The sequence below is a fragment of the Sceloporus occidentalis genome, unplaced genomic scaffold, assembly GCF_023333645.1.
Source record: "Sceloporus occidentalis isolate IW3139 unplaced genomic scaffold, rSceOcc1.0.p SCAF_82, whole genome shotgun sequence".
In the NCBI taxonomy this organism is placed as follows: Eukaryota; Metazoa; Chordata; class Lepidosauria; order Squamata; family Phrynosomatidae; genus Sceloporus; species Sceloporus occidentalis.
In genome coordinates this window covers 3,009,458-3,081,546 of record NW_028317062.1, presented here as the reverse complement: position 1 = coordinate 3,081,546, position 72,089 = coordinate 3,009,458, and the positions used below count along the sequence as shown (strand labels likewise).

The following is a 72,089-nucleotide window of genomic DNA, read 5'->3' as shown; positions in this document are numbered from 1 at the left end:
CTCTGGGGGAGATCTCAGTGTTGAAGAATATGTCCACATCAAGGCATTACAGCAAAACTGTTTAGGTGAAGAAAGTGATCGTAGATTACATAGATCTCTTTCTTCATGACACACCAGGCACGTCGATTGTTGCCAACGGAATGTTTTTTTGTGATGTGCCTGGCCCATCAATTGCTGTGAAGGGGTTAATAATGCTTCTACTACCTCCTTAATTTTAAGAGGAGAGGTTTTCCTTCACCTTTACCCCACCATTTATGTGTATTTTTTGTGCTTCTTGTGATCATTGTTAACCTTATATGCATACGCCTAGTCTGATTCCCTTGTAGTTGTGGCAGCACTACAAGATTTCTGAGGGAAAAACAAGCCTTCTGGCTTGTCTGGTGGACGTAGATTAATGTTTAATGATGCTTCTGCTACCCCCTTATGTTTCTTTGCAAAATACCCTTTCTGCCTTCTCTCCCTATTGCTTGTGATTCCAAATACTACAGGAAAAACCATTGTGCGATGATGTTCCTTAAGGATCAAAAAATGGCACCTAATGGAATACCAGAAAGGATGATGTTACGGAAGCCTCCGTGCCATGGGCTCCTGGAGGGGACTGAGTGCCACCCTCCTTCCTACAGACTATGGGCCCTGGTAAGGAGTGCCACGTAATCATAAGACACTCTAAAGACTGTGGAGCTCGGAAACAGATTTGGGGTTCCTGCATTTTGGGACTGTGATGGTTCCTAGAGTCACCCTACCCCTCAGTTAATGTTATCCAGTGACATGAAGCCCTTTTGTGTGTTATTAATAAAAAATGTATTTAATTATTGCCTTATTTCCTAACCATTTACACACAGCACACTAAGGTCTGGGAGATAATCTACTCAAGACAATGTGTATTCCTTATTTTAGTGGTGTCTGTATCCTTTTGTATTGTTAATCCCTTTACTGCCCCTGTTGTCTCTGGGAGGCAGATTAAGGGGACAGTTTGTATCTCAGTATCTTGTTTTATGTTTATGTGTGTTTTGCTGGATATATCCAGCCATCTGTGTCTAAAAGAAATCAGTTCTCCTCTCGTTGTATCTAAAGACTAGTCTTGCGTGGTTATTTGGGTACTGGATAGCAATATCCCTTTACTTTGCTTGGGGATATTGCCCACGGATTGCGGGGAATTATTGTCCTGAAGGGAGAAGTCGCTCTTGGCGGAGAGGGACAACCTGAGGTCCCTGGGCGGTCCATCACAGATAAGCTAAACGGTACTAAAAGTGGGAAAAAAATACAAACTGCAACTTTTGCATTAATTAAGACACCGACAACACAAGCAAACATTTATTATTATACTTAGTTAATATAAACAAAGGGCTATAGTTAGAAGGTATTTGAATGTTAAGAATAAAAGCTATATTTCAATAGACAATTAATCTTGGCTGAGGAATGGGGGTTCTCAACATTAAATTGGAACTCCACATAACTGAGATATTCCACAAGCTATATTTTAATTGAGCAGCCTTTTTAATTTTTTTCTATTCTATTCTATTTCTATTTAACTTTTTATTTTGTGAGGTCTTTACCGTGACATTATACAATTGTTAACCAATACAATTTTCGACACAGTACAATCCTTGTGTGACATAGGGGTTAGTGTTATATCTCAGTAATAAAGAATTTCTAAAAGAAGCTCATTTGGTGCCAGATGGTGAGTCCAGGCCTGTTTCTGTGTATCCAATGACACAGCTGTAAAATTTATCCTTGCATTTAAGCCAATTAAAATAAAAATGTATTCAGAAATATGGGATGCAGGATTACTTAACGTTTACTAATTTAAAAAGTGGATTTTTTCATAGCATATAAACATTTGAAATAAAAGGTTTTCAATCAGAATAATTTTGATGCTTCCAATTAAATGTCTTTTGTGTGAACTGGTGCCCAAAACGGTGCTGTACAAAAAAAACAAAAACAAAAAAAAACAAAAACAAAGCTACTTTAACGTTGTATACCTTTTACTATTATAAACCAAAAAATAGTACTTTGAATCCAAATAACTCATCGTTTCAACATAGCAAACCACTGGATTAAATGTGGATCATCAGATCAGTTAACACAGTGGTAAGACCACTTGTCAAACTACACACTGGTAGCCTTATTTTTAGTTATAACCACAATTGCACAGGTAATTCTAGAATGTTTTCATATTCTTTGTTCTACTTTGCTTCCCCCTTGAGGAAATTTGGCTTATTACAGCTTAATGTCATTGGACTTTATTGTCTTATCAATAAACCTTTCCTATGGATAATGCTGGAAATCAATACAATTTAATCACCCCTCTCAAAACATGATTGTAAGTAAAATTTAGTTTTTCCAATTATTCATTGATTTGCCAGTTTTCGGTCAATAAAAATGAAACACTTCATTATAAGGTTTTTACTAAACCATCATGACAAAAACATAAAGACAGACCTGCCATTAACACAAACAATCATAAAAGATCATAAAGATTGAATTATCATAAACACAATGTCCCAAACATTATTTTCATTATTAACCCCTTAAGGACCAGGCTGTGTTTTACCTTTTGTACCATTGGGACCGAGGCTGTTTCAACACTTTTGCGGTGTTCGTGTTTAGATGTAATTTTCTCCTCACTCATTTAGTGAACCCACACAAATTATATGTTGTTTTTTCAGGACAAGAAGGGCTTTCTTCAGATACCATTGTTTTGATCATATTATCTAATTTCCCATAAAAAAATAATAAAATATGATGAAAAATTAAAAAAAAAACAAAAAAAACAACAACACATTTTCTGACTTTTACCCCAAAAATCTTTTACTCATCCAAAAAAGCTAATGAAAAAACCTACTAAATATATTCTACTATTTGTCTTGAGTTTTTGCTTTTTTCTGCACGTTATGGAGCATTAAGTACAGGTAGCGTTTTGCTATTTCAAAACCATTTTTTCCAAATCTGGTAATTCTTCCCCCATGTGCCATTTCGGGTATCGTTGAAGCCGGCCAATGCAATTTACCCCATCAAATCATATATTTTTGAAAACTAGACACCCCAAGGTATTTCAAATACTAGAATTTTAACTCTTTCCATGCACTAATTCAACCACCAGTCTTTGTCAAACTTTGTGGTAGTAATTTATTTTGTGTTTTTTTTATCGCTAAAATTGCTCTTCAGGTATGGATTTACAGCTCCTGGTATACAACACTTTCAAACAACACCCCAATATGTGTTCAGCAACATCTCCCGAGTACAGTCATACCCCCCATGCATGGGTGTGTCGGGTTGTTTGGGAGGTAAAACGCCAAATTTAGGAAGTGCACATTTTTTTAACTTGGAACTTTTACATCTGGTCATTCTGCCCCCATGTCCTAATAGGACCATCTTTGAAGCCGGCTAATTCAATTTACCCCATCATACCATATATTTTTGAAAACTAGACACCCCAAGGTATTTCAAATGCTAGTATTTTAACCTTTTCCATGCATGAGATTCTACCACCAGCCTTTGCCACACTTTGTGGTAGTAATTTTTTTTTTTAAACACAAGTTGTACTTTGGGTATAAATTTATAGCTCCAGGTATACGTCACTATCAAACAACACCCTAATATGTGTTCAACAACATCTCTCGAGTACAGTGATACCACCCATGCATGGGTTTGACTGCTGTTTGGGGTTAAAAGGCCACATTTGGGAAGTGCGCTTTTTCCCCCCCTATTTTGGTCAGTCTGTGCCTATGCCCTATCTTTGAGCCCAGCCACTACAATTTACCCCATCAAACCATATATTTTTGAAAACTAGACACCCCAAGGTACTTAAAATGGTAGTATTTAACCCTTTCCATGCATCAGATTCTACCACCAGCCTTTGCCACACTTTGTGGTAGTATTTTTTTTTATTATTTTTTTTTTTACACAAATTGTAATTTAGGTATAAATTTATAGCTCTAGGTATACATCACTATCAAACAACACCCTAATATGTGTTCAGGAACATCTCCCGAGTGCAGTCATACCCCACATGTATGGGTTTGTCTGGTGTTTGGGGTTAAAATGCCACATTTTGGAAGTGCACTCCCCCCCCCCCCATTTCGGTCAGTCTGTGCCTATGCCCTATCTTTGAGCCCGGCCACTCCAATTTACCCCATCAAACCATTATTTTTTTTAGACACCCCTTGGGTATTTGAAATGATTTTATTTAAATTCTTCCATGTCAGGATTTTTGGGAAGATACAGCGCTAATTTTAGCATTTGCTCATAATAATAAACTTTATTTATTTATTTTTTTATTTATTTTATTCTTTTTGGACTTTTTTTTACATTTTGCTGGAACTGGATAGTTCCTCTGATGCATAACAATTTTTAAATGTTACCATGTTTTTTTTAAGCTTTTTTTGTTCATTAATGATTAGAAAGCTGGGCTCCATTGACTTGTATGGTTGAATGCAGTACCTGGCGAAGATCACCGGCAATAGCAGCTGTCCTGGGGTAAGTGTTTGATGTTGCTGGATGCCTCCTGATCGAGGCATTCCAGCGACACCATTGAAGTTTAGGAGGTGATCGTTGATCGCCTCCTAAACGCTTTTAAAACGGGCATCCGCCGCCATACAATGTATGGCGGTTGTTGACGCCCCGGGGAGGGGCCAGACATGGCCCATGATGCCAATCTCGGTGTTGCTGAATGCCTCGACAGCGAGGCATTACAGCAACACCGTTTAAGCATAGAAAGTGATCGTTGATCACTTTCTAAGCTTGTTTAAGTCTCATGACGTGTCAGGCACGTCATAGGTCGTTAAGTGACCGTTTTGCATGACGTGCCTGACCCGGCAATGGACGTTAAGGGGTTAATGGACATCCTTACCAAGCCCGTCTTACATGAAGGGCTGAGCTTACCCTGTATAATGCATAGTTACAATGTGTAATGAGACTTTGGATAGATCTCACTGATTTAATTATACATTATACAGGGGCAGCCAAGCTTTTCCTGCTGTAAAAGGTAACAACAAATTTTGGCAAGTCCAGTCTGATCCTAATATGGCTGCATTGTTTATGCTATCTACCACTCAGGTGCCTCCGAGATGATGTACAGAGAGGGCTTTAAATTGCAAGAGAGACTCAATAGGTTAAAAGGCAGTGCAGTCCCACCGATTCAGCTCCATGGTAAGCAATACAGCCCTGTAAGGACAAATTGCAGAGAAACTGCGATTGGATGACTCAGGACAAGGTGCTGCAGCAACTAAAGGAAATTAACGTAAACAAAGCTCCAGGGCCCAACAGTATTCACCCTCAAGTACTTAAGGAGCTAAGTGTGGAAATAAGTGAACCTCTGTTTTTAATTGTGACAGGACGCCCTGTACCCCGACTGAGTACTCCCGCCAAAGTTTGCTTCCTCCTGCCAGGGCACCAGCAATTAACCCCTTCAGCACTAGACAGAACCAGAGTTGCAGAGAAGGGGTGACGCTGCTGCACCGGAGCTGTGTTGGCACTGTGATTAGCCAAAGCTTAGCTACACGGTGTTACTATTGTCCTAAAAAGGACAATAAAGTATCATAGCAGCCCACCCCAATCATCAGACAGCACTCATGTTGAGGTGGAAACAGGCCTCAGTTTATTTGGAAACACACCGGTATTTAAACAGTACAAGGGGTAAATCTACATACAATAGACACAGCAAAAACCACACAAAGTTCTCCATCAGTTCCTCTGCAAACGGCTCAGTATTTACACTCAGCCCACCTCAGCCGAGTAGTGGTTCGCTATTGTAGTGACTTCTAGCTGAAACCTGCTGGATATCAGATCCAGGTGCAAATACTGGCCATAGAGCTCTCTGTCCCGTGTCCTGACCCAATGGAAAGTAAAACCACACATACCCCCCTCCCAAAATGCAGGCGCCTCAAATCTGTTTCTGAGCTACACAGTCCTTAGAGTCACTGGTACTTGGGGAACAAGGAACTCAATGGGAATAACAGTGTTTTATGAAACATAGGCCATGTCACACCAACTTAATTGCATTCTACAAAGAAGTAGAACTGTAGATCAAGGTGTTGCAGTAGATGTAATCTACTTGGATTTTGCCAAGGCGTTTCACATGGTTCCACACAATAGGTTAGTATTCAAACTGAAAGAAATTGGTCTAGATGAATATTCTTGTTCTTGGGTAGAGCATTGGGTTATAAATGGTAATTTTTCGAGCTGGATGAAAGTGGTAAGTATTGTCCCTCAGGGTTCTGTTCTGGGACCACTTTTTTCAACATATTTATAGATGATCTTGAAAAAGGCGTTGAATGTCATGTTTCCGTGTTTGCAGATGACACAAAACTGTAAAGTAATACAATGTGCACGAGGGATTTAGATAGAGTGGGGGACTGGACACACAAATGGCAGATAAAATGAAATGTAGATAAATGCAAAGTTACGCACTTTGGGATAAGGAATGCACAGGCAACTTACACCCTAAACGGTAGTGAATTAGGGTTGAATGAGAAGGATTTGGGAATTGCTATAGCCAACAATGTGCAATGTCAGTCAGCAGTTGCAAAGGCCAGTAAAGTATTGTCATGTATAAAAAGGGGCATCAATTTGCGGGATAAAAATATAATTTTGCCTCTTTATAAATCAATGGTAAGACCACACCTTGAATATACTGTGAAATTTTGGGCACCTATTCTAAAGAAGGATATTACAGCATTTGCAGAGGCGGGCTACAAAATTAATAAAAGGAATGGAACACTTTAGTTATGAAGAAAGGTTACAAAATATAACCCCTTCAGTCCCCTATAGACTTACCAGTACATCCAAAAAACGCTTTCCAAGAATCCCCTATGGACATACCGGTACGTCCTGCCTTTCTTACTGCACGGGAGATAAGCCTGGACACCCCCCCCCCCCCCGGAAAGCTGTTACATTTTTTAAATACCCGATCGCGATATCGGGCATTCCCTTCCGAGTTGCGTCACTGCTAACGTCACCCGGAGGTTCATTGGAGGACAGGATATCCCCTGCAGGATGCTGACTCCGACGAGGCACAGACGCTGCAATCTATATGCAAGTCTGTGGGGACTTGCATAGAGATCACAGTGTGATCGGTGCAGGGGGATCGTGGAAAAACTAAACAGGGAAACAAAAAAAACGGTTAGTCATTTAAAAAAAAAAAAATCATAGAAAAAAATACAATAAATAATTTTAAAAAACAATAAAGTGAGCTAAGGTACGTCACTGTGACATCACTGGCATTAATAACATGTTCAAGAGGCCCCTAAGAGGACCTCTAACCATTCTTTAAAAAATATATATAATTTTTTTTTTTTTTTAATATATAAAAATAATAAAAAAAAACCTTACATCCCATTGCCCCCGTTCACAACCCCCAAACCCATTAAGCCATAAGCATAAAAATTCTACAAAAATGTACACTTTATAATATGTTCCCTATAAGCACTGGGAAAGTATGGAAAATCTATCTATATATTAGGTATTTCTGAAATCAGGACACCTGAATTCATAAACTTGGAGGGGATTTTCCATCACTTTACCTAATTTTGTGAGGATTCAGAGGGAAAAATTTAAATAAAGAAAAATTACGTGTTTTTTTTTTTCTAATTGTCACTAAAAGTTTTTACTAAATTTCTCATTCTAAATTTTCAGCTAATCATCCAACTATGGTATCAAAAGAAAGCTCTGTCTCTCCTTGAAAAAAACAATATATAGTCTACATGGGTACACTATTCACAGGAAAAGAGAATCGCTGAACCGATATCGCACAAAAATGGCAAAATTGCTCCGGGACATGAGGTACCAAAAACCACTGGGATTGAAGGGGTTAAATCTGTTTAGTTTAGAAAAATGGCACAAATCATTGTCTGGAAATCTATTCATAAACAGGACTATGCTTAGGACACGTGGTTACACATTTAGACTGGAAGAAAGGAGATTTAGTCTAAGGCAAAGGAAAGGGTTTTTAAAGCAAGAACAATAAGGATGTGGAATTCGCTGCCTACAGTTGTAGTTTTTCAGAATCTGTCAAACAGCAACTGGATGAATACTTGCAAAAACATAAAATTCTGGGATATAATTTTGAAATTATGGGGAAATAGCTTCTTGATCCAAGGAGATATCTGACTGCCATTCTGGGGTCAAGAAGGATTTCCCCCCTAGTTTGTTGCAAAATTGGAAAGAGCTACAAACTGGATTTTTTTTTTTGCCTTCCTTTGGATCAACAGCAACAGTAATTAACAGATGTGGAAAAGGCTGAACTTAATGGACGCATGTCTTTTTTCAACCTATGTAACTATATATGTAATTATTCATCACTCCACAAAACACATTTCCACTACTCCATAGGCCAGTGATGATGTGCTTTAACCCCTTAATGACAATTGACGGTCCGGGCAAAATGTAAAAAAGGCAAAAAAAAATAATATATATATAAAATATATTTTTGTGAGCAAGTCCTAAATTAGCACATTAGCTTAAATCAATTCTCGCATGGAAAGAGTTAAAATACTGACATATTAAATGCCCATGGGGTGTCTTTAAAAAATGTATGATCTGATGGGGTAAATTGAATTGGCCGGGTTCAACAATGTCCCAATTAACACGGGGGGAAAGGATGGCCACACATCTAATTTCCAATTAGAAAAATGCATACGTCCCAAATGTGGCCTTTTAGTTCCCCGAAAAAATTACAAACCCATGCATGTGGGGTATCACTGTAGTCAGGAGATGTTGCTGAACACATATTGGGGTGTGTGACAGTGACATATACCAGGACCTGTAAATTCATATATAAATTATGTAGGTGTGTGGGGGGAAAAAATACACACAAAAAAATACTACTGCAACTTTGAAAAAATGCTGGTGGTAAAATGTGTGCATGCAAAGAGTTAAAATACCAGCATTTAAAATACCCTGGGGTGTCTAGTTTTCAAAAATATATGGTTTTATCGGGCACACTGAAATGGCCCGGCTCAAAAATGTACCAAATAGGGCATGGGCAGTCGATCGCCAAATGCCAAAGTTCAACGTTGAAAAATTCACGTACCCCAAATGTGGCCCTTTTTACCCCCAAACAGCCAGGCAAAATCATTCATGTGAGGTATCGCTGTACTCGATGTTGCTGAACACATATTGGGGTGTTTTATGATAGTGACATATACCAGAACCTGTTTATTCATACCTGAAGTAAAATGTGTGTGAAAAAACAAATGCAAAAAAATGACTACCACAAAGTTTGACAAAGACTGGTGGTAGATATGGTACATGGAAAGAGTTAAAATACTAGCATTTGAAATACCCTGGGGTGTATAGTTTTCAAAAATATATGATTTGATGGGGTAAGTTGCATTGGTCGGCTTCAAAGATACCCGAAATGGCACATGGGGGGGGAAGTACGCTACCTGTACTTATTGCCCCATAACGTGTAGAAAAAAGCAAAAAAAACATAAAACCATTGGGTATTTCTAAACTCAGGACAAATAGTAGAATCTATTTAGCAGGTTTTTTCATTACCTTTTATAGATGAGTAAAAGATTTTTCAACTAAAAGTTAGAAAAAGTCATTTTTTTTTTCAAAATTTTTCTCCATATTTTTTTTTTTTAAATAGTAAATAATATGATACAATCAAAACAATGTCATCTACAGAAAGCCCTTCTTGTCCTGAAAAAAACCAATATATAAAACTTGTGTGGGTTCAGTAAACGGGAAAGAAGAAAATTACAGCTAAATACGAGCAGCGCAGAAATGTTAAAACGGCCATTGTCACGAAGGGTACAAAAAGTAAAACCAGCCTTTGTCATGAAGGGGTTAAACCACTCCAGCTGACTCTTGGCATTGTTTAGAGATCTTTGATTTGTGTGTAGCTGCTCTGCCATGAAAAACCATGTCATGAAGCTCCTAACGTACAGTACTTGTACTGATGTTTCTTCTAGAGGCACTTTAAAACTCTGTAGGGAGTGATGCTACAGCTGACCAGCAATTTGCAACTGCTTCAGCACTCGGCAGCCCCGCTCTGCATGTCTACCGCTTTATGACTGAGCTCTTGTTACTCCTAGATGCTTCCACTTGACAATAATAGCACTTACCATTGATTTGTAGCACAGGTGGCATCCTATGACAGTGGCATGTTTAAAGTTACTTAGCTCTTTTGTATGGCCAATTCTTCTGCTAATATTTGTCTATGGAGATGACATGCTTATGTGCTTGATTTTATATGTCTGTTAGCAAGGGGTATGGCTTAAACACCTAAACTCAATAATTAGGAGGGGTGTCCACATTTTTTTTTTTTTTTTAGTTCCCGTGTAAATCATCTATTGCACTTTAGTAAGAGTTTCCTAAAATGACTTTGGCTTTTCTTAGCAACTCCAGTTTTACTGCAATTGACACTGACTGGTTTCACTTTGATTATGAGATTTGTTTGTTCCTCCTTTGCAGATGGTGGAGTGCGAGGGTCTCGTATGCCATATAAACCCTGAGACTCAATCTCTGGGTAACACGGATTATCATAGATAAGTGTTTTAACAAATGCAAAATAACACCAATGTTCAGTGTTAGAGTATGATAGCTATGTTACAGCTTCACGTTATGTTTTTGAAGGAGAAAGGTTAACACAATATTGCAGAGAAGTTCAGCAACATGATTCAACCAAATGTGTATTAGCCCAAAAAAAACAACCCAAAAAAACATAACACCATGATGATCCATGTCATCATTCTTTACCAGGCCCTTGTGCTTCTACTTGACAGGGTATGCCATTTGCTCTAGGAGTGATATGTTCAAGAGAATCCACAACTCCAGACATACCTTTTAGCATTCAGGTGCAGATGGTATCCTCTCTAGATCAAAAAAGTGTCACTCAGTGGCGTACTTAGGGGGACTGCTCCAGGTGTCACTCTTTAAGAGGGAACCACAATTGCCCCTTTGGCCAGTCCAAAATTGTTTATAAAGGGCCGGTATGACCCCAACTGATCTAGCCAGACTGGTGGGGTCACATAACACAAGGTAAGTGAGCAAGAGGGTAAGGGAGAGAGTAGTGAGTGTATAAGTATTTGTATGTGTGCGTTTGTGTCAGCAACTGAAAATAATGCAAGACTTTGAAACAGCAATGTATGTCTTCTAATATTTGCCCTACAATTGCTACAAATATATAGAAATTCTTACATCTAGGTGGTCACCAGAAGCATCACCATATTGCCCTGGGTTCAACTCAGGGCAAAGTGATGGCGCTTTCTGTGATATCCTGTCCCCCGGTTGGAGGATCAAAACACACCAAAATATATGTATAAGTACATTATCCTCTCAATACATACATATCCGTTTTTTTAAAAAAAACAATATAAATCATACAAAAATTCTAAAAAGTTAAATAAATCAAAATCAATATTAAAACCATCTTGAGTTAGTGTCTTAAATTCAAGTGTCCGTTTAATTTTTTTATTTTTTACATATAGTACAAATTAAATTACCACCCCTCCGGTGTGTCTATCTTATAAATGCCTATAAAGTGTAAACCTGTGGGGTTTTGCTTATTAAGTATTGTAAAATGTGTTGAAAGACTGTTGCATCACACCTCACCTAATCTTCCCTATATTTTCACTAATTCTAGTTAACTTACCAGTCGTACGGCCTACATACCGAATGCCACAAGGGCAAGTGAGAAGATATATTCAATTTTTTGATTGGCATGTTATTAAACTTTTGATTGTATTTTTTGTTATGTTTGATTAAAAGTCTGTTATTCTCTTTATACTACATTTATTAATTATTCTGCTGTTTGGCACCTACCACAATAAACAAGTATTTGTGACAATGGCTGGTTTAATTTTTTGTACCCTTTGTGACAATGGCGGTCTTAACATTTCTGCGGTGCTCGTGTTTAGCTGTAGTTTTCTTCTTTCCCATTTACTGAACTCACACAAGTTATATATATTTTTCAGGACAAGAAGGGCTTTCTTTAGATGTCAGTCAGTTTTTTGATCATATTTGTATCATATAAACAAAATGTATATGGTGAAAAATTAAGAAAAAAAAAAAAAAAAAAAAAAAAAAAAAAAAGGACTTTCTGACTTTTACTTGAGAAATCTTTTACTCATCCATAAAAACTAATAAAAAAACCTGCTAAGTAGATTCTACCATCTGTCCTGAGTTTAGAAATATCCATTTCTAATAAACATTTTTTTTTTCTGCACATTATGGGGCAATAAGTAAAAGTAGGGTTTTGCTATTTTTAAAACCATTTTTTCCAAATCTGGTAATTCTGCCCCATGCGCTATTTCGGGCATCTTTGATGCCGGCCAATGCAATTTACCCCATCAAACCGTATATTTTTGAAGACTAGACATCCCAGGGTATTTCAACTCATTCCAAGCACTAATACTACTACCAGTCTTTGACAAACTTTGTGGTAGTCATCTTTTTTCATACACATTTTACTACAGGTATTTATTTACATTACAGTGATATCCCACATGCATAGGTTTGTCGGATTGTTTGGGGGCTAAAAGGCCACATTTGGGACGTGTGCATTTTTCAAACTGAAAATTTAACATGTGCTCATCCTTCCCCCTGTGTTATTGGCACATTGTTGAACCTGGCCAATTTGATTTACCCCATCAAATTATAAATTGTTTAAAAGCAGAAACCCCATGGGCATTTAACATGCCAGTATTTTAACTTCCATGCGAGAATTGTTTGAAGATATAGCGCTAATTTTAGGACTTGCTCATAAATTATTTTAAACATTTTTTGGAATTAGAAGGGTCCCCTGATGGTGCCGTCAGTGTAAAATTATTTACATGTTACCATTTTTTTTTTTTTTAAACTATTTTGTTTATTTGTATTTATTTATTTTACTAATCAAATTGTGATTAGAAAGCTGGGCTCCATTGACTTGCATGGTAGCACAGGTAGGAACTCCATTATTTAACTAATCCTATTAATATGATTGCTGCCAGGGGAATTGAAGGTTGGGTCATATACATGTATCGGTTTATCTCAGTTAACGCAGTTCTGTGGATATATGAGGCTATGTTTTATAACAATAAAATGTTAATTCTTGCTGTACTCAATTCAAGGTAGTTGTGTCTACTTATTGGGTACACATAGCAGGGTTTCAAGGTGCACATGCTGACTGGTGCTGGAAGTGATTTTGGGGACAACAGGAGGCTACATGTGGGGGATCTCTGGGAGTTACTACAGCTCTCTTGGTGAACCCGTTGCATTCACGCTTAAGCCTGAGAAAGTACGAACCCTGGTACAAAAGTGCAGCAATTTACTTAATGCAGAAAGCAACTGGTGATTCTTATGTTTTCTACTGTTCTGAATGCCCCTCCCAGCGTGGGCTCTGGAGTGTAGTTTCAAATAACACAATAAAAAGGTAAAACAAAAAAAAACAAAAAGTTTTCCATCTATTTACTTTAAATGACCCCGCTTTTGTTCCTATGTCTGAGGCTAAGTAAAAAACTTAAGAGCCTTAAATTGGTTTTGCAATCCTACATTTTTGTTTGTAGCGTTCGTAATAAAAAAACAAGCAAACAAAAAAAACACATTTAAGATTTTGCTATTATTTGATATACATTTGTGTACTAAAAATATACAAAAATATTACTAAAGCATCCGATATTTTGATATGTCAAATAAGAATTAGCGCTTCCAACACATAAATTGGCCTAATGACAATCTTCTTTTGGACCAATATACCTGTAACCATTTTCCAACAATATCATGTAGTTATGCATTCACATGATTGCAGAACACAAGCGATTTTGCAAAATACAAGTTTATTTTATGCAGCTGCACACTCCCCAACATTGTAGGTGTCTCATTTGGGGCAGCTGTGTTGGGGGATATGGACTCAGGGACTCAAAGCACGGCCACCTACTCACCTGAAGAGCAATGTCTGGCTTCATCATAGAACACCATTGATTTTACAATCCAGGGCTGGTCAGGAAAGACGAGAGGATCTCCTCACCTGGCCCATGTCACAAACTTCTTGCAAAAGTAGGACAGTGTCTAAAAACCATTACTGTCTTGCAAAATAATTGTGGAAGGTATCAATCTAAATGGAAAAAATCCAAGGCAAGATTACTTTATGGTGGCAAAAAATGCATACTTTTTGTCATCACATTCTTAGACATTGGTGGGAATTGACTTTAGGAAATGTCAATAGGCCCCTAGAAAACAGGTGCCTTCTTCCTTAACAAAAATAGTTTTATAGGGTTAATTGATAGGAAATATAGGGCTGTTATACTGCCCCAGGGTAAAGCGAGTTTTGCCATCTCAGTTTCAAAACTAAAATATATAGGTTCCAATTTTGAGCTGTAACAACCCACAAACATGACATGTCTACGAATGAAAGGTACTGCTGCAAATATCCATAAGAAATCAGCAAACAGACCTGGAATTTTCTGTATATTTGCTTGAAATACCTTAATTTTGGTTCACTTCAAGAATAGCACCCCTATTTATTATTATTGCACACTGCAGGCCATTATTTGATAGGGGCCACCCAGCAACATAAAAAAAGAATTTGCTGAATTATATTTTACGAACCGCACATACTGCAAGACAACCAATCTGGCAACCCGGCTGCTAGCGCTACAAATTAGGTAAAGGGTAATTCAGCAATAAATAAGTATTTTACAATCATAAATTGTTCTTATTGCCAGTAAAGCTTAGACGCGAGGCTCGTAACGATATACGTACGCATTATTAATTAGGACACTAATTAGAGTACCAACACCACGCATTACATACAAAAAAAACAAAAAAAAGCGGCTAAAACATAACACAATGAGCTTTGAGATGTAACCCAATGACCGTTCCGTTCACGTACTACTAAACAACTACACTAGACCGCAGCACAAACTACAAAGGCATCGGACCACAAACCCCAATTAATTGTACACAACTCATGCATGTCACTCAAACAAAGGGCTGCGCACGTAACATCACAGATACGGAAATCAGCACTTCCGCATCCGGTTTTGAAGCCGACGTGGGCGGGACGTGATGCTGTTAATGTCCCCGACACTCTCTGATACAGTTTATGTGGGGGTGCTTCCGGTGAGCTCGCGCTGTCAGCTGGGTGACAGGTTCTGTGGGGGCTTCCGGTCCGCTCGTTCTCTCAGCTGGGTGACAGCTTCTGTGGGGGCTTCCGGTGAGCTCGCACTGTCAGGTGAGTAAAAGCTATTAAAGGTCTTTCGAAGTGGCGGGAGACGCGCGAGTTACTGCTCAATGCAGTCGCCTATGTAATTTGTATTATTAGTAATAACAACCAACAATGATGTTATTATAGTATATACTGCAGCTGTTTAGCTAGCTGGAGCATGTTTTAAGTAATAAGTGAAGAAGCTGCAGTCACATAAACAATGATGTAATGGCTATGTGCATTTTGCTTACTGAAGATATCCCCTCTTCCTTCCAGCTGTACAGTTCAAGCGACCTTTACATAGCTTCTATTGTCATTTTTTTTCACATTAAAAATTATCTTTATTTAGCTCCACTGATATATGCACCAGTTCTTATGGTGCATACATTCAAAAGGTATGACAAAACAAGTACTACCAGACTAAGACGAACCAATACATAAGGCTTACAATGTTAAACCCTTAAGGTATGGGGACCAGACTTCCCAGTTTGGCCTGTCCTGATGTGTGTGTTTGTGTGTGTGTGTTTGGGTGGGAGTGTGTGTGTGTTTGGGTGTTGGTGTGTTTGTATTTGGGTGTCGGTGTGGCAGAGCCTGTCCTGGCGTGTGTGTGTTTGGGTGTCGGTGTGGCAGAGCCTGTCCTGGTGTGTGTGTGTTTGGGTGTCGGTGTGGCAGAGCCGGTCCTGTTGTGTGTGTGTTTGGGTGTTGGTGTGGCAGGGCCTGTCCTGGTGTGTGTGTGTGTGTGTGTGTGTGTGTGTTTGGGTATCGGTGTTGCAGAGCCTGTCCTGGTGTGTGTTTGGGTGTTGTTGGTGTGGCAGAGCCTGTCCTGGTGTGTGTTTGGGTGTTGTTGGTGTGGCAGAGCATGTCCTGGTGTGTGTTTGGGTGTTGTTGGTGTGGCAGAGCCTGTCCTGGTGTGTGTGTTTGGGTGTTGTTGGTGTGGCAGAGCCTGTCCTGGTGTGGTTTCTAGGCCCAGAAATCAGTGAGAGGAAAAGTAAAGTTTTTGTGTTATTTAATATATTTTAATCTGCAAGTTTTATTAAAAAGGATTAGTGGCTTCAGGCATCTTGTGTACGATGACTTTTTTTAGTTTACTGATGTACTCCCAATCCCATCACATACGATTCTATCCTATATTATCTGCCCAGCACTGCTCTTTCTCCAGTACACATCAATGCTGAGGAGTTTATATTCTGTCTAATTTAATCTTCAGAACCAGGCCCATGATACTCAATCTGCCCAAAAGATTCTAAGAAGTATTTTTTTTTATCTCATGGTCAAAATATGAGAAATAACATATATATCATACAATCTTTTCATAAACATATACCCAATACACTGCTTATATAGTTTGAACAAAATATGCTTATAAAATAGTTTTTTACCATTTGCCAATTAAAAAAAAAAAAAAAGTCCCCGGATTTCATTTTAAAAATCTGGTCACCTCACCTTAACCCCTTAATGACAATTGACGTGGCAGGACCGTCATGACTTTAAACGGGTGCAGAAAGCGATCTACGTTCGCTTTCTGCACCCAAATGGTGTTGCTGTAATGCCTCGAGGCATTCAGCAAAACCACGATCGGCACTAGGGGCCGTGTCTGGCCCCTTCCCGGGGCGTCAACGTCCATACATTCTTTGGCGGCGGACGCCCGTTTTAAAAGTGTTTAGGAGGCGATCAACGATCACCTCCTAAACTTCAATTGTGTTGCTGAAATGCCTCGATCAGGAGGCATTCAGCCACACCAAACACTTACCCCAGGACAGGCTGTGACCACTCCAGTCGCAGGATGGTGACCGTCCTGTAAAAAAAACAATGAAGGTCAAAAAGTTCGCTAGATGGTCTCCACACCCTCTAGAGAACTCTGGCTCCACTTGCAGGTTGAATACAGGTACTTCATTCAACCTTGCAAATCAATGGAGCCCAGCTTTCTAAATTAAAAAATAAAATAAAAATAATAATAATTAGAAAAAATAGTTTAAAAAAAACAGTAAAATGTAAAAATAATTTCCCACTGATGTCACTATCAGGGGAACCTTCAAGTTCCAAAAATGTAAAAAAAGGCAAAAAAAAATTAAAATATCTATATATAAAAAAAAATATTTTTGTGAGCAAGTCCTAAAATTAGCACATTAACTTAAAACAATTCTAGCATGGAAAGAGTTAAAATACTGGCATATTAAATGCCCATGGGGTGTCTACTATGATTTGATGGGGTAAATTGAATTGGCCGGGTTAAACAATGTCCCAATTAACACCGGGGGAAGGATGGCCACACATCTAATTTCCAATTAGAAAAATGCACACGTCCCAAATGTGGCCTTTTAGTTCCCCCCAAAAAATGACAAACCCATGCATGTGGGGTATCACTGTAGTCAGGAGATGTTGCTGAACACATATTGGGGTGTGTGACAGTGATATATACCAGGAGCTGTAAATTCATACATAAAGTAGGTGTGTGGGGGAAAAATACACACAAAAAATACTACTGCAAACTTTGAAAAAATGCTGGTGGTAAAATGTGTGCATGCAAAGAGTTAAAATACCAGCATTTGAAATACCCTGGGGTGTGTAGTTTTCAAAAATATATGGTTTTATTGGGCACACTGAAATGGCCCGGCTCAAAGATGTAGCAAATAGGGCGCTGTGGATCACCAAATACCAAAGTTCAACATTGAAAAATGTGCATGCCTCAAATGTGGCCCTTTTCCCCCCAAACAGCCAGGCAAAACCATTCATGTGGGGTATCGCTGTAAGGTAAAATGTGTGTGGAAAAAAAATGCTAAAAAATGTCTACCACAAAGTGTGACAAAGACTGGTGGTAGATATGGTGCATGGTAAGAGTTAAAATACTAGCACACTGTGATTAGAAAGCTGGGCATTAATGAGGCACTGCTGGGTTCGTTAGTAAGCCGTACTACCACCCCCTGTCCTGGATTTCTCCTCTCTGAATACCTCTGCCAGATATATTCTCTGACTTCTTTGCTCATCATCTGCTGCTCTACTGTGCCAACCCACTGGCTCCCACATTCCCTTAAAAAAATAAATGTAACCTCTGTACTTACAAATCCCTTAAGAAAACTGTCACCCTATATTTCTGCCTTTTTCCCAGTATCCTAACTGCTCCTCCTTGTTTTGCCCACAGCTTGCCTCTCTCAACCGTCGTCTCTTCCTCCTGTTTGCTTCTCAAGGATTTTTGCCTGTGCTGTATCTACTCTCTGGGGTTGCCTACATTATTCTTTCAGACTTTCCCCGAGTTATTCTAACTTTTATTGTTTAGTTAATTCACATTTCGTTTAAATGGTACAAAAGCATAGTTGCAGTTTGTACATAATATTTAATCTGAAGAAGGAAAGAAAGCGTTCATATCCTGTTCTTGGCAGTCCATTGAGGAGTTTATCTGTACTTTAGTTTTTCTAATTTATTCTACCCTGTTCACTCATTGTCTCAAAATGCTATTAAAATTTAGCAGCTGAGATTAGGTCAACCAAAAGAGTCCTCTTGTGAGTGGTTATTGATCTGGATGTGTTATTAAGGAAGCAAAAAACAGACAAGAAAGGGTGATAACACACACCAAACTCTCCATAACTTTATGGATAAGCTGCCCAAAAATACTTATTATAATTTTAAATGTTCACTAAATACTGTTCAGAGAAGCATTCAATCTATCCTCCTAATACCCTTTGTGACAATGGCTGTTCTAACACTTTTGCAGTGCTCGTGTTTAGATGTAATTTTCTCCCCTCCCATTTAGTGAACCCACACAAGTTATATATTGTTTTTTCAGGACAAGAAGGGCTGTCTTCAAATACCTTTTTTTGATCATATCCAATTTCCTATAATGAAATTTACTTTTTTTTGCAAGTTATTGAGCAATAAGTACAAGTAGCGTTTTGCCATTTCAAAACCTTTCTTTTTCCAAATCTGGAAAATAACACAATAGTACAATAACACTTAACACTCTTATTGCTGTTTCATAAAACCAGAAATCCTTTGTAATCCAAACATTGGTCACGTTGTTTCAAGCATCATTACTGGGTCACTTTGATGATCTTGCCCATGGTCCAAATGATACATGCCCTCCCCTTAGGCACAACAATAGGGTTGTGAATGTTTGTAATATCACTGCAGTTATAATGCTTAAGCTGTAAACATGATTTTTTTTTTCTTCTCAATCAAGTATTTAGTTGTTTTTTTATATTGTTTTCTACAACACAATAGTGCAACTTCAAACATACCGTTTTGCGCGCTAATGATGCATTTTTCTTTTCTTTTATTTTTTTTCTTCGCACAAATTGTACTTAAGTTATGAATTTATAGCTCACGGTATATGTAACTACCTCCCGAGTACAGTGAATACCACCCATGCATGGGTTTGTCTGGTGGTTGGGGTTAAAAGGCCGCATTTGGGAAGTGCGCTTTTTTTCCCTATTTTGGTCAGTCTGTGCCTATGCCCTATCTTTGAGCCCGGCCACTCCAATTTACCCCATCAAACCATTAATTTTTTTTAAATTAGACACCCCGTCGGTATTTGAAGTGCTTTTATTTAGACTCTTTCCATGTCAAGATTTTTGGGAAGATACAGCGCTAATTTTAGCACTTGCTCATATTAATAAACTTTATTTTATTCTTTTTGGACTTTTTTTTACATTTTGCTAGAACCGGATGGTTCCTCTTATTTTTAAATGTTACCACTTTTTTTAAAAACTTTTTTTAATTATTTTTAAAATATTTTGAAGGCGATCGTTGATTTTAAAACGGACGTCTGCCGCTAAACAGTGTATGAGTGGGGAGCGGCCAGAACTGGTCCCTAATGCCAATATCAGTGTTGCTGAGTGCATCGTCATCGAGGCATTACAGCAACACCGTTTAAGCGAAGAAAGTGATAGTAGATCACTTTCTAAGCTTGTTTAATGAAATGACATGTCAGTCACGTCATTGGTCGTTAAGTGGCCGTTTTTGGGTGATGTGCCTGACCCGTCAATGGGTTAACCTAAAAGTCTACATTTTGTTGATAGTATATATATTCGCATACACATACATGCATACTATTTTATAATATATTTAGGCTGTGTTTCTTAAGGGTTAATGAATAGATACCCTCTAGATCAGGGGTTCTCAAACTGCGGCCCTCCAGCTGCTGCAGGACTACATCTCCCATACTCCTCAGCCAGCCCCTTAGCTGAAGGAGCATTATGGGAGATGTAGTCCTGCAGCAGCTGGAGGGCCGCAGTTTGAGAACCCCTGCTCTAGATTGTAAGCTTGCGAGCAGGGCTCTCTCTCCACCAAATGTATCGGTTTGTCTTAGTCTGTCAATTCTTGTCTTGTCATATCCCTTGAATTCATGTATTGTATTAAGCGCTGCGTAAACTGTTGGCGCTATATAAATAAAGGATAATAATAATAATAGATGAACACCATAATTCAAAATCGGTGACGGAGATCATTTACTGAGCACTTTCAAAAAATGTGAAGCTCAATAAAAAATTTTTTTTAAATATGAATAGTAGAGCTTTTTAAAATATTTCATATACTTTGTACTCTACAGTTCATGCCTTTTGTAACCTAAAAAAAATAGATGCTGAACACAAACAATGGGATCGGCTGCCTCATCACCCCTTGGTTGCTCAAAAGCTTTGAAGCAGGCTAACCAAACAGGCGTGGAAGAAGATGATGATTTGCTGAGTGGAAGAGACAGAGATGAAGATATTGCAGAATTTCCCTATGTTGAGTTTACGGGAAGGGATAGCATCACTTGTCCGTCCTGCCAGGGGACTGGATGTATCCCTACAGGTAAGATGAATAAACCTCGTAGGGTTACAAGCTGGCAATACCTTATGGATTGCACATGTTTTATTTCAAACCTTCATACTATGTCTCATGATTGATTAATAATAGTTATTGTTTCCCAAATTTCATATTTAGGGGTTACATTTTTTTTAAAAATATAATGTATATGTTTATTAAAGATGCCATAACAAAATTATCGCTGCTTACATTCTAAACCAAAAAGGAAAAAAAATGCGTTGCTTTAGTCAAAAGCACAGATAAGCAGGTTTTGGTTTTTTTATTGACATGCCTATATAAACTGTACCCTTTTTGCTGCTATAAAAGCCACCCACTATTTATTCTGAAAGTACAGCAATTAGTATCTGCTTCAGATTGGCATTTGATCATGCGTCATGTAGAGATCTAATGAATACGCTGTTCTGAGCAGCAGAATGATGTTACTAATGGTATTGTCTGCAGCCATTGTAAACTGATATCAGAGCTCCGGAGAGATATTGACTCAATACTGAATTTTTATACGTCTTTTCATTATAGTTAATAATAGTTAATAATGAATTATTTACTTCAAAATATGAGTAGAGACAAAATGCATTGTATTCTCATTCTGTTTCTAAAGAGGAAATGTAGCTTTTAACTCTGAGATTTAATCTCTGTAGGAGGGATTCTTTAAATAGTAAAAGCTAATACCATGATTAGCTCTATGTAACAACGCATTTACAAGTTTGGCTATACCTATTTTAAAATGTAAGCAAACTAGTCGGAATGAAATTTCATACAAAAAGTAATTTTTACATTTTTAGAAGACACGGTGAGGAGCTGCTTGTATTAGATAGTGTGGCCAGACACATTTGTAAAGCTCTATATAAATTTAGTAATTAACAGTCATGTTGTTTTACAAGGACTTGTAAAGATCCTTCTTTATGCAGCCATGTTTAGTTAAAAAAAATATCAATAATAAACAGGAACCTGTTTTCTTTAAACATATAACTGCTGCATTACTCATGCTTGTGCAGTTAAAACCTTGTACAGAATTTATCTGGCTAGTTTTTGCTTATTACATTCTGCACATATACAGGGTATAGCATTACTAATGAGATCACCAGATACCCTAGATAGCTCTTTATTATCTACTGTGCTTAATTTCCAGAGCAAGTTAATGAGTTGGTGGCATTAATACCATATAGCGATCAGAGGCTGCAGCCTCAGAGAACGTAAGTATATTTATATTGCATGGTTTCTTGTCTGCCACTTGCTGTTATTATTAACTATGTACTTCTGAGTTGCGTCCCTTGAGCCCTACGGCTGCAATACTGCAGTTACTTGATTGTTATTTCATGAGAAATGTGGACTTTTCCTGTTTTTTTTTCTCTGTGTTTAAAGCATACCTGTCAGATATCATTTTAATATAGTATAATTTATTTTTCATTTATCATTATCATTTTAATATAGTATAGATAAAAGGCTTGTGTTGTGATTTTGTTTTAATTGTTTTATTTAGTATATTTAAATCTTTTTGTAACGTTTGTTACTCATCTCTTGTACTTATCTTAAAATGCATTAATTTGTATATTATGGTAAATACTATTAAACTGCTATATTTTTCTAAAAAATAAACATTTGTCTTGTTTGTGTTTTGTAACAGGAAGCTGTATGTTTTGTTATCAGTGTTATTGTGCCTCCTGATATGTGGACTGGTTGTGTTTTTCCTGTTTCCACGCTCTGTGATAGTAGAGGATGGTGGGACCAAAATGGTCAAAGTTTGGTTTGATACACAAAATAAAGTAATCACTCTTGCCATGACGGTAAGTTCTAACTCATTTGGCTTATAAAAGTGATAGTTAATGTTTGTGAAGTATGGTGAATATAGTTGTTTATGCAGCACTATTTTTAAAAAAATGTAATGTATGAAAGTTGACACCTACGACATTGGACATACTATTGTATCTTAGGTGAGGTACAGTAGTACGTCCTATGTTTTTATTTATTTTTTTCAAATTTTTTTTTTATTCCAAAGAGAGACCGATGGAAATGCATAGCCATTATATTCATGCACTAGTCCCTCATTAAATATGTTGCACTCGCTGTTTAGAGCCAACCAAATCATATTTGCAGTGTCCTAGATGATGAAATGTGAGTTTGTAATTAATATATATTCATTTTTCTAATTTGTACATATCATTACATAGATTTTTCTAACATTTCAGAATGTTTGGGGCCGTTTGACCTGTGATGTTGATAATATTTTGGGTTCTTTTAACCCCTTCAATCCCAGGGGTTTGGCACCTCAAAGCCCAGAGCAATTTTGCCATTTTTGGGGTATGTCGGTTTAGCGATGATTCTCTTTTCCTGTGAATAGTGTACCCATGTAAACCATATATTGTTTTTTCAAGGAGAGATAGAGCTTTCATTTGATACCATAGTTGGATGATTAGCTGAAAATTTAGAATGAGAAATTTAGTAAAAACTAGCGAAGATTAGAAAAATAAACTAAATTTTTTTTTACATTTTCCCTCTGAATCCTCACAAAATTAGGTAAAGTGATGGAAAATCCCCTCCAAAGTTATCAATTCAGGTGTCCTGATTTCAGAAATACCTAATTTATATAGATTTTCCAGACTTTCCCGGCACCAGGGAGCATACTATTAGGTGTACAATTTTGTATAATTTTTATGCCTATGGCTTAACGTGTTTGGGGGTTGTGAACGGGGGCAGGAGGGTTATACTGGCTAGATGTTATGCTAGGGCAATGGGATGTAAGGTTGTTTTAAAATTTTTTATATATTTTATTTTAATTTTTTTTATTTTTTTATTTTAATTTTTTAACATTTTTTGTATTTTTTATATATATTTTTTTTACACAGTAATGGTTAGAGGTCCTCCTAGGGACCTCCTGAACATGCCAGTGATGTCACAGTGACATCACAGTTCTCATTATAATTTTTTTTAGTATTATTTATATTATTATTTTAATGATTTATTTAATATTATTTTTAAATGACTAACCGTTTTGGGGTTTTTTTTTTCCAGCTTTTCTGTTACAGGACGGGAGGGGGAGTGAGAGAGATGGTTTCTCACTCCCCTCCCCGCGATCCCCCTGCACCGATCACACTGTGATCTCTATGCAGGTCCTCACAGACCTGCATAGAGATCGCAGCGTCTCTGTGCCTCATCGGAGGGCAGGATATGCCCGCAGGGGATATCCTGTCCTCCGATGACCTTCCGGGTTACGTCGGCAGTGACGCAACCCGGAAGGGAATGCCCGATTGCGCGTTTGAAACGGCGCGATCGGGCAGTTTACAGTGTAACAGCTTACCGGCTTTCATGCCGGAAGCTGTTACAGGCGATCGGACAGCAGAAAGCCGGCAAAGCCGGCTTCTACTGTCAGTGGGGAGTCCAGGCTGTCAAACGACAGCCTGGTCTCCCGTGCAGCGGCAGGGATGTGTCCCTGACGCTGCACGAAGGGCTGGACGTACCAGGACGTCCATAGGGGTTTCTTAGTGGGCGTTTTTTGGACATCCCGGTACGTCTATAGGGGATTGAAGGGGTTAATTTACACAAAGTTGCAAGAAAATTATATGTACAGGTCCTGTGTTTAATACAGACTTGCAAGTTTAACCCTTTTGTGACCTTATGACGCGTTTCCTGAGTCCAGGCCTCTCAACTGAGCCAGAGCTCTGTGACCCATCCAGTGATCGGGGGGGGGGGACTCTGTGTATGGTGTCTATGCATATATCTGAAGAAAATCAGATGGGTACTACCTAATGTTGTGCAACCAGCCGTACCCTCATTAATGCCAACCCCTAGCATGACAAAGTCTATGCAGCTGTTATTCACCAATCAATTATTTGAGGTACCCCACTGACTTCCTGGAGAGGAAAGTTTTTTTTCACTCTTGCTGGTGATGGATATTATAAAGAAGCCAAGTATGTGCTTCTATGTTTACCAACCTACTTTTTCCAGCCATAATGACCAGGCCGATATTTGAACTCCTCTGCTTCCTCCACTTCAATGAACAATGCTCAATGTCTTCCAAAAAAAGTTCACTCATATGACAGACTTCATAAGCTTAAAAAATGAAATTCTGAAATGCGTGCCTGACCAAAAGAAATGTATAAACAGATCAAAATACGGTATAATATTCTGTAAATTTTATGAGAGTAGCACAGGTTGTAGATTTTCTTTTGCCGAGAGGAAAGATTGTCATCAAAATCTTTCAGGGTGCCCTCATTCAATTGGAACAAACAGCAAGGTAGTGTGGGATCGCCTCCTTGCATTACTGAGTAAGAGTTAGCAAAATATTAGACCAGCATTGATTTATTTAAAAAGTTCTGTATTACTTGGACAGGCTTGCCTGTGGGACTGTCAGAAAACATAGGAAAGGATTTCCCAAGCAGCTAGCTTACCCAAGGCAAAGGAATTAGGAAAAATCATCTTTACGGCAGCATGAATTACTGGCAATTAGGTACACAGACAGAAAGGATGTGTACATGCTTTCAACTATCCATGATGAAATCACTGTGACAGTGCGGATAAAGCCTTTCACCAAAAAAGTAAAAAAAACACCTTGCGTCCTGGAGTACACCTTGCAGACTGGTGTATAATACATACTTTGTGCAGCGTAAATAAAATAGCTCGTATAAAAAGGTGGCAATGTATTTAATTTACATGGCTCTGTACGAGTCATACATTTTGTGTAAAAAGGCTGGTACAGGGAGGACACATAGCTTTTTAGAATTCCAGATACAATCATTTACTCATATCCTATTGGAGCAGCCCCCTACTCCTGCAAGCTTGCAGTCAGAAAATGTTGTCCCACTGAGCAAAAGGCATTTGCCTCCAAGAATTCCCCTGACTGCCTGTAAGCAAGCACCTCTAAAACACTGCAGAGTGTGCTTCAAAAGACACATAAGGAAGGAGTCTTTCTACCACTACCCTTTCTGTCATTCTCTGCCAGGCTTGTGTGTAGAATATTTGGCCAACACTACACACAACTACAGTATTCATAAACCAATAGTTGTATGTGGCGCACCGTTGTCAAATTTGTCATCTGCCACTTGTTATTTCTTCAAAGAAAACGGTGCATTAATCCCTTCGGTCCCGGGGGTTTTAGTACCTCGAGTCCTGGAGCAATTTTGCCGTTTTTGCGGTATGCCGGTTCAGCGATTATTCCCCTTTCCTGTAAATAGTGTACCCGTGAAAACTATATAGGGCTGCAACAACTAATCGGTAATGAAAATCGTTGTCAACTAATTTCATTATCTATTAGTTGAATCAATTTTTATTGATTTATAAAATGAGGGTTTTTACTTTGGTAGAGAGGATCTTGGCTAGATCCCCTCTACCATTGATGAGCCGAAACAAGCAATCTTTGTGGAAGAACACTGGGAGAAGATCATACCCTCAGCTTCTAGGCTGAGATGTGCGCTGACATTATCAGCATGCCTCTGCCACAAATTAGGTATCAGCTGGACAGCTGAGGTATATTTTTCTGAAAACTCTGATGGCAGAGGATAGACGTTTGTACTTCATTATTTATTATTAATTTCAATTAACACGGAACATTTGAACACGGCAGTTGACAATTTTTTTCCATGGCAAACAGTAAGATTCTAATTGCAAATATTGCTTCTTTTAACCTTTAAACATCATTTCATGGGTTTATTAATGTGTAGAACTTACTAATGTAGGATTGGGGAAAAGTGACAGATCTGCTATAAGTGGAAACTGATTAATATGAACATGCCTTTTAAAAAAAAAAAATGTTTGGTCTATCTCTTTTTCTGTTAGTACAGAGTGCCCTGCACATTAAAAACTCAAACTTTTATTCAGTATCGGTGAACAGTCTCATCAGTCAAGTACAATACATGAGCACTGTAATTGGGACAGAACAGAAGAACATTGTGACGCTCATTCAGCCACTCAGCGACAAACTGGTACGCAAGTACTAATGCTACTTTCTTAAGGTTTTTATTGATTGCAATAAATGGATCTTTTTCAAGTGCTCTTCCAAATCCGCCTTAAGCCATTATCGTGTGTGTTTTTCTCATTAAAAAAAGGTTTTATGCTTGGCCCTGTACACCCAATTTTAGCAGCATTAAGTGAAGTAAATTTGACTATGATTAGCATACATAGCAAAAATCTATTTACATCGTTGGTTCAGTATACACACAAGTTTAACAGGCAAACAGGATTGGAAAGTGTCCTCTGTCGACTAAGTTGTAGCAGGTATAGAGTAAATAAATGATACATAAAAGCATAGCATTTCAGGTATAGAGCAACTGAAAAATTACATGCAAACTCAGCATTGAAGGTATAGATCAAATAAATAATGCATGGAAGACACTACATAGATCACAGGTCACACACCCCAAAGGCCAAACCTTGCACCTATATTGCACAGATTGCACTTGTCCTATAGAATACGTTAAATTAATTTACAGACACATTTTCCTCCTCGAGGCATACAGAAAAAATTATGAAGTGAGTTTTGGTCTGCACAGATTTCAGTAGCTTTTTGGTTCTTTTATTTTGTAGGTGGATTTTACAGTAAAGTTGGAACTGGGCGGGTCCCTCTCGTATTTGTAGTAAGTGTATATATATATTTTTTTTTTCAATGGGACTTTTTCATTTTCTAAGCTATACCGTAAATCTGTCTAGAATGTACAGAAATGCAGCTCTCCCCATTAATTGAAACATCGTGGAATACATAACTAAGCATGAGTAACATCTGTAATCACATGCTTTTATGGATCTTATAATCACCATGTGACAGTTTCTGCATGAATAATCCCGGGGACACCACCAGTAATGATCCAGTCCCATTTTTTGCTAAAGACTTCATACATGTTCTTTGTCGGTGTATGCTGTTTCTATTTACAAGTTCACATTTGGGATATTGCTTGAAATTATCATTTAATATATTACTCTTAATCTTCCACCTACCAAACGTAAATCCTGCTATCTATTTTCTTTTCTCTATCAAAATCAATGTTAAGGAAACCTGTCAATAATTCACATTAAAGGAGAACTAAAGTGTCCTGATTTATTTTTCTGTGTTCGGTGACCAACTAATAACATTAAGTCATTTACTGGCAAAGTAAAATGTGGAAGAAGAGCTATTGTAAAAATATATTTATTTTCACAAGATCAAAAATTACAGCACTAATTTAATTATATACAAGTTTTTAATCAAATAATATAGGGCACTTATAAATTGTGGTAAACATTTAACAGTAATTGTGTAAATGTATTAGGCTTTTGATGTGTGATAAACCATATTCTGATTTATCTTCCTTTGTCGTTTCCTCAGTAACTTCTGCACATTGCCTTCGGTGAAAGTGCACAACATTGTGGTTTTTATGCGGTAAATTTTCATTTTATTGTTATATTATTATTTTAGGTGGGTCAGGTTGTATCACTATGGTGTTCTTTCTATTACCGTATTTGCTTGATTATAAGACAAGGTTTTTTCCAGAGCAAATGCTCTGAAAAATACCCCTCGTCTTATAATCGGGGTCGTCTTATAACCAGACCTTAACTAGGTCTGACTATGAGACTAAGATCCAGATCCCCCGCAGCGATGCAGGGGACCAGATCCCCACACACTTACCGGTGCTTCTGAGTCCCCGGTGCTTAGTCCGGGCAGCGTGTAGAGCTCTACGCGATTCACGTAGAGCTCTACACGATTCACATAGAGCTCTACACGCTGCCCGGACTAAGCACCGGGCAGCGTGTAGAGCTCTACGGGATTCGCATACACAACTTCCGCTGCAGCCGGGAGGAGGTGCGGTTAGCAGCGGGGGTTGTCTGCGTCCATCGCGCAGACCTTCTCCGGCTGTCAGAGATCAGAGTTCCCTGTGATCTCTGACAGCCGGGGAAGGTCTGCGCGATGGACGCAGACAACCCTCGCTGCTAACCGCACCTCCTCCCGGCTGCAGCGGAAGTTGTCTACGCAGATCGCGTAGAGCTCTACACGCTGCCCGGACTACGCACCGGGGACTCAGAAGCTCCACTAAGTTGGGAGGGGGAGGGAGTGTTACATGGGGGGCATAAGGCATTTCTGGAGGCAGAGTACATGTGAAATGCCTTTTAACCCCCTTAATGCAAATCTGCCTCCTGAAATGCCTTATACCTCCCTATATGCCACTCTGCCCCATAATATGCATTTTAACCCCCTAAATGACAGTGGCATATAGGGGTATAAGGCAATTCTGGAGGCAGAGTGGCACATAGGGGGTCAAAAGGCATATCATGGGGCACAGCGGAATTTAGAGGGTTAAAAGGCATATCATGGGGCACAGTGGCATATAGGGGGTATAAGGCATTTTTGGGGCAGAGTGGCAAGCCAGGGGGCAGATGTGCAAAACTGGGGGGGCAGGTTGAAAAAAAAGGAATAAAAACAAAATATTTTCTCAATCATAGCTTTAATTAAAAAAAAATTGTTCACATCGTTTACATGAATTTAAAATTTTCCTATAGGGTCGTCTTATATTCAGGCTTTTTCTTTTTTTCATAAATTAATATTCCGATTTTGGAGGGTCGTCTTATAATCGAGCAACTACGGTATATGCCCTGATTCCTATTCCTAATTCATGGTCATACAGCTCTCTATGAGGGCATTGCAATTTGTACTTTAGTCAGGCAAGAGTTACAAAGACATTTCAGCTCTTAGTTTAAAATCATTAAAGATCAACTCTAAGCATTTTTATTACTAGTATCACATTAAAAAAAAAATAGTATGCAGTTTTAAAACCACTCTAACTGCCTAATGCTATCAGACTGCTGAATATTACTCAACAAACAATACAATGGTTTAGTCTTAATCACCCAGCTGGACACTGTGACCATTGAAAGGGCATGGAGGGACAGCTTTCATTATTGTCTTAAACAAAGAGAACAGTGTGGTAGTTTGAGCAGGAAAAGTCACCCAAAATATCACAAATAAAGTTTATTGGAACAAAAGGAGGTTAAACATGGCTTTTGTCAGTGCTAACCTACATTACTGTATACAGCACCGTATTTTATTTTCAAGTAGAAATTTTATTTTATGGATTTCCCCTTTAATCTGTTCATAATCTGGGGATGTTCCTTGCATGAAGACTTTAATTTCTATTTGAAGACCTCATTTTTCATTAGGAAGGACCAACCCCAGTGAGTCTTTCACCCAAGATGGGCTTAGCTGGCATTTTGTTTTAGTGAAATCATTAAATGAATTGTTCATGTTTTTATTTTTTTTTCTTTACTTCAGAACATCTTTAAAATTCTCCTACATTGGACATGTGTCTCAGAGTTCCCTGGAATCCTACCAGTACATTGATTGTGGAGCAAATTCAACAATAACTTGGGATCACTCAATAAACAAATAAGGGAATCGCCAAATAGCAGTAGAATTAATACCTGTTGTTTTTCCGCTGTGACTCCTTAGAAAGAATACCACTATTGTAGTGCGTGTTTACAAACGGTACTAGAATCTGGAATAATAATTCCCATTTATATAGTTCTTTGAAGACTGCCTTGTTTTTCCCTGTCATAAGTAGAGTATAAAAAACATATTAAACTTGCAGTGCTGTTTAGATAAAATTTTGGAAATTCATTGTAAGCATTTTTTTGTGTTGTACAGTGCACATTACTAATGCTTATACACATCTGCATTAAGCACCAAGCCAAAGCATATTATTTAGAAAATCAATTTATATGATGGCACAACCAATGAACAATAGAGTATGAATTGCTTGCATTGCTATTTGAATTATATTAAGCCCTAATACCCAAATATTTGAGTGTGCTCTGGAACACTTGCTTTGTGGCTAAAACCACCGCCAGAGTGAGAAAAGAAAAACCTTCATTTTAGAGGCATGCTGGTGGTTTTCATAAAGCAGATATTGAGGTTATTTTCCCCTTTAGGCGCTCAGGTCCGTGAGTAGAATTTGCTAAGGAAGGAGTGCTTTGCATTAATAATCAATGACATAACTGGCCATTAGAACATTGCTGACCTTTTGACTGTTTGCCTCCCCTGTCATTCATGTAGCACAGACAAACTGCCATCGATTTAAACTCATGGAAGTTGCAATTCTTAAACCACTGCAAGCGAGTGGTTACCTATCCGATGATAACAGAACACTCCAGAAAGCAGACGTTTTTACACCTGCTTTGTGAGAATAGATAAGCTATGGTGGCCTGAAGTACACAGGGTATATATCGACAATTTTCTAGTAATAGAAAATATGGAAAATGTGTTGCTGTCTTTTTCTTGGTAATATTGTTGCATCATTTGGTTATCCTTTTGCAGTTTTCAGGCTGGTACAAAAAAACAAATCAGATCAGGGAAAAAAAACTGTTCCCTGCATTTTCTTTTCATGAAATGGTTTTCTATTAAATGTAATCCTTTTAATTTTGATGAACAGGGTTTATTAACAGTCTCAAAAGGGCCCATCTGTAGCCTTCTGTTTCCAGCACAATAAAACTTATGTCAATAAAAGTTATTTTAAATTATTTGAAAGGGCAATAAAATATTGGAAGTACTTGTTTTGTTTTTACTTTTTTCATACTATTCTAGTGTGTAATTATGTGATGAATAATTCATACATAGGATGCTTAACCCTTTTGAGTGCCACTTATTAAGATACACATACACGTTCACTTGTGGCCTTGACTCTCAGGTTAAAAAAAAAATAAAGTTTTCTTTCATCTGCATATATGCTGTGAGTCAGAAGCTGACTTTGGTCAGCAGACATCTCTATTTTCATATTTAGGTATTTTTTAATGTAAATGTGAGGCTTCTGTCTCTGTTACGGAAGCCTCTTGTGTACATTTTAAAACGGTTAAGGAGAAGGCAGCCCCACTAGACTACAGAAACACTGAAAGTGATTGTGGGAGAAGAGGGGAGCAGAGAGCTCACAGTCTCGGTATGCATGGCTGGCTTTCTGGGTCTTTGGTCAACTATATATAATATAGGTGGTTGGTGCTGTAAGGGTTAAAGAGAAACTGTCACCTTCACTGCACTCATTTTGTACTTTTAATATTGATATATAATTGTCTTGGGGATGTTTATATTAAAACCACAGCAAGCATTTGGTCTTCTGAAGTTTTGGCTTCACGCCACACTCAGAGTGTGACTGAACTGATCAAATATCTACTTTGATGTCAACTGTAGGATTGTAGTGACCAATATGTTTTAACCCCTTTGTGAAATTGATGTGCCAGGCATACAGTTAGAAACAATTGATGTGCCATGTATTTTGTACTATATATATTTAATCGGTGTTCAGTATAGAACATATTGCCTTTTTTGGTCAAAGCGTGGGCTTTACAGATGCAACATAATGTGCGATTTGTAAGTTTGACAGCCCTGGCTACATGTACACCATTCAACATTCACATGCCACATTTTTATAGTATGGATCCAAAAGTGATTTGAGAAAAGAGTGTTATGTGCAACTGTAGAAAGGCACAGGATATCATTACATGGGATATACAATGACTATAGTATTTTTACATCTTTGTACATTTGAGGTGCAAATTTTTTTCTCAAATTGGAAAAAAAAGATTATTTTAATAGAGCAAAATAAAACACATGGAAAGATGAAGCAAAGGTCAGGTTGATCCCCTGAACACTTGCAACAGCAGAGGGTATGCTGGGGAGATATGGCATCATCTTGCTCTTTTCACTGCACATCCTTTGTGCAGAGTGCCAAGGTGTGCTACAAACCCTACAGACAATCCTAGTGTTATGTACTGCCGAAAGCACACTTTTATTTTGTATAATGGAGAGAACAGCAACATTATCTCCCTGGCATCTGCGAGGTCCTTACAACATATAACACAGTAATTTAGGTTAAAAAAGACAAGTCCATCACGTTTAAACTTTCTGTTAATCTAGAAGACACAGAAAACCCACATTAAAGCAAATTTCAATTGTGCCTCAAAAAGGGGGAACATTCTTTCTTGACTCCAAAAATGGTAATTATAAACAATTATATATTTAATATAATCTAGCTCATATTTAAAGGCATCTATCAAATTTGATAGCACAACACTTCATGGGTAATGAATGGCTCATCTGCTCATCTCTTGTTTCAGTCCTATTAATGAACAGATCATCAGAAAGCAGCTGTATTGCCCTGTATGTATTTGTACAATTACTATATCATATCCACTCTACGATTCCTTTCTGATGTAAACCAATTCAACTTCTGAAGCCTTCTTTATAATGAAGGTATTTACTTTGTAGCCTGCTTCTGTACTTTTCAAGCTCCATAATGTACAAAACTTCCAAACTTGCACTGAAGTCTTACTTTACACATGTACAATGACAAAATTATATTTTCTTCCTGTGAGTCAATGTCTCTTTTTATACATGGCAATATCTCGCCTGCCCTTGCAGCAGCTGCCTGACATTTAACACTATTGCTAAATTTTTTTTTTTGGCTACAATCATTCCCAAGTCCTTTTCATTTAATGATTCTCATAAAACAGCTCCATTTAGGTTGTGAAAACTGCCCCATTACATTTTATATTATATATATATATCTATATATATAGATATATATATAATCACATACACACTGATTCACATATACGCACCATCACATATGCATAAAATGCCTTTTCTATAATGTATGTATATATATATATATATCATATACACATTGATTCACAGAATGACCTGTCATGCAGGGCCCCCAAGGTACTCAGAGATGGCTCCAGCCTGGCTGTCAAACAAATATAGTGCAGGTAGGAGCTCCGTTGTTTAGCTAATCCCATCAATAGGATTGCTGCCAGGGGAACTAAAGGTTGGGTTGTAAACATGTATCTGTTTACCCTTGTTAATGCAGTTCTGTGGATATATGAGAATGTTTTACAACAATAAAATGTTAATTCTTGCTGTACTCAATTCAAGGTAGTTGTGTCTACTTATTGGGTACACATAGCAGGGTTCCAAGGTGCACATGCTGACTGGTGCTGGAAGTGATTTTGGGGACAACAAGAGGATACTGGGTGATCTCTGTGAGTTACTACAGCTCTCTTGGTGAACCCCTTACACACATATGCACTGCTCCAAAAATTAAAGGGAACACTAAGATTACACATCCTAGATCTGAATGAATGAACTAATCGTATGACATACTTTCATCTTTACATAGTTGAATGGGCTGACAACAAATTCACACAAAAATTCTCAATGGAAATCAAATTCATCAACCCATGGAGGTCTGGATATGGAGTCACACTCAAAATCAAAATGGAAAACCACACTACAGGCTGATCCAACTTTGATGTAAAGTCCTTAAAACAAGTCACAATGAGGCTCAGTAGTGTGTGTGGCCTCCACGTGCCTGTATGACCTCCCTACAATGCCTGGGCATGCTCCTAAAGAGCTTGCGGATGGTCTCTTGAGGGATGTCCTCCCAGACCTGGACTAAAGCATCCGCCAACTCCTGGACAGTCTGTGGTGCAACGTGGCGTTGGTGGATGGAGCGAGACATGATGTCCAGGATGTGCTCAATCGGATTCAGGTCTGGGGAACTGGCGGGCCAGTCCATAGCATCAATGCCTTCCTCTTGCAGGAACTGCTGACACACCCCAGCCACATGAGGTCTAGCATTGTCTTGCATTAGGAGGAACCCAGGGCCAACCGCACTAGCATACGGTCTCACAAGGGGTCTGAGGATCTCATCTCGGTACCTAATGACAGTCAGACTACCTCTAGCAAGCACATGGAGGGCTGTGCAGCCCCCCAAAGAAATATCACCCCACACCATTACTGACCCACCACCAAACCGGTCATGCTAGAGAATGTTGCAGGCAGCAGAACGTTCTCCACAGCGTCTCCAGACTCTGTCACGTCTGTCACATGTGCTCAGTGTGAACCTGCTTTCACCTGTGAAGAGCACAGGGCGCCAGTGGCGAATATGCCAATCCTGGTGTTCTCTGGCAAATGCCAAACGTCCTGCACGCCGGTGTTGGGCTGTAAGCACAACCCCCACCTGTGGACGTCAGGCCCTCATACCACCCTCATGGAGTCCGTTTCTGACCGTTTGAGTGGACACATGCACATTTATGGCCTGCTGGAGGTCATTTTGCAAGGCTCTGGCAGTGCTCCTCCTGCTCCTCCTTGCACAAAGGCGGAGGTAGCGGTCCTGCTGCTGGGTTGTTGCCCTCCTACGGCCTCCTCCACGTCTCCTGATGTACTGGCCTGACTCCTGGTAGCGCCTCCATGCTCTGGACACTACGCTGACAGACACAGCAAACATTCTTGCCACAGCTTGCATTGATGTGGCATCCTGGATGACCTGCACTACCTGAGCCACCTGTGTGGGTTGTAGACTCCGTCTCATGCTACCACTAGAGTGAAAGCACCGCCAGCATTCAAAAGTGACCAAAACATCAGCCAGGAAGCATAGGAACTGAGAAGTGGTCTGTGGTCACAACCTGCAGAACCACTCCTTTATTGGGGGTGTCTTGCGAATTGCCTACAATATCCACCTGTTGTCTGTTCCATTTGCACAACAGCATGTGAAATTGATTGTCCATCACTGTTGCTTCCTGAGTGGACAGTGTGATTTCACAGATGTGTGATTTAATTCAGATTAAATAATATACCTATATTATAACATACATACAATCATTACAGACATGAGCAGATTCAGAGAATTACCGTATTTGCTCAATTATAAGACGACCCTGATTATAAGACGACCCCCCAAATCTGAATATTAATTTAGGAAAAAAAGAAAAAGCCTGAATATAAGATGACCCTATAGGAAAAAAGTTTTACCAGTAAATGTTAATTCATGTAGCCTATTTTTTTTTTTATAAAAGCTATGATTGAGCAGTTATGCACATCTGCCCCAGAAATGCCTCATACCCCCTATATGCCACTGTGCCCCATGATATGCCTTTTAACCCTCTAAATGCCACTGTGCCCCATGATATGCCTTTTAACCCTATATGCCACTGTGCCCCATGATATGCCTTTTGACCCCCTATGTGCCACTCTGCCTCCAGAAATGCCTTATACCCCTATATGCCACTCTGGCATTAAGGGGGTTAAAAGGCATATTATGGGCCAGAGTGGCATATAGGGAGGTTTAAGGCATTTCAGACCTTCCCCGACTGTTTGGAGGAGGGGGGGGGTGTTAAATGGGGGGCATAAGGCATTTCTGGAGGCAGAGTGTTCTATGAAACGCCTTTTAACCCCCTTAATGCCACTCTGCCTCCAGAAATGCCTTTTTAACTCTCTATATGCCACTCTGCCTCCTGAAATGCCTTAAACCTCCCTATATGCCACTCTGGCTCATAATATGCCTTTTAACCCCCTTAATGCCAGAGTGGCATATAGGGGTATAAGGCATTTCTGGAGGCAGAGTGGCACATAGGGGGTCAAAAGGCGAATAGAGATCTATACGCTGCCCCGGCTCCACACCGGGGACTCAGAAGCACCGGTAAGTGGGGCGGGGGGGGGGAGAGGAGGATCCAGGTTCCCTGCAGCCGCGGGGGATCTGGATCTTAGTCGTCTCATAGTCAGACCTATTTGAGGCCTGATTATAAGATGACCCCGATTATAAGACGAGGGGTATTTTTCTGAGCATATACGGTAACTCCTCTATTACCAGACATTACACACGATCACACAAACAGACAAACACCGTGACAAACAGGAAAACACACATACCTGGTGCTGTTTGTATGAAGGAGGGACTTGGCCTATCAGGAGAGGCTTCGGAACTCTCAGGCAATCAGGATAGTTGAGAAGTCTCTCCTTCACTCAGACTTTTCATTCCAGGACAATACATTGCCCCGGACTGAGGCTGCCCGGGACATGTGGTCCCCCTAGGTGCGGTCCGAGTCAAAAGGGCCCTTTCTTAACAATTTTGAACCGATATGAGAGGACAGGAACAAGGGGTTGCAGGGGTCGCATCGGACCCTCCCCTAGAGGCACGGACCCCGTCGCAGCTGCAACCCATGTAGTTATGCCACTGTGTATATGGGTTTTAGCTTTATAATTGTAGCCCAATCTATTAGAGGAGGGGCCTCATGGATGAACATTGATCCAAGATGGCTGTCAAACACGGATGTGTTTCAACTGTTTTTTGTTTTGTTTTGTTTTTTAAAAGCTGTAATTTTTATATATTTTTAAGGATAAAAGCCTTTTTTTATTATTATTATCATTATTAATATAATTAAATACACAAATCTTTGCTGAGTTTCTGAATTTCAAAATTCTTCCCTCTCTGCACATCTATTTTTTTTTCTATTGTGGCAATGAATAAGAAAGAAAAGCCTTGTGGTTATTATTTTTTTAATTAAAACTTTTATTTGGGTTGGTTTGTTCTGTCATGAAATATCCCAGATAAGATTAACATCATTCAACAAAGATTACATCATAGGATGGACTTTAACACAAATTTTTTTAAAAATCAAACAAAACCTGTTTTATTTTTTTTATATAGAAAAGCTTTCTATCTTTATTGCAGTATTAGAAAATGAGAAGAGAATACAGTAAGACAATTATTTCACAAGAAAGATTAGTGTTGGTGTTGGGCACTTTACTAGCCTACTATGCTGAAAATCAGTATTGCAAAATAATAAAAAAAAATCTATTTTACATATACAAAATAGTACATATTCTTGGTTCTTATCCTTTTTTCTTTGTACGCCTCTCCCTCCTCTGGCCCCAATGCCTACCTGTAAGTCCCTTTAAACTATGCAAAGGTCAGAGTTATATATATATATATATATATATATATATATATATGTTTTGGTTGGCATTGGGGATACATAATTTGGGAAAACTACAGTAATTACTTTGAATGGCTTTGACCTGAAATGTATACATCATCCACTTGCCTACTACAATACCAATTTTACTGAGACTCAAGCTGCAAAACTTTGGCATTGTCCAAAATGTTTCACCGCAAAACCACACCATTTAACCTGCCATCAGCTACTGCTTTATCATGATTCTCGATATTTCACCTTTTGTCTTTTCATCTTCTATTGAATGCAGATCCCATTATATTTATAATAACATGAGATTGTGTACCAAAATCACTCCTTCAATACATTTTTCAGAGAACTCCTAATGTGTGCTGAGTTCAGCTTTTGCTTTGTGTTATTATAGTTTTCCATTAGTGTGAGGTAGCTTAAACCTGGGAAGCTTTAGGTTTTTCCCTTAACTTCCATCATCTCATACTGGAATTAAAAAGGAATAAAAGGGCAGAAGAACTTTTATTCTTAGATTTTCCAAACTGTAAATAAAAAAAGAAAAAAGTAAAAGAACAAAGCCCAGATCAACTTGTACTTTCCAAAATGTTTTTATATTATTTGATGTTATAAAATACAAAATTGTTTTACAATAGCACCATTTCATTCAATGACACACTGTATTCCTGCTGATATACACTGTGGGAGGGGAGGGAGGGACGCTTTTAACTGCACCTTGTACATCTGTTAGGGGGCCTTCAAACATGCCAGTTAGTTTCACACCTTCACCTGACCCATCGGTCTTACAGGAAGACAATAAATAAATAATACCATGATTTTATTTCGCAGTCTGCCCAGTTCTGGCCTTGTAACACAAAATAAAAAGTCCAAAATGTAAGCACGTGGATGAATGGAAATTTGGGGTCGGTTCAGCCATTCAGTGCAGAAGTCCTAAAAGTGATTGGAAAGTACTCAGGTCCTTAGGGTTTTTATTTATTTTAAATTTTTTTAACTTTTGGTTTTTACAAGAAGCACACTGGGCCAATGTCAACGCCAAATTCCTGATCAGCTCCACCAATATCCATAGGTGCAATGTCCACGATGGGCAGGCGAGAGGTTTTCTGTGTCCTGTATTCAATAACTGTCTTGCCCCATTTGCCAGTGTGTTTCTAAAATAAATGAGATACAGGAGTTAGTTTGGCAGTTAATTCATACTCAATTGAATTTCATTTCTGTTTCATCAAGTAATTATTAGTCAACGCAGTGGCAATGTACTAGAATATAATTTACCTTGCAGCCATCCTCCAAAGCATTGTATGTGAACCTGCTGTTGCCCTCAGCTCTAATCTCAACATCATTGGATCCTTGGAGAAGAAGAGCCTTCTTCAGGTTGCCTGATGCTTCATCCATGAAAGCAATGCTGTTCTTGCAGTGGTAGGTGATGTTCTGGGATGCATCAGTGGACAGCAGACGCAAGAAGGTCATCTGGATGCTAGCAGTGTTAGGTGCTGAGCTGTCATCTCCATAGCTGAACTACAAGTACAAAGAAAAAGATTAGGCCTTTATAAAAACTCTAAATGATTATATTCCAAATATGAAAAAATTTTGTTTTTACTATAGGCATGATCATTTTTATAAAGATTTTTACATTTCAGACATTTATCTTTATCTTTATTTCATTAATTAAGAAAATAAAAACTTACTTGGAAGCCACCATTGATTGTCTCTCCAAACCAGATGTGTTTCTTGTCTTTGCTCTTGCTTGTCCACCAGTTCTTCTTGGGAATCTTGGATGGGCTGGGATTGACGCATGTTTCTCCAGTTTCCATGTTACAGAAGACTTTGATAGCATCAACAGTGCAACCCTGGTTGGGGTCAATCCAATATTCACCTAAAATGGCAAAACAAAATTATAAGTTCCATCAAACACTAGTACTTATGGAATGTATGACTTTAAACAGTTGTTCTAGGTAATATATTTGTTATGTTATCAGAATACAAGAATCAAACAATTGGCCACCTCAAAGAAACACAATATTCTTACTGCTACCTTTTACAGAACTCTCTGTGTAGCAAACTGGAACTGTACTTAAAATCTTCCAAAATTAAGTAGAAAGGAAAAGACAGGATAAATGTTACAGAGTCATTATTATTATTATTCACTTGGTAACATAGAAATGCCACATACCGCTCTTCCAGTCAGGGTGGCACAATTTCAGATCGCGGCAAGTGCGAGCTGGGTTCTTCTTGGTTCCATCTGGGCTGCGGATGCTCTCAATCTGGTTGTTCAGGGATTTCAGAGTGGCATCAACCTCAACATCATGCTGGCGGAGGGAGCTGGAGGCCTGGTCAGCACGCATGTAACGCATAGGATCTGGTCCTTTTTCAGGTTGAGAGAGTCCAGCGAATGCAGACATGTCAATGCCAGGGCCGGGAGGACCAGGAGGACCAGGTGGACCAGGTTGACCAGGTGGACCCTATATGAAAAGGTATAAAAAATTAACAGTGTTCTTAACCTCATAAGTGAATTATGTAAGTGCAAGTGTTCACTAAAATTCATGTTAGCCAGCTAGTCCATTGTCTTTGTGAACTATTATTAGTCTAAATATTATAGCATCTCCTAGAAAAAAAAAATACTTACAGCAGGACCAGTTTCACCACTACGACCACGGGGACCAGGTGGACCAATTGGACCAGGAAGACCATTAGAACCATCTTTGCCAGAGGGACCAACAGGACCAGGAGCACCCTACAAAATATAAAAGGCAAATGTTGCATATTAGACAAAAAACACACAAAAATTACAAAACAATTACATATGAAGATCCTGTTTTACTACTTACACGTGGGCCAGAAGGACCAGCAGGACCAGTTGCGCCTTGGTCACCAGCAGTACCCTGTAGGAAAAATAGAAATCAATTAGTTAAATTAGTGTGCTGATACCTTCTTTATTAAAAAGACATCATAGTCTCAGTAGAGTTACCCCTTAGAATTTGTGATGAATTTGAGTACAGTCTTAAATAAAATGCATGTGATGTTATGGTGATTTGATATCGATTTATATATAGGTATAACCAAAAGCATAATTTTTCTTGAATCTGTAATGGTACCTTATACATCTTTATTATGCAACATCTGAAAAATTAAGTACCATGATGCTGATCATTTTTGGCCTTAGTAAAAATTGGATGTAGGTCCTATGCCTCTAACTGCCTTCATTAAAATCTCTTGCCTTGGCTGATCTCACTTAATAGTTTGGCTTTTATACTGCACAGAGCATGTTCATTCTAGTATGATGCTTACAGGAGGACCAGGAAGACCCTGAAGACCAGTGAATCCTCTGTGACCTTTCTGTCCTCTTTCACCAGCTTCACCTGCTTCACCCTTATCACCACGTGGACCTTGAGGACCCTGGAAAAGAGTACCAACATGTTAAAAGAATAATTCAAGTAGAATAATGATAGTTAACATGGTTTCCATCACAAATGTACTTAATATAAAATAATAACTTGGGTAACTTATTTTAATTAATAATGGTTTAACTTCTTTAACAGATAACTTAAAATAGGTTGAAATATATTTCATTGGAAGAAGTTTACAAAAATATGGTATTATGTTTACATCAAATATATCTAGGGCATAAACAAAAAAACTGTGAGTGAAATAGAAATCTTTAATTTGGTAGTTTCAAAAAAAGTATCTAAGTATTTTATGAAAATTGTGAAATGTGATGCATTTTAAAATGTTTTACTATCTCTCATTAACCCTGGATAAAAGTTCTTTACAGATACATATATTATAATGCTCACTACTTTTCTTCTCTTATGTGTTTAACACATCTAATATACATGCCCTAGTATTGAAGTAGACAAAATACAATCACCTGGAAACAACAAATACATTTTATGTTCCCTACTATATGCTGGAAAAGTAAAATTGTGATATGCAAAATAGAACAGATATACTTACAGCCAGACCACGAGCACCAGCTGGACCAGATGGACCAATAGGACCTTGAGGACCCTAAAAAAGAGAATGTATCCAGTTATGTACTTTATAACTTTACCTAGGAAAGGTACAAATTATCTTCCAGCCCGAGACTTTTTGTTGTTCACTACTATCCTTTATATTACCCTTATATTTATTGAGTGCCAAAAGGTTTGCATTTTCTATGGCCAGTATTCTAGACTTAATACATGAATACAAAAGTCCATTGAACAGTTGTATTTTACGTACCCTTATATTCTTTTGCATTGTACAATGGGTTCAGATGGTCATGAAAATGGGAGTTTTATTATAGAACTATTAAGCTGGTAATAGTTCTGTACAATATTCCCACTTTCAGGACCATCTGAACTGTTTTCATGCAATGTTTGTAAACCCATTCAATAGCAAATATGATATAAGGGTGCTGTGACAATTAATTCTATTCTCATTTGTACATAAAACATGGTTAGCAGAAAATGTATGATATAGTATAAAATTAGGCCTAGTACATTATATGTTGATACTTACAGATTCACCTCTGTCTCCCTGTTTTCCAGTTGGACCTACAGAACCAGGAGCACCAGGGGCACCTGGGGCACCAGGAGCACCAACAGGGCCAGTCTCACCACGGTCACCCTAAAAAGTCAAGGGAAATTGTTAATTATGATTGTTAAATTTCTCTTTACATTGATATTTGTGCTATTGAAAAGCAACATCCATTGAGTTACAGGTGTTCACCATTGTATGTATTATATATGGTGTTAGACAGATGAAATACTCTCTGTGCCCTACTTGTCTTGATTCTTCTCATAAGCTGCAAGAACCCAACTAAAGGTACTGTTCAGGGTTTGATCTTTAAAGAGGATACTTTCCAATGATGATACAGCGTAAGGTTTATCTTTAGTTTATCAATATGATAATGGATTTGCTAGTACAAGAACTTCACAAGGAATCAATGTTGGAAGCTCTTACCTTAGCACCAGTAGAACCGTCACGACCAGGAGGACCATCAGAGCCAGGGTTACCCTAAAAGAGGAGATTGCACAAATTATTTCTCTTGTACATGCATGAAAATCAATTTGTCCTGGGATATACTTTGCTGTTGGTATTTTAATCAGAAGTTCCATTAGCCATGTACAATGTGCTTTAACACAAAAGGTTAGATAATATTCATACATTCAAGAGTTATGTTAAAGGTACATGTCCTTACTTCACGGCCAGGTTCTCCAGCAGGTCCAGTTAAACCAGGTGGGCCAACAGGGCCTGGGGGTCCTCGGTCGCCAGATGATCCAGGGCTTCCTTGTTTGCCAGGCTCACCCTAAGTAATTAGACAATTTCAGGAGAATTAGTTTGTGGCTAGACCAATGCAAGATACATCTGCAGTGTCTAATAACTCAATTTCCTATTTACTATAATATCTCTCATAGGATAGCTCTTAAGGATTATTTTGTTTTGCAAACCGTCACCATAAATCTACCTCATCTCATCGTATTGTGTTGCTAAGGTGTATTCTGCTTCCTTTGGAAAACTGTTACACTGCACATGCGGGTACAGAAAATTTAAATCTGCAACTTTTTTGGTGAATCCCTACATAAAGTATCTTAACATCAAAGAAGCTTGTTGATAGAGCTTCAATCTTCCCCAAGAATTCCCACATGTACAATTAGGTGCTATAGTGCTGAACATCCTATTTAAGTTACTGAGACTGAATTAATGGTTGATTGTTATCCTTGTATACTCACAGATGGACCAGGAAGTCCAGGGAAACCTCTCTCACCACGCTGACCAGGCAGACCAACAATACCACGCTGTCCAGCCAAACCTTGGGGACCTGGGGGACCATCGGGACCCTGAAGAAGAACATATGACAATGAGAAAAATTATACTGTAGAAATCCTAACTTCATAAAATTAGTGGAATGGCAAACTCCAAACTATATACAATATCAGATCAGACTACCATACTTCCATCTACCACAAAATATCATGTAATACTTACAGAAGGACCATCTTCACCAGGTTCTCCCTTTTCGCCTGGGGGACCAGCAGGGCCTTGGAGACCAGGATCACCAGAACGGCCAGGTGGGCCAGCATCACCACGAGCACCCTTAGGTCCATCTTTGCCAGAGCCTCCAGGAGGACCAGGGGGTCCAGGGTTACCCTATGGCAAATAAATTTATATTATAACTTTATTTATTACAGAGATATACTGAGTACTCTATTCTACCAAAATGATAATGCACTTTAAGTATAAAGTAAAAACATAACAATATTTACAAAAAGCTCTGTTGGATCCAATTAATGTATTTGCTTGCAATAATATAATGTATATGATATGTATAATGGGGTATTCTGCTATGTGAAATGTTCATTACATATTTTTTAAGAAATAAATAGCACACAATTTATTAAACAATACCCAGAATATTAAGTCAAGGTCAAATGGGAATAAAACACTTGACCATTACAAAACAAGAAACTAATAAGTAAAGTAATTTGTGGACCCTCACAAATAATGTCTAGCAGTTGATGTCACTTACGTTAGAGCCAGGTGGACCAACTCTTCCTGCAGCACCAGGGAATCCAGTAGCACCCTACAATGAAGAATGGAGGTTATAACTGGGAAATACAATTATTTGGGGAAAAATTTGGTATCATTAAAAAGGTGGTGGGCCTAAGCTAAAACACATTCTGAAGTTATCCACATATTATACACTGTAATGCATTTAGTAAGGACAGTATGTAATATACCATAGAGCCTGTAAGTTTGGAGGGGTAAGATCATACTCACAGATGGACCTTGGGCACCACGGGCTCCTTTGGGACCAGTAACACCAGTTGGGCCCTGGAAAAAACAAGCAAAACAGAGACATGTAAAATAGGTAACAAAGATACAGAACTAGCGCACATGTAAAGTATACAATATGTATTTACAATTTTTTTTTAATTTAAGGCTTTATTATATGAAATAAAAAACTACTAATATCTAATATAGTGTGACACTTTATTTATTTTAACAGTATAGAATGATTCAGATATATGCCCATCAATATGCATCCTAGAAAATATAGCATTAAGAACATTTCAGAGTATAACTGTTTTAAATATGATGCCATCAGCACAATATGCTTGAAAATTGTTCTTGTTTTGTTAGCACTGTTGCTCATACCTGTGGACCAGGAGCACCAGATGGACCTTGAGGACCAGGAGCACCAGCATCACCCTTCTGACCAGCTGTACCCTGCTCACCCTTGATACCAGGCTGACCATCAGCACCCTGTGAACAGAAAAGAGGAATTGTCTCACAAACCTCATAATAATGTATTGTCATGCAAAGCAGTAAGTGTAAAGTAATTATGTGTTGAATGTCTGTATCTTCATGTTTAACCACAATATCATTCAGGTACCTGTGTCACAAAGCATTCTTACTATAAAGCTAAGTATGTGTTTTAATTCTCCCAAATATCCACCTTGCAGTATCACAACTATGTATTTAATGAAGCAATAATTATCTAGTAAATCATCTAAGAAAGGTTTTCTGACTAAGAGAAATAGGCTTGATATAATCCTACATAAGTATCCTTGGACAAGTCTAAGATAAAGTCCAAAAAATATAATTGATGATTTCCTAAATTATTCTCTTCTATAACACAGAAGGATTCATTTATATTTTTTCCAAAAGGGTTTAACATTTAATGTTTCTATATATAGGCTACTAAGCAATATTTAATTTATTTTATATATTTCTTAAACAATTTAGAGCTTTACTTACAGGAGGACCAGCAAATCCAGCAGGGCCAGGAGGACCAGTCTCACCACGATCACCCTAGAAAGATGAACATTACGCAATTATTAAAGGTACCAAACTGAATTAGATCCGCTGTGTGAATAATTGCTTTACAAGTGTATTCTGAGTTATGAAATACAGAGAGTAAAGTAAAACAAAATGTTTTATCAGATTATTTAACAAATCAATGGTAAAAAATAATCAAAATAATAATGGAAATAATGTAATAATGCAGTTTCTTATTATATACTAATACTGTTATATAAAAACTATATGTTAAATGAATCCATTTTTGGAAATTATAAGATTCTACACTTGTAAGGTATATTTAAAGTGTATAAAATGACCATTAGCCAAATATGTTACTAATTAAACATTGTATAAATGATTTTAGAGCATTTAGATAATTATTTCTGAAAAAGGTTTGGACAATTAGTGAAGAAGTCAATATGTCTATGCTAGTAGAGATGGCAGTTCAGATAAACTCAATATACTTACAGGAGCACCACGGGCACCAACAAGGCCAGCTGGGCCAGGAGGACCTGATTCTCCCTAGGAAATAAGAAAGAAGATCAACAATCCATCAATGGGCATAGTCTTTTTATCACTTCACTCTAAGCATCTTGATATGATATAGCCATTATTAATATTAGTGAATCTTTTGACAAACACCGTATTACAGATGTAAGTCGGTTTGAACATTAAGCATTGTTTTGTTTTAATAAAAAGGAATTGACTCAAATTATTAGATTTAGGGCATTCTGTCATAAAGCACTGTATCGTAACAATGCAGATTTTTTGTCACTGATGTACTCAACCAACCCTTGGTTGAACCATTAAAAAGTATACAATTGGAAAAGTAAAGATCCATTTTGATGAAATGAATAAATAAAAGACTACTTACCTTCTCGCCATTGGGACCACTTGGGCCAGGAGGACCGATTGGGCCAGTCAAACCCTACAAGAAGGTAATTAGATCAAATATCATTTGATTATCAATAAACCTGTAGATTAAAGCTTTGTTAGTGCACATACTCCAGTTACTAAACTTCATAGCAATAAAATATTAGAATCCATTGTGTGGAAATTAGTTCTAAATATATGACTGGATCTATCCATTAGCTAGATAGTATTACCATATTACTTTAACTGTTCATAGAAGCCATCCCTTCATTAAAAGCCATCGTTATTCTTCTCAGTTACTTATAACTAGCCTTTGTCTAGGCTTAATTTTTTATTTATACTTACTCTTGAACCATCTTTTCCAGGAGCACCTTCTGGACCTTTCTCACCAGTGTCACCCTGTTTGGAAATAAAGTGAGAAATGAATAAAATGAAGAAGCAGGACAATAATTGCTTATTACAGCTTGATTTCATTGTCTTACTTAAAAGGACAGTTACATTTAATTGATATATATATTGTTAATGATGTCTATATATTTATCTCAACACTTAAATATTATCAAAAATATTTGTTTTGGGGCTATGATAAAAGATGGTTATTTCATAATGTCATTCAATTGTATACTATTACACATATAATATTACATATAGATATATTATTATCCCACTTGGTGCATTTGTCTTGTTTTTTTGCTAAATGATGGACATTCAAGTATACAAATTGCTCACTTACCCTGTCACCTTTAGCTCCAGGAATTCCGCTAGCACCTCTCTCACCAGGCATACCCTGAAGACCAGGTGGACCTTGTGCACCATTTGGACCAGATGGGCCAGTAGCACCCTAAAGAAGATACATAAGTCATTTGAATATTCTGATATTTCAGTTTACAAACATAAATAAGATTGTCTGATTTGTATGTATGTTGAATTATTGAAAGTATTTACCTTAGGACCATCAGTTCCAGGAGTACCAGGTAGACCACGTGGACCCTGGAGACCTTGGGGACCTGAAGAACCACGTTCACCTGGGAAGCCACGCTCACCCTGAAAGGCAACAAATATATCAGTTATTGGTGCATAATTTGGTTAATAGTGAATTATTTCTAGTTTTTGTGCTGTTATTATTTATTGATATTTATTATTTATTGATTAATATAGTGCCATCACATTCCACAGAGCTGTACAATGAGTATCCATATTAATAGTGCAAATGTGATGTAAGTAACATATATTGTTATTTTTTATGTATATGTAACAATTAGTTGTAGCTTTGTTGCTGCACCGAGCATTATTAGCCTCAGTAAAAATAACATACAGCAGCGGTTTAGAATTCTACTATGCAATATCCTAAGTAACATAATCCTAAAATAATAATATAAAATGATATAACTTACTCTTGGACCAACAAGACCTGGGGCACCTGCTTCTCCGGGAACACCCTAACATGAACAAAATATAAAATAATTATGTTATGAATTTTCTTAATAAGAAGATTGAAATACATATAACTGAAATACGTTGTGGTTGCATAGTGTTCAGTGTTGGAGGCATGACATTTTATAGGGGTCATAGTGTCAATATCTATAACCAACATTTTGGGCAGTGTCAATATCTAAAGCAAACATTTTGGGTAGTTCTACATGAATATAGGTATTCAGACCGGGTCAAGTATTTTCTCTTGTATAGTTTTATTGTTTAATATTGTAACATGTTTGATATAGGACATCATGTGGGAATAATAATCACTGAACCAAAATAGCCCATTGGGAGCTAAGGTGTCCACTAAAATAATATGCATTTGCTACAATAATAATGTAGAAGATGGGCAGATTAACATTAACTGAAGAATATATTTTCAATTTACCTGGTCACCTGGCTTGCCACCCTCACCTGGGGGACCTGGAGGACCAGGAAGACCCTGAAAGAGAAGATCACACAATATTAACATAAATCTCAGGCAAACATGAATTTGCTTTAATATAATGGTGTTTTATAATTAGTTATTTGAAATTATTAGAATTTGAAAGGTTCCCAGACATATGTCTGTCCATTTGTCAAGGTTGTGGTCACTTACCTGGAAGCCAGAGGGGCCAGGAGCACCTTGTTCACCTCTCTCACCAGCAGGTCCCTGGGAGAAAAAGCATAATAATGTTACTTACATGCATGATTATTAGCAAATAAAACATGTAAGGTCATTCTATAATTCTATGCAGCTAAAGCATAATATCAACTTTATTAATCTTTCATCCTAAATTCAGTAAATTAATATTTTTACCTAAACTGTAAACTCTATAGGGCAGAGCTACAAAACACTGTGCTGCAAATATTGTTTGAGACCATAGAAATAAACTACTAACTATAAATTGATAAAAAATTCAGGTCACTTGGATAATGTCAGTAACAAGCTGACAGAGTAAAGCTACAGAATTCTTGAAATGAAAATATAAATTGAGTTAGCCTCAGTATTTTATTGCATAAGCTATTCATTTGTATTGGGCTAATAGTTAAAAAACACTAATGTCTGCAAAAAGAATAAAATATATTTGTATTTTAACATAAAGGGGTTTATCTTAAGGTAATATAAATGTTACTACTTACAGCTGGACCAGGAGGACCTTGAGAACCAGTTTCACCATCTTTTCCGGGGAGACCCTAGAAGCAGAGAAAATATTATTACTCTATTAGTGTGCTTAAGCACCTACAAGAAGAAAACTAATACTAAATGAAACCTAATTATGGTAAATTTAATAATCTGTTACTATATATTATATAGTAACTGTCTAATAATTTAGCCTGTTACTTAATTACAAGTTAATGCCATCACAGGTCTTTTGCAGAGTGATATGAATTATTGGGTTATAATAAAAGTTATTATTACTGGGCTCATTTGGTAAGCAAAGGCATCAAGCATTGACTACCATGGATAATTAAAAAGTTACAAACAACTTTTAGCATCATTTCTTCTGTATAATAGTTATAGAGATAATATGTTTTAAAGCATGGTCTGATTTGTATCAGTAAATGTGAGTACAGGGTTGGGAGTTACTGATTTCTTCTCTAACTTTCCTATCACCTCTTGACTATTATATTGTTACTTATACCTAACATTAGTGTTAAGAAAAGAATTGGGAAAAATAATTGTATAACTTTTAAACAATTGCATAACACACATAAATACCAATTCACAATTAGAAAAGTGTTATTCTTTAGAGTTGTTTTTGGATTTGACTGACCAATATTGGAAGATTGAAATAAGAGAATGTCTGAGCCTATAACAGTTTCATGGCAAAGCAAAAGGAACTTACTCTCAGACCAGGAGCGCCGACCAATCCTTTCTCACCAGGTTTTCCAGCTTCGCCCTATGGAAAAGATAAATACAAATGTAAAAATTAGAAGTGTACACTGCACCAAGAATCATTTTAAAATATGAATTTTATATCAACCAGTTCCAAAGTACTGTCTCCATTATTCACTGTATAATGTATGTAGCAAAGTCATCTCCTTACATTAGCACCCTTAGGTCCTGGGAATCCCATCACACCAGGCTGGCCACGAGCTCCTTGAGGGCCAGGGGGTCCAGGGCGACCATCTTCACCAGCAGCACCCTATGATAAAAGAAAATTGGACATCAGCAACTCAGCAATTTTGAAATCACTGTTAATCTACACAACTCCCACAATCTGTTTCATTGTCTAGCACAAATTCTGTGGTGAAATAGTGGTTTTGATATACTACTCTGTTCCAGACCTTTATCTTTTTCTGACAAATACTGGTACCCCTTACACTAAATGGTGCAATTTCAAATATGATGGAAAATTTAACTTGGTAAATAAGATATGAGTGCTCCATTCAGTGTTATATGTGGAGTTGTTAAAAGCCAAAGTTCCTAAACAAATCAGTAGCCACTGTTATTGTTTTAAAACTATAGCCAAGCAGAATAATTATAAAAACATTCAACTCACAGTGGCGCCAACTTTTCCTTGAGGACCAGCATCACCAGGACGGCCAGTGAGACCCTGTATGATATAAAATAATAGTTTAATACATGGCAAGTGTTTTATGTAATTATCAATGAAGGTAAGTAAGTTTTTCACTACCCTAGAAGATGAGTTTGAGGTTTCATGCCACCACCTTAGCAAAGTTAAGGTGCTTAATATGTTACACATAATTCAATGGTAGCATACAATGAATTTACATAGAAACTATTTCCTTGCATCTTGATTAAAGTGACTTGTTTCCGATGCAAAGCTGTAGGAGGCTAAAGACGCTTTCACTCCTGATTTTTTTAATCCAAAGTATTATCCACCATTCACAGATTATATCAATGTTTTGGTTTGCCTACACACATCAAAGTGCAAGGTGAAACCAGTGCCCACACTGCAGAGTTTAGCCTTTTCTGCAGGCACTTCATTGTAGTTCAGAGCCTAATAGATGGTGCCATGTATCCATGTTACCATTATTTGAAACTCCATTCAATGTAGTTTTGTAGGCTACAACTGCAATCCCAGTTCTTGAGTACTCACTCTAGCGCCAGGGAGACCAGGTTCACCAGGACGTCCAGGATCACCATTAGAACCCTTTGGACCACCAAGACCAGGAACACCACGTTCACCAGGGGCTCCCTGTGGAAACACAGAAAAAAGGCTGTTGTAAAATTATGCTCATACTAATGTCCACCTTATTAATGATAATACCTCCTTAAATATTGCTGTATATTTGAACAAATAAAAAAAACCCAATAATTTTACCTTAGGACCAGCAAGACCATCTTGACCAGGGAATCCACGATTTCCGGGAGCACCCTAGAAAATGGAAATATGATCAAAACATTAGATTCACACAAGTTCTTAACATCATATAAATATAGATATCTTTTTTCCTGTCCTTTCTGTTATGGTTCATGAACCTATAGGTGACTGGCTTACAACAACTTTTTTTACCAGAGCAATATCAGGAGCAAATCTATTTACTTTCTATTTTGATTGAATGTATTAAAGTACTTAAACTAAGCTTCACAGCTTTAGTAACATATCCATCTTCAAAGCCGTTCTACAATCCTATGCAGAACACTGTCTGGATAGAATGTGCAAGTATATGTTCTGTTAAATAACATTTGCCTATTTTTATAGCCTACCAGAATACCACATTAAGTAGTATGTTATCATTGATTGTATCCCCCAATACAAACTTGTGCCCTTCTTAGCCTTTTATGCTTCCCATGTTCCATATTGCCCCTATATGCTTTTCTCTGTCTTGTATCCCCTTTGTGGCTCCCATTTTCTTTCCCAATACTCATTGTTTGGTCTCTTTTTGCCATGCATGGATTGGTAGCTGGACTGGCAAGATACTTACTCTTTCACCAGGTGGACCAAGGGGACCAGCAGCTCCAGGTTCACCTCGGGGACCTCTTTTACCTTCTTCACCAGCTGGGCCAGGAGCACCTTGAGGACCTGCAGATCCCTAAAACAACAAATCAAGATACATCAAAAATCAGCAATCATAATCAAAAGTTAGAAAACCTATTTTACTAGTCAGAAATGTGTGTCCTAAATTGTTTCATGCTTCAAGAATCATAATAATATGTTGTAGCATTGTCTTTGTTATTTAATCAGTAGAGGACAACATGTGAAAACCATATATGTATTATGAATGGCAACAAGATATATATAATAATTTGAGATAATAATAATACTTACGATTTCACCTTTGGGACCTTGTTCACCCTTGAAACCTGCAATACCGGGTTCACCCTAAAACACAAGCAAAAGTTCAACAATTCAGTTTGGGATTTTCATAAATACAGGTTGCTACATTGTACATGAACTAGGAATGGAAAGACATCATTATACAGCTAGGGCCTGTAGGAAGGAAATAATTTCATGATATTTGATGACCACTGACTTACCGTCTGTCCTTTGGGGCCGAGAGGACCTGTAGCACCCTGTGGTCCTGGTGGGCCACGTGGACCAGGGAAACCAGGAGCACCAGCAATACCAGGAGCACCCTAAGGATAGAAGGATAAAAATAATTGTTACTGAACTATTTCACATAAGATAAAAGTCTTTATTTATTAAAATAACTACAATGCAAAATGTTATGTTTATCGAAGAGAATAAGTTTGTGATAATAAATACATAGTTCAGGACCCTCATTAGAGTAGATGTAACATAGTATATTATACAAAAGAAAATACATGAATATTACTTACAGTTGAACCTTTAGCGCCAGGGATACCATCAGTACCAGGATTACCCTAAATGAAGATAAAATAAGAATGGTTAAGACTGGTTAAATAATGATGTTATTTCAGATATACATTTTAGCCAAAAAGCTATTCTCTGCATATAGAGGTAAGAAACTATGAGCATTAAGTGGTCTGATACTAGCATGTGTTCTAATTAGATATTCATATACAACTTACTTCTCCTTGATTGAGCAACATAATAATGTTCCAAATATTTTTTTCTGTTCTTTTTGTGAATTATTTTAATACACAGGGGGAAATATATTTTTTGTAATGAAAACTCTTGTATTCCTGGGATCATCTCAGCTCGATACAATGGGCAATGTATCAATTTACAAAGAAGTCACCCTGAAAGTGTCAGGATAACATGCTAGCCAGCTGTATAGGGGACCAGAACCAATGTTTGTGTGGTTTTTCACCAGTAAAGACACTGATGTGTATATTATGTTGGGTTTCATTAATTTACCCAATTAGTTGCATTTTCTATATGGATCACTTTTGGCATAATCTTAATTTTCGTGTCTTTTCACCCCCCCACCCCGAATTTATAGATAATAGGGCTACTTACAGAAGCACCAGAAGGTCCAGGAGATCCAGGTGTGCCAGATTCTCCTCTAGGACCTTGAGCACCTTCAGGACCACGAGCACCAGTTGGACCAGCTTCACCCTGATGGAAAAAGATGAAAATGAAAGATGGTTCTGGGTAAGTACTATACTATTATATCAACTTATCATATCTGAGATATTGTACAGCTGCTATTCTTCCAGAAGCAGCAATATTTCTGTGTGATTGTACTTGGTCTGGATCATAGAATCTCAGGTTTTGTAGTATTATTATATTTTTTTTTTAATATTTTTTTTTCAAATAAAATCTAGATGGTCACAAGATGAATAATATTTTTTATTATGTTTAAAGAATAGTAACAAAAAACATAGAAAAATAGTTTTCATGTCAAAAGTATGGGCCGTAGAGTGAAATAAAGGTTTCCCAGCCCATTTGTGAAGGTTTTAATCTGGTTTTAGTATGACCACAACTGCCTCAAGAATATGTTTTATTAAGCTTCACATTGTAGTATTCTGTGCTTAAATTAGAAACAAAAAATCAGCCAAAAGAAAAAAAACATATGTTTATATTTTTCTTGTAGCCACTCCAGTACTGTGGTTCGGTCTGTGGTCTTAAATATCTAAGACCTTTAATTTATATATACATAAATATATATTTTGTTTCATTATAAATGTATCAGTTTCTTGCCTGTTGGGGAGGGGTAATTTTTCTTGCAATAAAAACATATTAGCGCCATCTGGTGGTAAGTGTGATGCTTAATTTTATGGTAGTTTCTTATTCTGCATTGTTAAATTCCAGATGCTATTGAAATATTTGCACAGGTGCAACAATAAAGAGATCCAAACAAATTGTATCTGTCAAAAAAGCAGGACTATTTTTGCCCTCTTGTACAACAATATAAATATTGTTTTATATATTTTTTCTTAGTGAGACTTGCATTTTGTTTTTTTTTTAATCTCTCTGGAAACTGTTGGTTCTTGAAAATATTGTTTTATTCATAAAACCTACAGGCACTGAGGCTTCCTTTTTCTTGTCTACTATTCACAATGGGCCTTGTTTATCAAAATTCCAGACAGGACCCCTGTGCTGTCTGGTTACTATGGAAACTGCTGAAACTAGATCCTTGGGAATGAAAGCTACAGACCAACAATAACATGACCTCCTATTCAGCTACATCCTGAAACCCTGGAGAAGCTCGTCAAGCTCTTCTGTGGACTTTACTTGAACCCCATTGTTACCTACTGTTTTCACTTAATCATTTGAGCAAGCAAACTATGTGTCCACTGTGACCACTCCATGCGTGAGGTTAGAATTTTATGAACTATTTATTAAATAGGGTTTAAAAATAAAATATCATTATACAGGTTTACCTTACTTTATTACAGTTTGATGATTGAATTTAGGGGTACATGTGCATGATTGGAAAACTAGTCCTAGCTGGCTGGTAATAATAAAAATTTAATTCTACTGCAACAAATGTTATGTTATGACATCAAAATAAAAGGGTCAACATGAGTCAAGGAGAACAGTTTCTGTTACTTCTGAAATTGGTAATGCTCGTGTTCAAGTGGCCTATTTAACAGAGGAATTCTAAATGGTTTTTTTAGCTTTTGGCAGGTTTGATCATACCTTAGAGCCAGGGGAACCAGGGAAACCAGGAGCACCAGCAGGACCAACGGGACCCTGTAAAACAAAAAGAAACTCTCTGTGATTCACTGTTCATTTAGCGGAGCTCAGCCCTCTAATTATGCTGTATATTTCCCCAGCTAAAGATCGTATACTGTCCTATGAGTATATATATATTCAAATTATTTGATCACCTTTTATAATAATAATTAACATGCATTACCTAGTATTTAGTATTTGGTACCTTTATTATTATCCACAATGTCTACTTTAGATAATGAAAACTTAAAAAGATAAACTACAGTAGTATACATTATATATAAATGGTAATTCACTTACTGGTGGACCAGCAGGACCGGGAAGACCATCGTTACCACGAGCACCCTGTAAGAAAGCAAAAAAGAGGACATGTGAAAAATTTGAAAAATGCAAGACTGGAATATATTAGAAATATATGCAAATATACAACGCTTAATTTCAATAATTAATACATTTATAACAGTTGATAACTTATTAGTAGCCAGTATACAGTATGTGAAATAAATCAATGCTGCCACACAGAGGAAGGCATCTGATACTGCAGACATTTCTCTAACACCTGCTGTTGAAGAATGTGGACTCCAAGAATAAGTTCTGTTTGGAAAATACTTTTTCACAGTGATGTAGTAATATGGCTTCATTTAGGCTCTTTATTGTTGTAATTGTAATCAAATGATAATGTGTCTCTTTTATATCTGCACTTTCAGCTATGGCCACTAGTGATCTGAGAAAAAGCGACCTGTACTTTAGGTTTGCATTTACACTCTAACTGGATTCTTACTAAGCTCTTTAGGCAGTCTTTCAGGACAGTGGTTTCCATGTTTTCAGAATGTTAGTGGGTTGGACAGACCAGACTCATGATACAACATTGGTTTTGTGTTGACTAATTCATCTGTCCTTGCTACCAACTCTCATTCTGATTTATAGTACAGAATTGCTAAAGAAATGTATTTTGGGATTAAAATTATGTGATAGTTGGTGTGATGAGTGATGTGTGATGTGATGAGTTGATCTTCAACTCCCTGTCCTTTGCATTCTAAAAATAAGATTTTAAATGATTTTTGATTTCCAGGGCTAACTATGGTATGTAATTTTCCAGTGGCAGCTGATCTAACTTCTATCCACTATATCTATATGTTGTTCTCAAACAGATTTACCAGGAATTAGTAGGAGAGGTAGAAAATAAAATCTGTCCCAGCCTTTATGCCACTGAAATCAGGTTTATTCATCCACTTAGCAGAAGGAAATTACTTAGCCAATTCTTACTGTGCTCATTCTGGCAGATTAATGAAAAGCAACTAACAGTTTATGCCAGCTGCATTAGTATAATCAGCGGGTGGGTGAAAATGGAAGCAAGTGGGCATTTTGGTATGGGAAAAAGGGAAGCGTACAAGGTGAGATAGTTAGACCAACACATGGCAGATTAACACAGGGCTAAGCCATAGAGGAATGTTGGAGACAAGCCCAAACAGAAAACCATCTTTCTGTGCATAAAAGAGTGTAGAAAAGTATGCCTGGGTCACTTGCAAGCTCCAGGGGATTAAGGAGGAGTTTTAAGCAGGTAAATTTGTCATAAATGGTTTTACATATTTACTTTAGCAAATCCTTTGAAATAACTATATGATGTTTCTGTAAATTAGTTTAAGAAATGAAAACAACTGTAGAAATAACAGTTTGTTACATGTAACCAAAATTGGATGTTTATGTAGATAACTTAAATAGCCTGGCTTTCCAGTGCTTAATGTCTACAAGGATCTGCTAGTCTGTACATGAAAAGAACATAATCCACACTAATGACCGTGATTGTTGTATTTTTACAAGTCACGTCAGGTTTCCTCCAACTGAACTAACATCAAGGATACCACTGCATGCATTATAACACTCAAGCTAGCCTAACAAAACAAACTACTGCTTTAACAGATCAAGGACTGCTCCTTATCCTATGTAGTCTCTTATACCTTGTTATTATGATTAGAGTGCCTGTATCATGGGCTTATGAAGTGGTTCTATACTACTCTTTTTTCATAATCTTCATTTTTTATCTGATGAGAAATCCATAGGATGGATACAGCAAGTGGTATAGTAAAATTAGTGTGTCAAGTTTACTTAATATATATTAAGAGCATATATATTTTGAAATATGTAGCATTTATAATTTATCAATACTTACAGCAGCACCGGAAGGTCCTGGACGGCCTCTCTCACCGGGGAGACCACGGGGACCCTACAAAAAAAAGGGGGTTTAGGTTAACAAAACTTTACCACCTTATACTTATTTTTAAATATTTACAAGATTAAGAATAAAGCTACATGTAATATGTAACATATTACATTATGGTTAATTTATTTATTTATAAAACCAAGAACCAAGATAACATCTACACTATGCTTCCAAATATATCAGTGATCTTCTACCTACCATTGGACCAGGAGCACCAGCTTCACCATTAGCTCCACTTTCACCCTAGAAGTACAGAAAAATTAGTAAAAAAATGAACATATCACCATATTCAATCAGATGATAGGAAAGGGACTGCTTTATTTATGTACATCTTTATTTAAAATGAAGTCTGCTTCACAGAAAGTCTAGAACAAAACTACTTTTGTGATGTTAAAAACAACATATTGTAGGAAAGAGCAGCAGTTATAATAAAGGATAAAGCAAGGCTGTCTTTAATATTAATGTGGCCATTGGAAAGACAGTTTGCAAGACCCCTCAAGTTCTAACGTTTGAAGCAAGTTCTACTGCTTCAAACAGCCTTGCTATTTCAATAGTGCTTCATGCTTTTCCCCCTACCCCTCCATATCATTCCACTTTCCTTCCTCTACCCACCACATCAAATAATAATAAAAATAAGTTTGCCACCTTTTGTGTAAAGACTTACCTTGGTACCTGGAGCACCAGCTTCTCCCTTTGTTCCATCCAGACCTGGGAAACCCTTTATTAAAAAAAAAAAAAAAAAGACATAGTTATTATACAAAATAGAACACCTAATTGATATTATGTGTCAGAAACAAATAATTATTAATACATACTCTGTGTCCTTTCACGCCGGGGAGACCGGGGGTTCCTGGGAATCCTCTAGCACCCTAAGAGAAGAAGAGAAAAGCAATATTATTTCATGACAAGTCACTGCATTACATATTATTTTGCCTTTAAACTGGGTCTATGTTATTTGCCATTGGCCTATGGTCTACAGTGTATGTGATACATACACAAGGCTACAGTATATCCCACTTAGAGAGTGCCTGCCCAAAATATAGGCAATATTTTAAAGTACAATTGCTTGGACTTTTGCTTTTAATACATTTCAGGAAAAATATTCATATGGTGCAACTCTACAATATATATTTATTAAACATGTTTATAGTGAGCGAGATAATCTCAGTTCACAAGGCCTGGATGTACTACCACTGGATGCAGCCAAAGGTTAAGTGCTCTCTATCTGCCACATTTGGTATGAAAAATTAAAATCAAACTAATTTATTTTACAAATCTTCAAAATGCTGCATAATTGTTCTACTTTGAGACTAATATGACACTGTACATTGGAATACATTCAATAGAGTGAAGTAAACATATCCTATAGGGTTTTAACAATGCACCGTGCATAATGCATAGGGCATAAGTTTGAATAGCGTAATCAAGTATCTTGTGTATATTGAGAACTCCATCAATTCTATGACACTCCAACATTAGATCCATAGTTCATTTTACCTGGGGTCCGGGAGGTCCACGTTCACCAGATTTTCCAGGCTTTCCAGCTTCACCCTAATTGAATCAATTAATAGCAAACATTTAACTGCAAACCTTCTGTAAATGTGAAGAAGCAATTAAATTAATAGTTAGCCATGTAACACCATAATATATTATATTATAAAAACACAATTGTTACAAAGCAAATATTTGCAACATTATCTCTTTTTTATATGTAAGTGTATCAAGAGCTTCTAAGCAAACAATAATAATACACTATAATGTATATGTATATATTTATTATAATTTCAAATATAAACTTACATCATCACCAGGCTTTCCAGCAGGACCTGGAGGACCACGAGGACCCATGGGACCCTATAATAAAAACAGAAAACACAATGAGACAGGGAAATTAACAGCCCTAGCTTCCAAATAGCTCCCCCTACTGTTAGCAGGCAAGAAGTTCAGTTTTACATTACCCTCCTATTACTTTAACTATTGCTGAGTTTGTGCTTTCAAAGCCACTAATTAGGAAAAGATATGTGTTATATCTTTGTATAAACAATCTCTCAGTATTGTTAAATACTTGTAAAATACTGTTTAGTGTTTGTTTTAAATGTGCATTTTTATTTATAAAAATATTAAATGGAAACAACTGGCCATATGATCTGGATAATCTATACCAAGGAAAACGGTAAACTACAGATATACTAAATTGTGAAATAATATTTTGCAATTGCACTTCTGCATGCATCATTTGCTTATATAAAATTAATGTGAATCTTCTTGCACATTGCATGAATTATTTGTATAAGTTTAAGTGCAAGGGATATGATGATATCTAGTTATTATTATTATTAGAAATTAACAAACAGGGCCAAAGTTTTTTTCTAATTTACTCTATGATAATCTTGATAATCTTAAGGGATGTTCTTAAGGAATGAATGCTGGGCCTTGACTCAAAGTGGTTAAATAAAACCTTACTAAAGAATAATTTTGTATCTAAGATTCAATGTTTGTGAACTTTGTTTCAGGCCACCATAATTCTAATATGTGGCCTAGCGTTATATAACCTATGCTAAAGTCTCCCATATTACAGACATCTAAGAGCAGTTAGATGGATTATCTCAAGTGCTGCATAGGTTATTTAAGATGCCACAGAGTAAGGAGTCTCAAACACCATGATAATAGTATAGGGATCTCATGAAACATTTGCATGGTCTTCTATGGAATATTGTGGCACTTCTTGGGTTGCTAAGTCATGTAGTCAACAATGCTGTAACCAGCTCATGTAAATAAATGTTACTTACAGCAGCACCAGGTTCACCAGGTTCACCGGGATTTCCTTGGAAACCTTGGGGTCCCTATAATGAAAACCAAATTAACAATGTTAAGGCAATAATCAAAACAAAATAAAGAAAAACAAAATAAAGGGTAACATAAGACAGATAAATACTTACAGGAGAGCCAGATGGTCCAGGAGGACCTCTTGGTCCCATAGGGCCCTATAAGGAAAAATAAATTTTTATTAAAAAAAAAACTTGATAACCACATTCTGAAAAATACTGAAAGGAAAATCAATGCCCTACAATTTGTCTATCAGTATGTAAGCATAAGGCTTTCATAGTAGCTAACACATCTCTCTATTTATTTACAACTGTTTCTTAGAGGCTTGAAGTTGGAAGGCAGCCATATTGAGGAGTATTTAAGTTTCATTCAGCATGTGCCAAGAAAGACGCAGACATTTCCTGTCGGAATTCTGTATACCAGTAGCTGCCTTAGCATGTTTAAAAAAGCAACCAAGTTTTGCACACATTTTTTATTATGTTTACTTGCATAGTGTTATATTTGAGTATTTTTTGGTTTCTGTTTCTTGGACAAATTGAGATCCTCCCAATTCAAACAAGAGTCTCTGCCAATTAATTTGGGTTGTAGTTTTGACTGGCTTTATGTCTAGGAGTGAACAATATTAACCCTCCAGTCCTCCAGGGGGCACCACTGTTATTTGATTAAGTTACTTTTTAGGCAAATTATATTATGAACTTACCATTGGTCCTTGCATAACACCCATTTGAGCACCACCAGATTTTTCATCGAAACCTCCTGTCATCTGAGCAGCAAAGTGCTGCAAAAGGCAAACATAGTTTTTGGTTAAAAGTTAATAAATCTTTTGGTATTCAACCATCCTAAGGAATTTTATTTAAGCTTAAATTAAAGGAAAACACAAGGATTTTAGGTTCACATAAAGTTTTGTAAGATTGGTAAAAACTGAATGCTACAAATGTTTCTATTCTATTGCAAACACTGTGTTTTTGCTAGTTTCCCTATAAGTAAAGGACATTCGGCCTTTCATATTCATTTTTCTTGTGTTAACAGGTCAGCTTGATGACTGTATACAGAAAATTTTATTTATTGTAGTCCATTGTGTAACAAATTATATACAAATTGTGATATACTAGAGCAGTATTCTTCCAGAAGTTCTTAAGTAGGGGTATTAAAGAAGTAACTAAATCACTTCAGGATATAAATGCTATAAAAAAGGCAAAACATCTATTATTATAACCCATATGTTTGAGTTTAAAACTTAGATTCAGCACCTTAGAGTTAGGACCATTGTTATAGCCTTTATATAAAGTCATTGCTTACTTGGCATCCTTTGGTATTTTTCTAATTTCTAATATATTTATTAGTTAGTAGATGAAAGCTAATGGTGACAGAAGGGGCCACCGTTGTTTACACCCTGCTTTTATTGGTTAATATTTCCAAGTAAAGTAGAAAAAATCCTGAATTTTTTATCACTTGCTTTTTAAAAAAACAAAAACTATCGAATGGGGAGGAAAGGTCTGGTTGATAAGTGTAGCCATCTTTTGGTGCCCAGTGCTAAGGGCAGTTGTCAAAATATTTGTACTATAATATAAAAAGTTGATAATTTAAATTCTACAAATTGACTTATAAAACTATAATTCAAATAAATCGAAATAATAAAGACTGGTAAGTCAATAAAATCATGGATGATTATTCATTATACAATTGCAGGGCCACTATTCTCTGACAATAGTAAGTAATGGATCAGAAAGGCCTTATACCCTTGTTACTTTCTTTTAGAAAAAGAAGAGTTACAATCTAATGTTTCACATACATATTTGTGTTTGAGAAAAAAACATAATTTAACAGAGCATTAATGAAATATATGACTACTCCCTATTAAAATGTTCATGTATGTTGTAGTAATGTGTCTGCTCCTGGGCTTGGACAATCATCTTTTTGTACACAAGCCAGGGATCTTTTTTCAGTGAGTGGCTTGCAGGAGATATTTCGTGTCAGAGGAATGCAAACAAACTGTGCGATTACAAAGAATTACTGTTGTGAGTTACTTTGTAACAGTAAGGCCTTTTAGCTCTTGGAGCTGAGTTTAGAGATCTAGAGTAAACGTCTACATCTAACATAAAGCTGTTGTGTGAATGGTGTCGACTTCTAGCAAAGTCTGGGCAGCGGTCTGAATCAATCCTACTTACTCCGCCAAGGCCAGGAGGTCCGGGTGGGCCAGGGGGTCCTGGGTTACCAGGAGTTCCGGGTTCGCCATCTCTTCCACGTGGTCCAGGAGAACCCTAAATAGCAAAGAAGATCAACCCACAACATATTATTTCCTAGTCTTACAAAGTAACTTTGTCTCTAGAAGAGGTCAAACATACAATTTTTGGGGGGTAAATAATGTTTTACATGCTTACGTTTTCACCCTTTTCTCCACGGTCGCCTCTTGGTCCTTGTTCACCTGAAGGTCCCTATAACACGTCAATAATAAGGCACAGTTAGCTTGAGATATAAAAAAATGAATCACTTAAGATACACACATGATATTTCTCTTGTATACCTGTGGTCCGGGAGGGCCTCTTGGTCCTAAAACCTGTACAAAAAAGAGCAACTATGAATTTCTATGATTTATGTCAACTGCAGAAATGGGTTAACTGTTTATAATACAAATGATCAACTTCAACTAAAGAAATAAAAACTTTAACACAATCATGCATTTTATTATGTCACAATAAAAGTAAGAACACTTACATCTTTAATATCACCAGGTTCACCTTTCTGTCCCTAGAAATTCAAGCAAATGGAGAAAAATAATTAACAATGGCGGTGCTTTATAATACTTTTGTGCATATTAAGAAAATGTGCCAACAGTGAAACAGTTACGTTGATAGTCAGATCAGTTTTAAGAGCTGATTCTACTATATTTTTGCTAGTCATGGTTTGACCTTGTGAATCTTGGAACATTAAGTTCCATTGATTCTTGGCCCAGGCCATGTGTGTGTAGTTCATCAGCCAAGTTGAGACATAGCTCAAGGCATGATGTTAACTGTAAAACTTTTAATATGAAGACAACTTTATTAAATCATGCTTGCACTGACTAAAAATGATAATTAAACATAATAATAATAAATAAAAAATGATTACCTTAATGCCTCTTTGTCCTATGCAGAATAGAAAATAATGAAAGGTTAGATTGATAAACCATCATTTTTGTAAACATTTATACATAGGTTTGATGAAAAACACAGACACATAACAACAAGGACAACATATTTAACTTGGAGCCAGAGAGGACAAGAGAGACTTGTGACTTTCTTTACTACAAAATGAGACAAGGTATCCCTGTATAATGCCATTTAAGTAGAGAAAATGTTAGCAAGAATAATTGTACAAAAAAAATACAAGATGACAAGGAGCAATCCGAAGACTGGTTTGTTCTAATTAATAGCAGTTAATTAGAAGACAGCACTTTATTAGTTACAGGAGGCCACCAAGACAGACACAGATAAGACAGATGTCAAAGATTCGCTTAAAAGTGTTAAACATGTTTTTGTGTTGCAAGAAGCAGGGCAACTGCTTATTGTTACCCACAGTGGCTTGTAATCAAACATAAATGCTGTTTGCAATTACAGTGCCATTGTGCTGATATGTTATTAAAAAGGGAACCTCAATTCATCATTTAAATTCCCTTCAGCTACAATGAAACTATAATTTCTACCACCCTCACCAGATTAGCTTTCTGAGGATGTCCGACATTGATGTACAAAAGTATCTAAAATGGATTAAATAATGTTTTAAATGAAAAACATAAATAAAATAAAATTTAAATAAAACTGAGAACGTATTCCTATTTAAAATTATGTTGCATGTGGCCTTTTTTGTACATCCTTTAATTTGGCAATAGAAACCAATAACCCGTGGTTTCAAACATAAAACTAAATAAGCACATACAAATTTAGCCTATTGTGGTAATTCTATACTTGAGAGCAGCCAAGAATTTGGTCTTTCCCCCGTGTCCTTCTTATTTGAAGAAGATCTTTCTGACTGTCACTATTTCCTGTATGTAGTTCTATGGAAGAGGTAACCTTTTTAATTGCACGATGAACCTATGGATGCACAGTTTGTTAGAGAAACAACATCCATAGGTACACTCATGTAATTTATTTATGGAGGATAAATAAATAAATTACGACCACTGGTGGTGGAGGATGACTCAGTTGGGCAGATGGGGCAGCATTCTCCGAAAGGTATCTCAGCATTTGGACAGTCTTTATTTTCTTCGCAGATTATCTCGTCGCAGAGAATGTTCCCTGTGTCACAGACACAGATTTGGCAGGGTTCGGGTTTCCACACATCTTTATCATTATATCTCTGCCCATCCTGCACGCAGCTCCCTACGTCCTCTGCACCAACGTGTAAAGGAGTTAAAAAGGCAAGAAGAAGCAGCAAAAGAGATGAAGCAGAGAAATAAAATAGGAAAAAGAAAACAAATTTATGAAATTGCCATATAAAATTATGTTTTGGTATATTTATTTCTATAAAAATGAATAATATTATATATATATATATATAAATATATATATATATATATATATATATATATAGTTTAACAACTTTTGCTCAAAGTGTTGAAAAAAGCAAATATATATAGTTAAAGCAGGGATTTCAAATGGCTTGGTTAATACTGTGTAATGCTAGACATTTCCAGATGGGGGCAGTGTTGAGCCAAACAGATGAAAATAATATAAGAATATATACTAAGATATTGAATGGACTGTTGGGAGTAGGGGGGAGGGTGTCAGTCTAATATATATTGGCTGCAACTTTAGGAAGTTGTAATATAATATCATAACATGAACTAGGGTGAACTTATAACAGTGGGATTTTCTAAGGTCATTTATAGTAAAGAGTTGAAAATCTGTTTTCATGTGTCTTCTTCATGCAGGTAGTAAGTGCTGTATAAATTGTTAGACCTGAATTTTTTTTGTATAAATATTTAAAATTAATTAAATGGTAGCACAAGTGCAAACTCTATAGATATAAAAGTAGAATATTAATTATAAACTAGATTAAAAATAGTGATTATGAAGGAGTAGTCATTGTTACCAAGCAGTGCTTATCCTTATACTCAGCTCCCTTTGGGTCCCAAACATGGGTTGGGTAGCCCAGAGGACCCTTCATGAATGGTCCTTTCTGTGGAATACACAGAGGACTCAATTCACATTTCACTGTCAGGGGGCAGTTTATATAAATATGGGCAGCATTTCAACTCCATCTGGAAACCATTGCTGCCAATCCTCCTAGTGCAAATAAACAATCACAATGCTCAATTGAGGCCTTCAAACCAGGCCATAACTCTAAATTCAATGATATTTACATAAATATTATCCATAAGTATCTCAAAGAAAAAAATAAGAGATACTACGCTATATTTTCAGCTGGCCTTAACTATAAATTAATACATTTATGTAAGTTCCACCTGATTATTATAAGTATGTATTGAATGGTTAAATTACCATTACATTAATGCTAAACCTTAATACCAATCAAGAAATCTGCAATTTACACATATAAAACAACTCTGCTCTCTAATACAACTTAAGTAAGTTTATTGATTCTAAATATTTTAACAAATATTGTGCTCTGAATATTTGACCCATTTTTCTCTTTTTTTGCAGATGTGATTTCTTTAGAATTAGAGCCATTTTTTCTAGAATGGAACAAACCAGCACATAAAATGGCAATAATCCAAAGAAACAGACCTTTTCCATACTATTCTTTCAATAGATTTACAATCTGTAGTGTGTGAATACTTAAAAAGACTCAGAGAGGAATTTATACCATTGGGGACCTGCCCAAGCAAGTTGAAAAATTTCTGCTCAGAAATAAAGCTTCCAGCATTTGTCTAGAAGAATTGCCCAGACTGCATTCTAGCCAGGTGTTTTCTCACATATTCCACAATTTTTTTGCCAGAACAATTGCTAAATTACATTTTTTATCGTTAAACTAAATTAACAAATTTAGCCTAATTTTTAATTTAAGAGAAATTATCTAAACATGCAGCAATGGTGATATAAATTCGCCTATATAATGCCATTTTCTTTATGAACTACACTGCAATTTTTAAGGCATTTAATTCAATTTCCAAATAATTAAGACATGCATTTTTAGGAAAAGGGTATTTGATTTAATACATTCTTTAGAACACATGGATGTGCACTGGAATGCTCTTTAAACCTTCTTGTGTCTCTAAATTATAGTGATCCTACTTATAACCTTTTGCCTTTTAATTTCCCAAAACAGGTAGTTTTATTGTGGTCTACTGGCCACCATGCCTGTGTTATTTCTAAAAGTGGCACAGAAGCCTCTAAGTCCCGTTCCTATCAATCAGGGGCTCAGAATTGCAGCTTCTCACTTGGAGCCTAGGAATTTAAATGTCCAAAACAGTCCTCTGTCATTAAAAGTCTATTTTATTGTTATTTCAGCTGTTTCACTAAGGATAGTATTACCTTGTTGAATAACTTAGACTTTTAACAATTTCAGGTGCTATACTGGCACTGAGCTGAGGCATGCATCTGTTCATAATTCTAGCTACTTTTAATATTGTATATCATATAATAGTATGATTGCTACATTAGATTATGGGCATGATACTTTAACACACACATTATATTTCTTTACAAATAAACTTAAATGTTGCTGATCTAATGATACCAAATTCCCAAAGTAATTTGATTGTGTCAATTCTGTAATTTTAAAATATAAAACTGGAGAAGATATTTAAATATCAAATCTGTAACTATAACTGCCAGGTTTGTGGTATACAGTACTAAGTTACTAAGGATGCAGCATCCTTGCAAGAATAACTTTTCTGAAGGTTATATACACTTTCATATAGTAGTAACCTCATCAGATTGATATTTTGCATGCATTTTCTCTCCCCTATTTAAAAAGAAAAAAAACGGGAAGAAAAAAAACAAAAGACTTCAACTGGTTAACCCTTTCAATGCTGAAAGGAAAGAGCAAGTGAACAGTTCAGGCAGATTTCGAGTTTTCTAAATAACCACTGCAAATAAGAGACATGTTAAATGTTACAAGAAATATATATAAAAATGTAACTTACGGATATCTTCATTTTGGCATCGTACAACAGCTAATAATATGGCTTGGGTGGCTGCAAAGAGCACTAGAGTCCTTGAATCCACAAAGCTGAACATATCTAAATGTTAGACATGCAGAATATTTGTGGGAAAAAGTTTAAAGGAGGGGAGAAGGAAGTTGGCTATCCCCAAAAGTTATCTTCTCTTCATGCAGCTGACCTCTTAGGAAAAGAAGGAGAATCCAGTACCAGGCCCCAGCAGAAACTTAGTACTGTCTGCTCTGGGCCAAGGTACTGAAGTTATAGTCCTGAGTGCCTTCAAGGCAACGTATATGCCCACATCTTAGTCCTCCCATGCCCCCAGCAGTGCTGAAATCTGAGCCCTCTCCACTCCTCTCTGCCCTCTCTTCATCCCACCAGACCCCTCCTTCTCCAGTAGGGTCCCTTTTTCTCTCTTACCACTGTGTATCCCCTTCTCCCTCCCACTGTCCCAATCACTCCTTCCCACTCTCATCCCTCCCCCACCCATCACCTAAACTCTTTCATTCCTCTGTCAAGGAAAAAAAAGTGCCACTATTTAGTATGAAGTTGGAGAAAAAAAAAATGTTGAAGTAGGTCTCTTATACATAGTGAAATCTGCTGAAGAGTTTTCCAAGGGAGCTCTGATGAAGTTTAGATTATAAGAGAGCTGATCTAGAGGGGTCTTCAAGGTTCATACGGTTCTTGTGAGTTTCTGGCTGTGGATGCTTCCAACTTTCTCATGTGTCTCCTGGATTATAACACATTTAAAAGACTTGGGGCACAGCATGTGTGATTTTGTATTTTATTTCAACTTTTCAAAGCACATTCTCCAAGTTTTATTTCTTTCTGAGATCAAATCTAACTTAAATGTCATTCAACAATTACAGCCATCTGTTTTCTTAAGGATGATGGGATTTCCTTAATAACCTGCTGTAAGGTATTTACATATTAGAACATATCACCTAGAGGTATAAAACACATTTAGCTCAGTATATCCTTTGTATCTTTCTATCTATGCATTCTTTCTCTCTCCATCCTGTAACCTTAAAAAAACTTTTGTTCACCATTATTAACTCAATCTGTGCATTCTTATGGCAGGAAAGGGGTTAAATTTATATTCCATTTTTTTAATATGCAACACAATTAAAAAGATAAAATTTTAATGTAGGTGCTTATTTTTAGTGGATTCTTGAAGTTGTGTAACGAGTTCTATATTTTAAGTCAGCCATGAAAGATCTCATTATTACAAAGTTTATGAAAAGGATAGGAATTGGTTTTCAAACTGGTGTCAGTCTGGCCAGGTGGTCCTCTTGAATGGGATCTATGTTTGTCTGCCTTTTTTTTCCCTTTTGGGCTCTACATGTTATAAGGGTGGGTGAGAAATAACCCTCTGCAATTTTAGAGCTCTCAAAGAACTTGTCCTGTGTGTGTCAAGTTTGCAGAACGCATCTCTGTAAGGCTAAACCAGTGTATGTTTATATATAATATTTATATATATTATAAATAATATTATATTTAATACTATAAATTACTTTGGGAATAATATACTTAGACCATATAATTATTATTAATTGATATAGCGCTACCATATTCCATAGAGATGTAAGTGAACATTTTTGCAGTTAAATCAGGTGAATATTAGGTGAATCACTAAATATTCCACATTACTAAATCATAAAATTACTCTGATCATAACTCGATTTGTTCGCTGTTTATTTAGTTACATTCATGAATGTATTAGTTCGTATACATTTTAAACGTTATTATTGTAAGAACTGTTTCTTTCCTGTAAACTGTAATCTTTGTTTTTTATGATCTGCAATTCTATTCCAAAATATTGTTGCATATCAAGTAAAGTGTGAACTATTCCTTATTTTGGAACCAAGTTAAATATATATGTATATATATTGGTTTTATTGCATATTTCTGTCAGTGGTTAAAGATATAATAAATTAGGTTATTAGTTGAAAAAATATCTTCCAGATTTCATGGGAGGAGCCTAAATGTGCCAAAATGGAAATTAACATAATCTGGAATAAGCAAAGCAAAGGTAAAAAACCAATAGGAATGTATTTCCTTTACATATTTGATTGGTGGAAAGCAATCTAAGGGTGGGGTTGGTTTAAACCAATTACACTTTAAAACATCCAGCCAATCACTGCCATCTCTTCTTTAGAAGGTAAGGATAACCAATGCTCTACCAACTTTACTGGATTAGTGGATTTTGAGGTATTTTGCACAAAATTTGCACAAAATATTTTTTACATTTGAAAGTAGGCTTTATTATCGTATAATTTCTAGAAAGGTAAGAAAAAAGTTGAGAAAATGCAGAGTTTCAAGTAAATGATTTAAACTCAACATGTATGTCTATTAGAAGAGATAGAGTAAGACTTCTGCTGTGGAATCCACGATGGAGATCATACAACAAGGCAACCTTTTCACCTAGAAGCCCATGGGCTGGATGCCACTGTTATAAGATTTTCCTTGGCCTCCAAAATGCTTTTCAGTTTTGTAACACTTTTTATGTAATTGAAAATCCTTCCATTGATTTCATAAGGATGTGTTTAACCTCTAAAAAGACAAAACAAAACTAGCAAAAAGTGTACAATTTAAAGTTTGGTTAGTAATATCATCTGCTAAAGATATGTATTTTTTCGTGTTTTGTCTACAGGTTTCAAACTATGGGACATCTCAGTCATGACAGTGACTCTTTCATCTGTTTTGTTTTTTTGGAGTATTTGCATGATATGTGTACTTCGATATACCTTGTATAGTAAATGTAATATATAGATAAAATAGCTATTTTTTTAATTTGTGATTTGCAGAACTGATTCAAGGCTCAATATTTAACATTAAATATAATGTAGCTCTTTTTTCTATTATTATTATTTATTGTTTTTTTTTTATTGTATTTTTATTTTTTTTGTATTTATTGTATTTTTATTATCAAATAGTCTTAGAATAACCCCTGTAATCCACCAAAGCTTTGGTTGGTACAAGGTGGCACTGAAGCTCTTCAAGGAAGGAGGAGACATTACAAGACTCTGCAAAGAGAAGCACAAGAGGCTCCATGGGGCAGTATGGCTGCCAAGTGAATACTTGTACCACAGCTTGTGCTACCGCAATTCATTCATCCGACTGCAAGCTTTTTTGGGCAGGGCTGTCACCAGTGCCTAATTTTTAAATGTCTATTTTTCAACTTGCTCTTGTACTGCAATACCCAACGAGTTGTCAAATAACAATAACAACAAATAGGGGATTAAATAATGCAACATTACTGGAGCACATTTACTCTGATTTACAATTGATTATTATGTTTATTATATTGGGATTTGTCCAATAGATCAAGTGAGCTCAATATGAAATATTAGATCAATATGACATTTTTAATAAAGACAACTTGTTTTATACTGGTATCCTGTATCATAATCATCACATCCCAACTAGTATTTCAAATCCAAACCTATTTATATATATATATATATATATACACACACACACACACACACACACACATTACAGAACCATAGTTATTCTACACCTATTCTACAATATGAAATAAAACTGCACTGAAGCTCTGGTGTGTTCCATAAGGAGAACTGGTAACATATAACACACAACTGTGGTTAATATATGTCCCTAGAGTTATAGTCCTTATTTACAAGCCAATTGCATTTGCTGAATGGCAGCATTGTATAATGAGCTCATGCCTCATACAGTATTTTTGCTGCGCTCATTTTTATCATTTTTATTTTCCTTCCAAATTCCCTTTAAGTCATTATCAAATGCCTAAAATAATGGCCTATTCGTCGTAGCGAACAATCAAGTGAATGGAAATTTAGAGTTGTATTCAATTATATGGCATTCAGTGCCCACATCATAATATCAGCATTGGGTCACCATTACTAGAACAATTAACTATATTGTGTATTTCCACTAAAGAAACTGGATAACAGAACCACTATTGACAGTATATTCATTGTGCTATACAAAATGATTATGTCATTGTGATAATGACTTGCAGAAGTGTTCACTTTCCACTGTCCTTATGGAAACCTGTAATTAGAAGAAGAATGTAACACAGAAATGTCAAATGTTTTCTTATTGTAATCAGTTCACATGTGTCAAATGAGAACAAAGCCATAACCTCAAGTGCTTACAAAATGAAAATATCTGTTAAATTTGCATAAAAACGTTAATAGAACTGTAGCAAAACAGTATCTGTTAATATTTACGACAAATAAATTCAAGAGTCTATTTTTTCTATATTTCTGATATCATAAACACCAATTTAAGCTGAGATAACCTGAAATAAATGTACAAATGATGCAGTTCTGATTTTAAAATATCTGTAATGATAATTAAGTCCAAAAGCCTGGAAGCTGCAATTTTACATTTGTAAACCATTAATACTTTCTCCTCTTTCCTTTAATTCCCTGCAAATTAGGTGGTTGGAACATTTTAAGGGGGTAAACATGATTTTACATGGGTGAAGAAAAGGGCTCATCAGCTGCAGTTTGCATAGCTCCGGTGCCCGTGGTCCAAAAAGTTTCCAGGGTGTACTTTAAAACAAGAGAAATCAATGAATTCTTCCTGGTAACTGATTAATACATATATATCCCACATAAACACTTTATACTTTTATACTTTATACTTTTATACGTATCACCATCTTCTCACGCTGACACTTCCTGCTCTCCTAAAATGAATGTGGAAAAATTCAGTGGAGGCCTCTAGGAGTCGTGTCTGTAGGGTATTAAACGGTGTAAAGCTAAGTTTTCAATAGACACATACTATGGCGTTTTTTGTTCATATCTGTAAGGATCTCAATTATAGTATAATCTAACTAATATGGTAAAGGTTCACTTCACATAAGCCAACATTATATAAGCAAAATAATCTAATTATAAAGGAATTGTAAATTAAGGAACCATAAAAGAAAAACAAATCAGTATGTTTCTTTTAAGACAATATTTTTATCATGCTTATATATGCACCACGATTAAAAAGGGCTAAACTTTTTTTGTTGTTGTAATATGGAATAAATGAAAGCCATCAATGAACCACTCAAAATGCCATTCATTTTCCTGTTTTGGAAGGCAAACCGTGAAGTTTTGAGACATGGCAGGAGGATACATTCCAGGAGCACAAACCACGTGAAGATAGGCACGTCACAAGAAGATGATT

The 72,089-nt window shown here is 36.8% G+C and overlaps 2 protein-coding genes across 4 annotated transcripts; one reads left to right on the top strand and one right to left on the bottom strand.

Moving 5' to 3' along the window:
- The first annotated feature begins 20,721 nt into the window (after nt 1-20,721).
- Nucleotides 20,722-30,282, top strand: LOC149285272 (transmembrane protein 106C-like). The gene is made up of 7 exons (XM_089495621.1): nt 20,722-20,920; nt 22,065-22,128; nt 22,560-22,719; nt 26,710-26,850; nt 27,452-27,501; nt 28,227-28,280; nt 30,165-30,282. The coding sequence occupies exons 1-7, from the start codon at nt 20,722-20,724 to the stop codon at nt 30,280-30,282; spliced, it is 786 nt and encodes a 261-aa protein (XP_089351747.1).
- Nucleotides 30,283-38,643: 8,361 nt separating this feature from the next.
- LOC149285271 (uncharacterized) lies at nt 38,644-66,999 on the bottom strand. Of its 3 annotated transcripts, none has more exons than XM_089495660.1 (54): nt 66,906-66,999; nt 63,973-64,185; nt 62,927-62,943; nt 62,534-62,566; nt 62,343-62,375; nt 62,200-62,253; nt 61,987-62,079; nt 60,519-60,596; nt 59,932-59,976; nt 59,782-59,835; nt 58,793-58,846; nt 58,490-58,543; nt 57,808-57,861; nt 57,657-57,710; nt 57,191-57,235; nt 56,942-56,995; nt 55,072-55,116; nt 54,736-54,789; nt 53,110-53,208; nt 52,506-52,550; nt 52,203-52,301; nt 51,994-52,047; nt 51,650-51,757; nt 51,046-51,099; nt 50,821-50,919; nt 50,260-50,313; nt 49,804-49,902; nt 49,603-49,656; nt 48,896-48,949; nt 48,372-48,425; nt 48,162-48,215; nt 47,692-47,736; nt 47,243-47,341; nt 47,031-47,138; nt 46,643-46,696; nt 46,299-46,352; nt 45,893-45,946; nt 45,380-45,433; nt 44,777-44,884; nt 44,399-44,452; nt 44,148-44,201; nt 43,607-43,768; nt 43,351-43,458; nt 42,819-42,926; nt 42,581-42,634; nt 42,137-42,244; nt 41,591-41,644; nt 40,925-41,032; nt 40,465-40,518; nt 40,263-40,370; nt 39,810-40,098; nt 39,325-39,512; nt 38,912-39,154; nt 38,644-38,790 (listed from the first exon to the last, which is right to left on the bottom strand). In XM_089495660.1, exons 1-54 carry the CDS (start codon nt 66,997-66,999, stop codon nt 38,644-38,646), a joined length of 4,470 nt encoding a protein of 1,489 aa, XP_089351786.1. The 3 variants fall into 3 exon arrangements, with proteins under 3 accessions (XP_089351786.1, XP_089351787.1, XP_089351788.1); XM_089495661.1 differs by having other exon boundaries at nt 63,976-64,185; XM_089495662.1 differs by lacking the exons at nt 62,343-62,375; nt 62,534-62,566; nt 62,927-62,943 and having other exon boundaries at nt 62,200-62,249; nt 63,970-64,185.
- Between the last annotated feature and the right edge of the window lie 5,090 nt (nt 67,000-72,089).

Bases quoted from the DNA above. Each gene is read 5' to 3' on its own strand.
- LOC149285271 (XM_089495660.1), bottom strand. From the start codon at position 66,999: ATGTTCAGCTTTGTGGATTCAAGGACTCTAGTGCTCTTTGCAGCCACC. The intron at 59,977-60,518 runs GTAAGTTCATAA...TTTTCCTTATAG, and splicing joins GTGTTATGCAAGGACCAATG to GGCCCTATGGGACCAAGAGG. The intron at 53,209-54,735 runs GTATGATCAAAC...TTTTTCCATCAG, and splicing joins CTGGTTCCCCTGGCTCTAAG to GGTGAAGCTGGTCCAACTGG.
- LOC149285272 (XM_089495621.1), top strand. From the start codon at position 20,722: ATGGGATCGGCTGCCTCATCACCCCTTGGTTGCTCAAAAGCTTTGAAG. The intron at 22,129-22,559 runs GTAAGTATATTT...GTTTTGTAACAG, and splicing joins AGGCTGCAGCCTCAGAGAAC to GAAGCTGTATGTTTTGTTAT. The intron at 28,281-30,164 runs GTAAATTTTCAT...TCTTTACTTCAG, and splicing joins AACATTGTGGTTTTTATGCG to AACATCTTTAAAATTCTCCT.